The 72,089-nt window shown below is 49.3% G+C and overlaps 1 long non-coding RNA gene across 5 annotated transcripts; it reads right to left on the reverse strand.

Annotated features, from left to right (window-relative positions):
• Window positions 1-12,034: 12,034 nt before the first annotated feature.
• On the reverse strand, window positions 12,035-41,284 carry LOC135057685 (uncharacterized). 5 transcript variants are annotated; one of them, XR_010244298.1, is made up of 9 exons: window positions 41,198-41,284; window positions 35,201-35,407; window positions 32,332-32,544; window positions 30,268-30,486; window positions 27,397-27,614; window positions 25,333-25,551; window positions 22,248-22,465; window positions 20,187-20,405; window positions 12,035-13,794 (listed from the first exon to the last, which is right to left on the reverse strand). It is a non-coding gene; the product is annotated as an uncharacterized LOC135057685 (long non-coding RNA). The 5 variants fall into 5 exon arrangements; XR_010244301.1 differs by having other exon boundaries at window positions 30,268-30,481; window positions 32,332-32,549; XR_010244302.1 differs by having other exon boundaries at window positions 25,333-25,546; window positions 32,332-32,549.
• Between the last annotated feature and the right edge of the window lie 30,805 nt (window positions 41,285-72,089).

The following is a 72,089-nucleotide window of genomic DNA, read 5'->3' on the forward strand; positions in this document are numbered from 1 at the left end:
GCGGGAGAGTGCGGATGACCCTGCAGCATCGATTGACCGTACTTGAGGTCTTCATCGGCCAAGGTGTCAAACTTGTAGAACTTAGCAAATGTGTTTGACCCTGACCAAGTAGCTGCTCAGCAAAGTTGCAATGCCGAGACCCCCTGGGCAGCCGCCCAGGATGAGCCCACCTTCCTAGTAGAATGGGCCTTCACCGACGTAGGTAACAGCAATCCAGTCACAGAATGTGCATACTGAATCGTACCTCTGATCCAGCGCGCAATAGTCTGCAAGGAAGCAGGACACCCAATCCTGTTGGGAGCATACAGGACAAACAGAGCCTCTGTTTTCCGAATCCTAGCTGTTCTAGTGACATAAATCTTCAAAGCTCTAACCACATCTAGATACTAACTCAGTGAACGTGTCAGTAACGACTGGCACCACAATAGGTTGGTTTATGTGGAAAGATGAAACCACCTTTAGAAGAAAATGTTGGCGAGTTCTCAACTCTGCCCTATCTTCATGGAAGACCAGGTAAGGGCTCTTGTGAGACAAAGCCCCCAATCCAGACACCCACCTTACGGATGCCAATGCCAAAAGCATCACCACTTTCCAAGTGAGAAACTTCAACTCTATCTCTTGTAGTGGCTCAAACCAATCCGACTGAAGGAATTGCAACACCACATTAAGGTCCCATGGTGCCACTGGAGGCTGGATGTGCAGAACCCCTTTTACGAAGGTCTGAACCTCTGGAAAAGCAGCCAATTATTTTTGGAAGAAAATTGACAAGGCCGAAATCTGGACCTTGATTGACCCCAATCGAAAGCCCGCCTCCACACCAGTCTGCAGAAAATGGAGAAAACGTCCCAACTGAAACTCTTCCATAGGAGCCTTCTTGGATTCACACCAAGACACGTATTTTCTCCAAATACGGTGGTGATGTTTCGACGTTACTCCTTTCCTGGCCTGAATAAGTGTGGGAATGACTTCCTTTGGAATACCCTTTCGGGCTAGTATCCGGCACTCAACAGCCATGCCGTCAAACGTAGCCGCGGTAAGTCTTGATCCACGCATGGCCCCTGCTGCAGCAGGTCCTCGCGAAGAGGAAGAGGCCGAGGATCTTTTATGAGCAACTCCTGAAGATCTGGGTACCAAGCCCTCTTTGCCCCAGACTGGCCAATGAAGATTGCTCGAACCCTTATCTCTTATGATCCTGAGAACTTTTGGGATCAGCGGAAGTGGAGGGAAGACATACACTGACCGGAATACCCACTGGGTCACTAGAGCATCCACTGCTATTGCTTGAGGGTCTCTCGACCTGGAACAATATTTCTGAAGCTTCTTGTTGAGACGAGATGCCATCATGTCTACTTGAGGAACTCCCCAAAGACTTGTCACCTCTGCGAAGACTTCTTGGTGGAGGCCCCACTCTCCTGGATGGAGATCGTGTCTGCTGAGGAAGTCTGCTTCCCAGTTGTCTACTCCCAGAATGAAAATTGCAGACAGAGCCTTTACATGTCTTTCTGCCCAGAGGAGGATCTTCGTCACCTCTGCCATTGCCGCTCTGCTTTTTGTTCTGCCCTGCCTGTTTACGTATGCAACTGCTGTTACATTGTCCGACTGGATCTGCACGGGATGATCTTGAAGAAGATGTACCGCTTGTTGAAGGCCGTTGTAAATGGCTCTCAATTTCAGCACGCTTATGTGAAGGCAGGCTTCCTGACTGGACCATTTTCCTTGGAAGCTTTCCCCCTGAGTGACAGCTCCCCAGCCTCGGAGACTTGCATCCGTGGTTACCAGGATCCAGTCCTGAAACCCGAACCAGCGTCCCTCTAGTAGATGTGAACTGTGTAGCCACCACAGGAGCGAAATCCTGGCTTTTCGCGACAGAATTATCTTCCGGTGCATGTGTAGGTGGGATTCCGACCACTTGTCTAAGAGGTCCCACTGGAATACTCTGGCATGGAACCTGCCAAACTGTATGGCTTTGTAGGCCACCACCATTTTCCCCAACAACCAAATACACTGATGGATCGACACTTGATGGTTTCAATATCTGTTTTACCATTTTCTGGATTTCCAGAGCCTTTTCCACCGGAAGAAATACTCTCTGAACTTGTGTGTCCAGAATCATCCCGAGAAAAGAATCTGGTCGTCGGTTCCAACTGTGACTTTGGAAAAAATGTATGATCCAACAGTGTTGTTGGAGTATGGACAAGGAGAGTGTGATGTTCTGTAGCAACTGCTCCCTGGATCTAGCCTTTATCAGGAGATCGTTCAGATAAGGAATTATATGGACTCCTTTGTGATGGAGGACCATCATCTCCGCCATCACCTTGGTGAATACCCTCGGCGCCGTGGATAGACCAAAAGGCAACGTCTGGAACTGGTAATGGCAATCCTGAACTGCAAATCTCAGATAAGCCTGGTGAAGAGGATAAATGGGAACATGCAGGCAAGCATCCTTTCTGTCTGCTGACACCATGTAATCCCCTTCCTCCAGACTGGAAATCACTGCCCTGAGTGATTCCATCTTGAACTTGAACCGTTTCAAGTAGAGATTCAGATTTTTTAGGTTTAGGATCGTTCTGACAGAGACGTCCGGCTTCGGAACTACAAAGAGGCTTGAATAAAACCCCTCCCCTTGTTGTGACAAAGGTACCAGGACTACGACCTGATCCCGACATTTTTTAATTGCCACTGTTACTGCCTCTCGTTCTGGAAGAGAAGCTGGCAAGGTCGATTTGAAAAATCGGCATGGGGGAACATCTTGAAACTCCAGCTTGTACCCCTGGGATACTATCTGCAAAACCCAGCGGTCCAGGCCAGACTGAATCCAACCTTGGCTGAACAGTTTGAGATGTGCCCCCACCCGAGCGGTCTCCCGCAAGGGAGCCCCAGCGTCATGCTGCAGATATGGCAGAAGTAGGGGTTGTCTTCTGCTCCTGGGATCCTGAAGCCACTGTGGACTTCTTTCCCTTTCCCCTACTTGCAAAGAAGGGGGAACCTTTTGCCTTTTTGTATTTATTGGGCCGAAAAGACTGCATGCGAGAGTGATGTGTCTTTTGCCTTCTGCTCCTGCATCGGCAAAAAAAAGTCGACTTACCTGTGGTAGCCGCCGAGACTAACGCATCTAGTCCATCACCAAATAAGACCTCACCTTTATATGGGAGAGCCTCCATATTCCGTTTGGAATCTGCACCCGCGTTCCACTGGCGAATCCACAACGCCCCCCGAGCCGATACTGCCATGGTAGCGGCTGTTGAACTCAAGAGTCCAATATTTTTCATCGCCTCTAGCATGTATGCGGCAGCATCTTTGATATTCCCTAACTTAAGGAGTATCTCATCTTTATCAATCGTGTCAATTTCTGATGACAGGCTGTCTGACCATTTTTCAATAACGCGACTCACCCATATGCAAGCAATTATGGGCCTGAGTAGCATACCACTCGCAACATAAATGGATTTCAATGTAGTCTACATTTTGCGGTCTGCCGGCTCCTTTAGTGAAGCCGTGCCAGGTGCAGGGAGAATTACCTTCTTTGGCAACCTGGACAGTGCACTGTCTAATACAGGGGGTGACTCCCATTTTTTTCTGTCCTCCACAGGGAAGGGAAAAGCTATCCGAATCCTCTTGGGAATACGAAATTTATTTTTGGGATTCACCCATTCCCCTTCAAAGAGAGTATTCAGCTCGTGGGAAGGAGGGTACGTGACCTTAGATTTCTTTTCTTTATAGAAATAGGCCTTCTCCTGAGGTACAGGAGTGGCTTCCGTGACTTCCAGAACGTCCCTTATAGCCACAATCATATATTGTATATTTTTTGCCAATTTATGATCTATTTCCCTGGAGTCACTATCGTCACAGGAATCAGTGTCCGTGTCGGTATCAGTATTAACAATATTAGCAAATGGTCTCTTATGTGACCCAGAGGGGTCGCCTGCAGATGGAAGAACAGAACCCTGAAATATCACATCTTCCACAGATTTTCTCCAGCATTCTGCATGAGATTCAGACTTATCTAATCTCCTATTGATATGATGCATACTATCACGTATTTCTTTCACTCATTCAGTCTCTTGGAGTGTCGGCAGCGTCACCACATTCCAAGACTGTGTCCCTAAAATGGCTTCCTCCGGGGAATAACTCCCTGCCTCAGACATGTCTTACATACGTGCACAACACACACACACACAGACACTAGGACTTATAGGGGACAGACCCACAGTAAAATCTGTCAGAGGGACACAGTTTAGGAGCAGCCAGTTCACAACCCCAGCGCCAGTATCTAATGCCTGTGAACACAAAATGCCCACTGACATGCAGCGCTGTTTTACACAGTAAACACTTGTAAAGCACCAAATTCGTTTGTGCCCCCCCCGTTTTCCCCAACGACTTTTCACTTCTGCAAAGACCTCTTGCTGAAGACCCCACTCTCCTGGATGGAGATCGTGCCTGCTGAGGAAGTCTGCTTCCCAGTTGTCCACACCTGGAATGAAGACCGCTGACAGAGCGCTTACATGCCTTTCCGACCAGCGGAAAACTTTTGTGGCCCCAGCCATTGCCGCTCTGCTCTTCGTTCCGCCCTGGCAGTTTATGTACGCCACTGCTGTTATGTTGTCCGACTGAATCAGGACGGGCAGATCGCGAAGATGTTCCGCTTGTTGAAGGCCGTTGTAAATAGCCCTTAATTCCAGAATGTTTGTGTAGACAAGCTTCCTGGCTTGACCATTTTCCCTGGAAATTTCTCCCGTGTGTGACTGCACCCCAGCCTCGGAGACTCGCATACGTGGTCACCAGGATCCAGTCCTGGATCCCGAACCTGCGTCCCTCTAGGAGGTGAGAGCTGTGCAGCCACCACAGGAGTGAGATTCTGGTCTTGGAAGACAGGATTATCTGTCGGTGAATGTGCAGATGGGACCTGGACCACTTGTCCAACAGGTCCCACTGAAACACACTGGCATGTAATCTGCCAAACTGAATGGCCTCGTAGGCCGCCACCATCTTCCCCAGCAACCGAGCGCATTGATGAATCAACACCCTTGCTGGTTTCAGAATCTGTTCGACCAAACTCTGAATTTCATCTCCTTAATCCGCGACCGGAACGCAATTTAATGGCGGGTTCCCGCATGGGGGACCCTGTTTTCTCCTCCCTTAGTAGCAGCCACACGAACCAGGAGAGCGTCTGCGGTGGTATGCCTAGGAACCGGAGCGCCTCCGCCGCAAGTACCTGGTAACCGAGCCAGAGGGGAGTATGCAACGCCTCTTGGGAGGTGATTGAGCCGCACAGTATGTCACACTAACATATGAAGTGCTGCAGCCCTTGAAGTCTTCAAAAAAGATGTTTCAGGGCCGCCTAGCGCAGCCCCCCCTGTTAAGTGACCTGCTTCATGCAGGCACCAACTGTAAAACTGAGCTCACAGTTAATGAAGGCGGGGTTATAGAGGAAGCCCCGCAATGCATTCTGGGACAGTAAGGTTTAGTCTGTTGGTGCCTCTGGATCAAGATCCATCTCTACACCCCGATGTATTTCCGGTGGAACAGTGTACCCCGCTGCAGAAATGTATTTTTTTTAATTCAAAAGTTATTTGGTGTGTCGCTTCTTCCCTTTATAAAAATAATAAATTCTCTTCTACAAAACACAATGCCACATCTGTGATAGGAGAGTGCAGTTTCTTCCAGGGCCTGTGTACTACAGTATACAGCGGAATGTGAATGGCGGCAGAACAATGGAGACCATCTGGAAGTCATATTAATGAGACAGAAACATGAACTGAGTGGTACAGTGGATTACAGATCAATTTTATAGGAATGAAACCTGTAAATGCTTTCCGAGAGAATAAAGCTGTTTATGCAAATAAAATCCAGAACTTAGTACACAATGTAACAAAATTAATATTGTGAACAGGGCAGCAGTGTGGCATTGTATTTTGTAGAAGAGAATTTATTTATTTATAAAGGGAGGTGAATAATGGTTCTTTATTGTCACAATTAATGTCAGCCAATCAGCAGGCACCTCTAGGAAGGGTCCGTTGGCTATTTGAGGCATGTGCTGTACAGTTAGGGAAAAGCAACATCTGTACACATTACAATTATAATGTGACGTTACATTTATAATGCAACTTATAACGGACTTATAACGCAAGGAGCTGGTGTGAGTTGCATGGCGCCCACTACATGGTACGCAGCAACGATGTATGAGGACACAACTGTATATAGGCAAACAAAGCAAAGGCTAACAACTAAGAAGCAGCTAACAGCATACAGGATAGTTGTATAAACAAGCAGAGTAACGAGACTGCTTGCTTGCAGGCACTACCATTTAAAAAGACAGTCCAACACAGCCTTAACAGTGTATGTATTAGCTCCAATCTGCATGAGAGAGAGCTACAGTAGCAGACAGTGGTGTCAGATTACTTGCACAGACAACAGCTAGACTAGCACAAACTGGTCTGCCACGCCTTACCCACACACTGCAATAAGACAAAGATCCCCACTGCATGAGAGGGGTCTTACAGAGAAAATAAGATTTTACTTACCGATAAATCTATTTCTCGTAGTCCGTAGTGGATGCTGGGACTCCGTCAGGACCATGGGGAATAGCGACTCCGCAGGAGACAGGGCACAAAATTTAAAAGTTTGACCACTAGGTGGTGTGTACTGGCTCCTCCCCCTATGACCCTCCTCCAAGCCTCAGTTAGGATACTGTGCCCGGACGAGCGTACACAATAAGGAAGGATTTTGAATCCCGGGTAAGACTCATACCAGCCACACCAATCACACCGTACAACTTGTGATCTGAACCCAGTTAACAGTATGACAAACGTAGGAGCCTCTGAACAGACGGCTCACAACAATAACAACCCGATTTTTTTGTAACAATAACTATGTACAAGTATTGCAGACAATCCGCACTTGGGATGGGCGCCCAGCATCCACTACGGACTACGAGAAATAGATTTATCGGTAAGTAAAATCTTATTTTCTCTGACGTCCTAGTGGATGCTGGGACTCCGTCAGGACCATGGGGATTATACCAAAGCTCCCAAACGGGCGGGAGAGTGCGGATGACTCTGCAGCACCGAATGAGAGAACTCCAGGTTCTCCTTAGCCAGGGTATCAAATTTGTAGAATTTTACAAACGTGTTCTCCCCTGACCACGTAGCTGCTCGGCAGAGTTCTAATGCCGAGACCCCTCGGGCAGCCGCCCAAGATGAGCCCACCTTCCTTGTGGAATGGGCCTTGACAGATTTAGGCTGTGGCAGGCCTGCCACAGAATGTGCAAGTTGAATTGTGCTACAAATCCAACGAGCAATCGTCTGCTTAGAAGCAGGAGCACCCAGCTTGTTGGGTGCATACAGTATAAACAGCGAGTCAGATTTTCTGACTCCAGCCGTCCTTGAAATATATATTTTCAATGCTCTGACAACGTCCAGCAACTTGGAATCCTCCAAATCGCTAGTAGCGGCAGGCACCACAATAGGCTGGTTCAGGTGAAACGCTGAAACCACCTTAGGCAGAAACTGAGGACGCGTCCGCAGTTCTGCCCTGTCCGAATGGAAAATCAGATATGGGCTTTTATACGATAAAGCCGCCAATTCTGACACTCTCCTGGCTGAAGCCAGGGCCAGTAGCATGGTTACTTTCCATGTAAGATATTTCAAATCCACCGATTTGAGTGGCTCAAACCAATGGGATTTGAGAAAATCCAAAACTACATTAAGATCCCACGGTGCCACTGGGGGCACAACCGGGGGCTGTATATGTAGTACTCCTTTTACAAAAGTCTGGACTTCAGGAACTGAAGCCAATTCTTTCTGGAAGAAAATCGACAGGGCCGAAATTTGAACCTTAATGGACCCTAATTTGAGGCCCATAGACAATCCTGTTTGCAGGAAATGTAGGAATCGACCCAGTTGAAATTCCTCCGTCGGGGCCTTCCTGGCCTCACACCACGCAACATATTTTCTCCAAATGCGGTAATAATGTTGTGCAGTCACCTCCTTCCTGGCTTTTACCAGGGTAGGGATGACCTCTTCCGGAATGCCCTTTTCCCTTAGGATTCGGCTTTCAACCGCCATGCCGTCAAACGCAGCCGCGGTAAGTCTTGGAATAGACACGGTCCCTGCTGAAGCAGGTCCCGTCTTAGAGGTAGAGGCCACGGATCTTCCGTGAGCATCTCCTGAAGTTCCGGGTACCGAGTTCTTCTTGGCCAATCCGGAGCCACGAGTATCGTTCTTACTCCCCTTTGCCGTATAATTCTCAGTACTTTTGGTATGAGAGGCAGAGGAGGAAACACATACACTGACTGGTACACCCATGGTGTTACCAGAGCGTCTACAGCTATTGCCTGAGGGTCTCTTGACCTGGCGCAATACCTGTCCAGTTTTTTGTTGACGCGGGACGCCATCATGTCCACCATTGGTCTTTCCCAATGGACCACAATCATGTGGAAGACTTCTGGATGAAGTCCCCACTCTCCCGGGTGCAGATCGTGTCTGCTGAGGAAGTCTGCTTCCCAGTTGTCCACTCCCGGGATGAACACAGCTGACAGTGCTAACACATGATTTTCTGCCCAGCGAAGAATCCTTGCAGCTTCTGCCATTGCCCTCCTGCTTCTTGTGCCGCCCTGTCTGTTTACGTGGGCTACTGCCGTGATGTTGTCCGACTGAATCAACACCGGCTGACCCTGAAGCAGAGGTTTTGCCAGGCTTAGAGCATTGTAGATTGCTCTTAGCTCCAGTATATTTATGTGAAGAGACGTCTCCAGGCTTGACCACACGCCCTGGAAGTTTCTTCCCTGTGTGACCGCTCCCCAGCCTCTCAGGCTGGCATCCGTGGTCACGAGGACCCAGTCCTGTATGCCGAATCTGCGGCCCTCTAACAGATGAGCACTCTGCAACCACCATAGCAGAGACACTCTTGTCCTTGTGGACAATTTTATCCGCTGATGCATCTGCAGATGCGATCCGGACCATTTGTCCAGCAGATCCCACTGAAAAGTTCGTGCATGGAATCTGCCGAATGGAATCGCTTCGTAAGAAGCTACCATTTTTCCCTGGACTCTTGTGCATTGATGCACAGATACTTTTCCTAGTTTTAGGAGGTTCCTGACTAGATCGGATAACTCCCTGGCTTTCTCCTCCGGAAGAAATACCTTTTTCTGAACAGTGTCCAGAATCATCCCTAGGAACAACAGACGTGTCGTCGGGATCAGTTGGGATTTTGGAAATTTCAGAATCCACCCGTGTTGTTGGAGCACTACTTGGGTTAGTGCTACTCCGACCTCCAGCTGTTCTCTGGATCTTGCCCTTATCAGGAGATCGTCCAAGTAAGGGATAATTAAGACGCCTTCTCTTCGAAGAAGGATCAACATTTCGGCCATTACCTTGGTAAAGACCCGGGGTGCCGTGGACAATCCAAACGGCAGCGTCTGAAACTGATAATGACAGTTTTGTACCACGAACCTGAGGTACCCTTGGTGTGAAGGGCAAATTGGAACATGAAGGTAAGCATCCTTGATGTCCAAGGACACCATAAAATCCCCTTCTTCCAGATTCGCTATCACTGCTCTGAGTGACTCCATCTTGAACTTGAATTTTTGTATGTACAGGTTCAGAGATTTTAGATTTAGAATCGGTCTTACCGAACTGTCCGGCTTTGGTACCACAAATAGCGTGGAGTAATACCCCTGTCCCTGTTGTAGGAGGGGTACCTTGACTATCACCTGCTGAGAATACAGCTTGTGAATGGCCTCCAATACCGTCGCCCTGTCGGAGGGAGACGTTGGCAAAGCAGACTTTAGGAAACGGCGAGGAGGAGACTTCTCGAATTCCAACCTGTAACCCTGAGATACTACCTGCAGGACCCAGGGGTCCACCTGCGAGTGAGCCCACTGTGCGCTGAAATGTTTGAGGCGACCCCCCACCGCCCCTGAGTCTGCTTGTAAGGTCCCAGCGTCAAGCTGAAGCCTTTGTAGAAGCCGGGGAGGGCTTCTGCTCCTGGGAAGGAGCTGCTTGTTGCAGTCTCTTACCCTTTCCTTTGCCTCGGGGCAAATAGGAATGTCCTTTTGCTCGTTTGTTCTTATAGGAACGAAAGGACTGCGGCTGAAAAGCCTGCGGCTTTTTCTGCTGGGAGGTGACCTGGGGTAAAAAGGTGGATTTTCCGGCCGTTGCCGTGGCCACCAGATCCGATAGACCGACCCCAAATAATTCCTCCCCCTTATACGGCAATACTTCCATATGTCGTTTGGAATCCGCATCACCTGACCACTGGCGCGTCCATAAACTTCTTCTGGCAGATATGGACATCGCACTTACTCTTGATGCCAGAGTGCAAATATCTCTCTGTGCATCTCGCATATAAAGAAATGCATCCTTTAACTGCTCTATAGTCCGTAAAATACTGTCCCTATCCAGGGTGTCAATATTTTCAGACAGTGACTCCGACCAAGCCACGCCAGCACTGCACATCCAGGCTGAGGCGATTGCTGGTCTCAGTATAACACCAGTATGTGTGTATATACTTTTTAATGTATTCTCCAGCCTCCTATCAGCTGGATCCTTGAGGGCGGCCGTATCAGGAGACGGTAACGCCACTTGCTTTGATAAGCGTGTGAGCGCCTTATCCACCCTAGGAGGTGTTTCCCAGCGCGCCCTAACCTCTGGCGGGAAAGGGTATAATGCCAATAACTTCTTTGAAATTAGCAGTTTTCTATCTGGAGTAACCCACGCTTCATCACACACTTCAATTCAGTTCCTCTGATTCAGGAAAAACTATCGGTAGTTTTTTCACACCCCACATAATACCCCTTTTTTTGGTACTTGCAGTATCCGAGATATGCAAAGCCTCCTTCATTGCCGTGATCATATAACGTGTGGCCCTACTGGAAAATACGTTTGTTTCTTCACCGTCGACACTGGATTCAGTGTCTGGGTCTGTGTCGACCGACTGAGGTAAAGGGCGTTTTACAGCCCCTGACGGTGTCTGAGACGCCTGGACAGGTACTAACTGGTTTGCCGGCTGTCTCATGTCGTCAACCGACTTTTGTAGCGTGCTGACACTATCCCGTAATTCCATAAACAAAGCCATCCATTCTGGTGTCGACTCCCTAGGGGGTGACATCACCATTACAGGCAATTGCTCCGCCTCCACGCCAACATCGTCCTCATACATGTCGACACACACGTACCGACACACAGCAGACACACAGGGAATGCTCTGATAGAAGACAGGACCCCACTAGCCCTTTGGGGAGACAGAGGGAGAGTTTGCCAGCACACACCCAAGCGCTATAAATATATATAGGGACAACCTTAATAAGTGTGTTCCCTTTATAGCAGCTCAAATATTATAAATATCGCCAATAAGTGCCCCCCCTCTCTGTTTTTACCCTGTTTCTGTAGTGCAGTGCAGGGGAGAGTCCTGGGAGCCTTCCTCGCAGCGGAGCAGGGCAGGAAAATGGCGCTGTGTGCCGAGGAGAATAGGCCCCGCCCCCTTTTCGGCGGGCTTCTTCTCCCGGTTTTTTTGGAACCTGGCAGGGGTTAAATACATCCATATAGCCCCAGGGGCTATATGTGATATATTTTAGCCAGAATAGGTATATTACATTGCTGCCCAGGGCGCCCCCCCCAGCGCCCTGCACCCTCAGTGACCGCTGGTGTGAAGTGTGCGGAGAGCAATGGCGCACAGCTGCAGTGCTGTGCGCTACCTCATGAAGACTGAGACGTCTTCTGCCGCCGGTTTCTGGACCTCTTCTCTATTCGGCATCTGCAAGGGGGTCGGCGGCGCGGCTCCGGTGACCCATCCAGGCTGTACCTGTGATCGTCCCTCTGGAGCTAGTGTCCAGTAGCCTAAGAAGCAAATCCATCCTGCACGCAGGTGAGTTCACTTCTTCTCCCCTAAGTCCCTCGTTGCAGTGAGCCTGTTGCCAGCAGGACTCACTGAAAATAAAAAACCTAACAAACTTTTTCTAAGCAGCTCTTTAGGAGAGCCACCTAGATTGCACCCTGCTCGGACGGGCACAAAAACCTAACTGAGGCTTGGAGGAGGGTCATGGGGGGAGGAGCCAGTACACACCACCTAGTGGTCAAACTTTTAAATTTTGTGCCCTGTCTCCTGCGGAGCCGCTATTCCCCATGGTCCTGACGGAGTCCCAGCATCCACTAGGACGTCAGAGAAATACACATAATATATTAATATACACTTAATAATTAGCTCCTTATCAATTTAGAACAGGGCCTAAGCCAGCAACCGCCAGAATAGCATCTGCAGCTGGCCACTAATGTGGCTGTAGATGGCAATACAGAATTGTGAGGGGTCTAGCCCCTGGGGGAAAACAGGAAGCTGATAATCCTGGGATCTGCAATACTAAAGTCCCAGCACAGCCCCTGAGAGAGGGCAATCCATTCAATGAGTGACGACCCTGAGCCCTGCCTCTCAGCAGTCCCTGAATTTCAAATAATGTCGGTAATTTGGTGCAGGCTATTATCTGGAGCTGATGAAGAGGGCTGGACAATTAGATCTAAGCAGAGCTGTCAGGGTGGCTCTGCCATGCCTGGTAGTGACAGAAGCAGAGAGTAGCCGGCAGCAAATGCTGCCCTACAACTTCACTAGTGCTGGTACAAGGATAGGGCATGTGGAATAGCCAGTGCAATTACCTAACCGTGCTTGGAGGCACCCACAGCTGAAGGGGCCCACAATGGTGGGATACTCACAGCTGCCTACGCCATCCGCTGTGAGGGAGGCCGCAAGACCAGATAGCTTTTCAGTAAGCAGTGTTGTGTCCCCAGAGTCAGTTGATCCTATAGCCAGAGACCCAGATACAAGATTTCTAATAAGCAGTAAAGGTCCCTCTGAAGGCTTTACCTGTTGCAGACAAAACTGCAGCAGCATACAACCTGCCTGTTGAAGTATTCTGTGAAGATAAAAAAAAAAAATAAAAAAAAAAATAAAGTAAAATGTAGCACTAATTTAAACTGGGTTTGGAGGGGGAGACCCCAGCTACACTTCCTGAAAAAAATTTAAAGTGCCAGGCTCCAATTACCTACTTGTCTACACCCCATTGTCTATATGCTCCAGTGTCCCTTAGTGGATGAAGGCGAAAATAAATCCCTGAAGTGCCTCTGCCCCTACAGGTGCACCTCCCCATGTACAGGCATTATGCCTTGGGGGAGTCGCCCTTGATACTGTTTGGGTGCTGGTAGCAGGCCGCTGATGTGGAGGGAGCATCCTTAACGGCTCCTTGGCTTTTCAGCTCCCTTTTGCAGCCTGTGTAAACTAGAGCATACAGATTAAATTCACTGATCATCCAGATGCGGGTCCCCTGAGCCACCGTGGTGGTGTGTTTAGATTCCGCAACTGGTGGCTGATGGCGTACATTTGTCACGTTTGGCAGTCCAGCAATGCAATCTGGTGTTCCCTGAAGGTGCGGAGTGAGGATGCAAGCTCTTCCATATTTGGGGTGGTGCTCTGTGGGGTGACCGCTGACGGTTGCTACTGCTGTGTCGGTGGGCTGGTGGCTCCATGGATGTGAGGATGGCTGTGATCTCCTCTTGAGGAATAATGTGTCTATTTACTAAGCCTTGGAAGGAGATAAAGTATGAAGATAAAGAACCATCCAATCAGCTCCTGTCATTTTTCAACCAAAGCCTGTGACATCGCAGTTAGGAGCTGATTGGAAGGTACTTTATCTCCGTCCACTTAATCTCCATCCAAGGTTTAGTAAAAAGACCCCTAGACCACTGTGTCTGTGCGGGACCTCAGGCGGTGGTGGTGTAAGGTGTGGCAGTGGAAAGCAAACACGGGAAGGACCTGAAAAGCATAAGAAAAAAAACCCAGCTAAGTAAACATACTTGTGCTAGTAATTTAGTCCACCTAACAATGCATACTGCAGTTCTCTTTCGGGTAGTGCACAAAACTATAGAGTCTGTGTTCATTTTTTATTTGTATTTAAAAACCACTACAATCCAATGTACTGTATAATAACAGGGGATTCGTATGATGTAATGCTGCACGGGATGCCGAATGTCAGTATCACGGCATCATCCCGAGCGGTGGAATGCCAGCAGGGGGGCGAGTGCAACTAAGCACCTTGCGGCCTCACTGAGCTCACCATGCTGCGGGCTCAGCTCTATTCGCCCTCTATGGGTATCGTGGCCACCCATAGAGGGGGAATGACCTACTTCGCCGGCACACCAGCATCTGTATGGTGCCCTCGTCGAGAGCCCGGCATCTGTATTGTGACCGCCAGGATCGGTATGCTAACCGCATACCAGTAAGACAATATTGTGCAATAGCAATAAATAGTTTGTGTTTCCGATTGTTTCTATTGGGATATTTAATTCTGGAATAGGACTGAAAAGGTCAGAAACGCACCAGACAGTACAAATGAAACACTATAAAGCCACTCATACGTTTATAATACATATCTTTTATCGGTGGCTGGGATCCCGGCTGGCAAAATCCAGACAGTGGGATACCGGCTACCAGTAAGCTGGTAGAGGGGCAAGTCTAAGTCCAACGGCTGCAGCGATTCTGAAAGCTAGTTAAACACAATTCAAATTATTATGATGTGAAAGGAAGCTAGTTATGTAAAGTGAATACAGGATATAATAAGAATTTACTTACCGATAATTCTATTTCTCATAGTCCGTAGTGGATGCTGGGGACTCCGTAAGGACCATGGGGAATAGTGGCTCCGCAGGAGACTGGGCACATCTAAAGAAAGCTTTAGGACTAACTGGTGTGCACTGGCTCCTCCCCCTATGACCCTCCTCCAAGCCTCAGTTAGGATACTGTGCCCGGACGAGCGTACACAATAAGGAAGGATTTTGAATCCCGGGTAAGACTCATACCAGCCACACCAATCACACCGTATAACCTGTGATCTGAACCCAGTTAACAGCATGATAACAGAGGAGCCTCTGAAAGATGGCTCAACAATAATAACCCGATTTTTGTAACAATAACTATGTACAAGTATTGCAGACAATCCGCACTTGGGATGGGCGCCCAGCATCCACTACGGACTATGAGAAATAGAATTATCGGTAAGTAAATTCTTATTTTCTCTAACGTCCTAAGTGGATGCTGGGGACTCCGTAAGGACCATGGGGATTATACCAAAGCTCCCAAACGGGCGGGAGAGTGCGGATGACTCTGCAGCACCAAATGAGAGAACTCCAGGTCCTCCTCAGCCAGGATATCAATTTTGTAGAATTTTACAAAGTAGCTGCTCGGCAAAGTTGTAAAGCCGAGACCCCTCGGGCAGCCGCCCAAGATGAGTCCACCTTCCTTGTGGAGTGGGCATTTACAGATTTTTGGCTGTGGCAGGCCTGCCACAGAATGTGCAAGCTGAATTGTACTACAAATCCAACGAGCAATAGTCTGCTTAGAAGCAGGAGCACCCAGCTTGTTGGGTGCACACAGGATAAACAGCGAGTCAGATTTCCTGACTCCAGCCGTCCTGGAAACATATTTTCAGGGCACTGACAACGTCTAGCAACTTGGAGGCCTCCAAGTCCCTAGTAGCCGCAGGCACCACCAATAGGTTGGTTCAGGTGAGACGCTGAAACCACCTTGGGGAGAAACTGAGGACGAGTCCTCAATTCCGCCCATGTCCGAATGGAAAATCAGATAAGGGCTTTTTCAGGATAAAGCCGCCAATTCTGACACGCGCCTGGCCCAGGCCAGGGCCAACAGCATGACCACTTTCCATGTGAGATATTTTAACTCCACAGATTTAAGTGGTTCAAACCAATGTGACTTTTGGAACCCAAAACTACATTGAGATCCCAAAGTGCCACTGGAGGCACAAAAGGAGGCTGTATATGCAGTACCCCTTTTACAAACGTCTGAACTTCAGGGACTGAAGCTAGTTCTTTTTGGAAGAAAATTGACAGGGCCGCAAATTTGAACCTTAATGGACCCCAATTTCAGGCCCATAGACACTCCTGTTTGCAGGAAATGTAGGAATCGACCCAGTTGAATTTCCTCCGTCGGGCCTTACTGGCCTCGCACCACGCAACATATTTTCGCCAATTGCGGTGATAATGTTTTTGCGGTTACATCCTTCCTGGCTTTGATCAGGATAGGGATGACTTCTTCCGGAATGCCTTTTTTCCTTCAGGATCCGGCGTTCAACCGCCATGCCGTCAAACGCAGCCGCGGTAAGTCTTGGAACAGACAGGGTCCTTGCTGGAGCAGGTCCCTTCTTAGAGGTAGAGGCCACGGATCCTCCGTGAGCATCTCTTGAAGTTCCGGTTACCAAGTCCTTCTTGGCCAATCCGGAGCCACGAATATAGTGCTTTCTCCTCTCCATCTTATCAATCTCAGTACCTTGGGTATGAGAGGCAGAGGAGGGAACACATACACTGACTGGTACACCCACGGTGTTACCAGAGCGTCTACAACTATTGCCTGAGGGTCTCTTGACCTGGCGCAATACCTGTCGAGTTTTTTAATCATGTGGACGACTTCTGGGTGAAGTCCCCACTCTCCCGGGTGGAGGTCGTGCTGAGGAAGTCTGCTTCCCAGTTGTCCACTCCCGGAATGAATACTGTTGACAGTGCTATCACATGATTTTCCGCCCAGCGAAGAATCCCTGCAGCTTCTGCCATTGCCCTCCTGCTTCTTGTGCCACCCTGTCTGTTTACGTGGGTGACTGCCATGATGTTGTCCGACTGGATCAACACCGGCTGACCTTGAAGCAGAGGTCTTGCTAAGCTTAGAGCATTGTAAATGGCCCTTAGCTTCAGGATATTTATGTGAAGTGATGTATCCAGGCTTGACCCTAAGCCCTGGATATTCCTTCCCTGTGTGACTGCTCCCCAGCCTCGCAGGCTGGCATCCGTGGTCACCAGGACCCAGTCCTGAATGCCGAATCTGCGGCCCTCTAGAAGATGAGCACTCTGCAACCACCACATGATGGATACCCTTGTCCTTGGTGACAGGGTTATCCGCTGATGCATCTGAAAATGCGACCCGGACCATTTGTCCAGTAGGTTCCACTGGAAAGTTCTTGCGTGGAATCTAACGAATGGGATTGCTTCGTAGGAAGCCACCATTTTTACCCAGAACCCTTGTGCATTGATGCACTGAGACTTGGTTCGGTTTTTTTTTTTAGGAGGTTTCTGACTAGCTCGGATAACTCCCTGATTTTCTCTTCCGGGAGAAACACCTTTTTTCTGGACTGTGTCCAGGAACATCCCTAGGAAACAGAAGACAAGTCGTCGGAACCAGCTGCGATTTTGGAATATTGAGAATCCAATCGTGCTGCCGCAACACTACCTGAGATAGTGCTACACCGACCTCCAACTGTTCCCTGGATCTTACCCTTATCAGGGAATCGTCCAAGTAAGGGATAACTAAAATTCCCTTCCTTCGAAGGGATATCATTTCGGCCATTACCTTGGTAAAGACCCGGGGTGCCGTGGACCATCCCTACGGCAGCGTCTGAACTGATAGTGACAGTTCTGTACCATAACCTGAGGTACCCTTGGTGAGAAGGGTAAACTTTGACATGAAGGTAAGCATCCTTGATGTCCCAAGACATCATGTAGTCCCCTTCTTCCAGGTTCGCAATCACTGCTCTGAGTGACTCAATCTTGAATTTGAACCTCTGTACGTAAGTGTTCAAAGATTTTAGATTTTAGATTTAGAATCGGTTTAACCGGGCCGTCTGGCTTCGGTACCACAATAGTGTGGAATAATACCCCGTTCCCTGTTGCAGGAGGGGTACCTTGATTATCACCTGCTGGGTGAATGGCTTCCCAAACTGCCTCCCTGTCAGAGGGAGACGTCGGTAAAGCCGACTTTTGGAAACGGCGAGGGGGAGACGTCTCGAATTTCAATATGTACCCTTGAGATATTACCTGAAGGATCCAGGGGTCTACTTGCGAGTGAGCCCACTGCGCACTGAAATTCATTGAGAACGGGCCCCCCCCCCGTGCCTGAGTTTGTAAGGCCCTAGCGTCATACTGAGGGCTTTTGCAGAGGCGGGAAAGGATTTCTGTTCCTGGGAACTGGGTAATCTCTTCAGCCTTTTTCCTCTCCCTCTGTCACAAGCAGAAAAGAGGAACCTTTTGTCCGCTTGCCAACAAAGGACTGCGCCTGATAATACAGCGTCTTATTTTGAGAGGCGACCTGGGGTACAAACGTGGATTTCCCAGTTGTTGCCGTGGCCACCAGGTCTAAAAGACCGACCCCAAATGTCCCCTTTTAAAGGCAATACTTCCAAATGCCGTTTGGAATCCGCATCACCTGACCATTTTACTGGTAGAATTGGACAACGCACTTATGCTTGATGCCAGTCGGCAAATATTCCGCTGTGCATCATGCATATATAGAAATGCATCTTTTAAATGCTCTATAGGCAATAATATACTATCCTTATCTAGGATATCAATATTTCCAGTCAGGGAATCCGACCATGCCAACCCAGCACTGCACCTCCAGGCTGAGGCGATTGCTGGTCGCAGTATAACACCAGTATGTGTGTGAATACATTTTTGGATACCCTCCTGCTTTCTATCAGCAGGATCCTTAAGGGCGGCCATCTCATGAGAAGGTAGAGCCCTTTTTCTTACAAGCGTGTGAGCGCCTTATCCCCCCTAGGGGGTGTTTCCCAACGCACCCTAACCTCTGGCGGGAAAGGGTATACAGCCAATACTTTTTAAGAAATTATCAATTGTTATCGGGGGGAAACCCACGTATCATCACACACCTCATTTTATTTTTCAGATTCTGGAAAACTACAGGTAGTTTTTCCCTCACCGAACATAATACGAGTACCACCAAAAAGGGGTATTATCAGAAATGTATAAAACTTTTTCCATTGTCTCAATCATGTAACGTGTGGCCCTACTGGAAATCACGGTTGTCTCTTCACCGTCGACACAGGAGTCAGTATCCGTGTCGGCGTCTGTATCTGCCATCTGAGGTAACGGGCGCTTTAGAGCCCCTGACGGCCTATGAGACGTCCGGACAGGCACAAGCTGAGTAGCCGGCTGTCTCATGTCAACCACTGTTTTTTTTTTTTTATACAGAGCTGACACTGTCACGTAATTTTCAACAGTACATCTACTCAGGTGTCGACCCCCTAGGGGGTGACATCACTATTACAGGCAATCTGCTCCGTCTCCACATCATTTTTCTCCTCATACATGTCGACACAAACGTACCGACACACAGCACACACACAGGGAATGCTCTGATAGAGGACAGGACCCCACTAGCCCTTTGGGGAGACAGAGGGAGAGTATGCCAGCACACACCAGAGCGCTATATATATATATATATATATATATATATATATATACAGGGATAACCTTATATAAGTGTTTTTCCCCTTATAGCTGCTGTATGTTTTAATACTGCGCCTAATTAGTGCCCCCCTCTCTTTTTTTAACCCTTTCTGTAGTGCAGGGAAGAGCCAGGGAGCTTCCCTCCAACTGAGCTGTGAGGGAAAATGGCGCCAGTGTGCTGAGGAGATAAGGCCGCCGAAAAGGGGGCGGAGCCTATCACCCGTTTTTCTGTATATTCTGGCAGGGGTTAAATGCATCCATATAGCCCAGGAGCTATATGTGATGCATTTTTTGCCATGTAAGGTATTTTTATCGTGTTTTATTGCGTCTCAGGGCGCCCACCCCAGCGCCTTGCACCCTCAGTGACCGGAGTATGAAGTGTGCTGAGAGCAATGGCGCACAGCTGCAGTGCTGTGCGCTACCTTATTGAAGACAGGAACGTCTTCTGCCGCCGATTTTTCCGGACCTCTTCGCTCTTCTGGCTCTGTAAGGGGGCCGGCGGCGCGGCTCCGGGACCCATCCAGGCTGAACCTGTGATCGTCCCTCTGGAGCTAATGTCCAGTAGCCAAGAAGCCCAATCCACTCTGCACGCAGGTGAGTTCGCTTCTTCTCCCCTTAGTCCCTCGATGCAGTGAGCCTGTTGCCAGCAGGTCTCACTGAAAATAACAAACCTAAACTAAAACTTTCACTAAGAAGCTCAGGAGAGCCCCTAGTGTGCACCCTTCTCGTCGGGCACAGAAATCTAACTGAGGCTTGGAGGGGGGTCATAGGGGGAGGAGCCAGTGCACACCAGTTAGTCCTAAAGCTTTCTTTAGATGTGCCCAGTCTCCTGCGGAGCCGCTATTCCCCATGGTCCTTACGGAGTCCCCAGCATCCACTTAGGACGTTAGAGAAATTTACCTGTGCACTGAAGTCAGTAAACATCTTGTCTGGAAGCTTCAAAGACTTAATAGTCTGCAGCACTGCACCCTGATGCTTGCTTTTAATGTCACCCACAGAGCCTCCTAGAACATCCAGTGTTTGAAGACATTGGCTTCTTCTTGCAAATTTGCCAATGGATGAAGCAAACCATTTTCTTTCAGGTACTAAATAACCTCAATATTCAACAGAGTAGCTGCCCTAGTGAGAAGTGGAAACAATACTAGTAAGTAAAGTCTGTAAACATTATAAAACGGGCAATATTAAATGCACAACACCTTACAGGAAGACAACATATCACAAGATGCCAAAATGCAAGGCATCTTACAGGACTGGATTTACTTAAAAAAAAATTGGACTGTTAGGGTGCCTTGAGGACCAATGTTAGGGACCTCTGTATTAGGATACTGAAAAGTAAAAGCAAGGGGATATGGGACTGACAACATCAGAAAAGTACCACACCGCACAATGCCATGCCGCACGGTGCCATACGACAAAGCATCACACAGCATGATACCCTCCTAACGGTTTTGGGGATGCTGAAATAGACTTCACCCAGATATACACACTTTTAGGATATTAAGGAAAAGCAAGATGGATACAGGTCTGAAACCACCAGGAAGAACCCATACAAGCAAAACATCACACAACATGATGCTACACTTCCGGATTTAAAGATGATGAAAATAGTTAAACTTTTAGAATCTTAAGGAAAAGCAAGCTGGATATAAAAAGGAAAACCTTCAGGAAGGCACCATGCAACACAGCATGATGCCATATTTATGGTTTTACACACAAAAACAGTTTGTATTGCTGGGTGTTACCTATTAGGATATTAAGTAAAACCAAGCTGGATATTGGACTGACATCATCAGAAAAGTACCACATCGCACAATGCCAAGCCGCACGGTGCCATACGACGAAGCAACACACAGCATGATACCCTCCTAACGGTTTTGAGGATGCTGATAATAGATTTCACCCAGATATACAAACTATTTGGATAGTAACTAAAAGCTGGACAAATGTCTGAAAACGCCAGGAAGAAACCATACAGCACAATGCCATGCCATACGGCAAACCATCACACAGCATGATGCTGCACAACTGGTTTTATAGATGTAAATAGTTATACAAACTTTTAGGATATTAAGGAAAAGCAAGCTGGATATGAAACGTAACCTTCAGGAAGGCACTATACAGCGCAATGCCGCACCATACAACACAGCAACACATAGCATGATGCCATATTTATGGTTTAGTCACAAAAAAAGTTTGTATTGCTGGGTGCGATATTAAGTAAAACCAAGCTGGATATTGGACTGACAACATCAGAAAAGTACCACACCGCACAATGCCATGCCGCACGGTGCCATACGACATAGCATTACACAGCATGATACCCTCCTAACTGTTTTGGGGATGCTGAAATAGACTTCACCCAGATATACACACTTTTAGGATATTAAGGAAAAGCAAGATGGATACAGGTCTGAAACCACCAGGAAGAATCCATACAGCAAAACATCACACAGCATGATGCTAAACTTCCGGATTTAAAGATGATGAAAATAGTTAAACTTTTAGAATCTTAAGGAAAAGCAAGCTGGATATAAAAGGAAAACCTTCAGGAAGGCACCATGCAACACAGCATGATGCCATATTTATGGTTTTACACACAAAAACAGTTTGTATTGCTGGGTGTTACCTATTAGGATATTAAGTAAAACCAAGCTGGATATTGGACTGACAACATCAGAAAAGTACCACACTGCACAATGCCATGCCGCACGGTGCCATACGACATAGCATTACACAGCATGATACCCTCCTAACGGTCTTGGGGATGCTGATAATAGATTTCGCCCAGATGTACAAACTATTCGGCTAGTAACTAAAAGCTGGAAATAGGTTTGAAAATGCCAGGAAAAAAACCACAGCACAATGCCATGCCATACGGCAAAACAACGATGAAAATAGTTATACCAACTTAAGGACGGGTAAGGAAGCTAGTTATGCAACACAAATACAGTATATATTTACCTGTGCATTGAAGACAGTAATAATCTTGTCCGGCAGCTTCGGAGACTCAATAGTCTGCAGCACTGTATCCTGATGCTTGCTTATAATGCCTACCAAAGTGTCATCAAAAAATCCAGTGTTTGAAGACATTGGCTACCTCTTGCAAATTTGCCAATGGATGAATCAAACCATTTTCCGTCAGGTACCCAAAAACGTCAACATTCAATACAGTAGCTGCCCTAGTGAGAAGGGGAAACAATACTGGTAAGTAAACTCTATAAACAAAATAAAACTGCCAATTTTAAATGCACAACACCTTACAGAACTGGAAATACTTAAAACCTGGGCCATTGGGGTGCCTTGAAGACAAAGTTTTGTAACCTCTGTATTAGGATATTAAGTTAAAACAAACTGGATATGGGAGTGAAAGTGTTAGGAAGGCAACATAGCACAATGGCACACCACCACACGCACAAGACCACATCCTTTTAGAGACTCATTACATTCTGTAATACAAACTAATAGGATTTTAATGAAAGCAAGCTGGAAATGGGACTGACAACAGGAAGGCACCATACAGCACAATGCCATGCCACATGGCATAATACGGCACAGCATGAAGCTATACGAATTGTGCCGACAAGCTTACCCTAACTGCACAAATGACCATTAAGTGTAACAGTTGCAGCGATGCTTAAAGATGGTTAAACCCAGAAATTCAAACTACTAGGATATTAAGTAAAAGCAAGCTGGAATTGGGACTGAAAAATGTCAGGAAGGCACCATATAGCACAGCATGATGCTATACAAACGGTACCGGCAAGCATACCCTAAAAGCGCAAACGACAGTTAAGTCTAGCGGTTGCAGCGATGCCAAAATCTGGTTAAACCCAGAAATTCAATTTATTAGGATATTAAGAAAAGCAAGCTGGAAACGGGATGGACGTCAGGAAGGCACCATATAGCACAATACCATGCCACACGGCACCATATGACACAGCATGATGCTATACTAATTGTGCCGGCAAGCTTACCCTACCAGCGCAAATGACCGTTAAGTCTAACGGTTGCAGCGATGCTGAAAACTAGTTAAACCCAGAAATTCAATTAGGATATTAAGAAAAGCAAGCTGGAAACGGGATGGACGTCACCATATAGCACAATGCCATGCCGCATGGCACTTTACGGCACAGCATGATGCTATACGAACGGTGTCAGCAAGCATAACCTACCAGCGCAAATGACTGTTAAGTCCAACGGTTGCAGGGATGCTGAAAACTGGTTAAACCCAGAAATTCTAACTATTAGGATATTAAGAAAAAGCAAGCTGGAAATGGGACTGACAACGTCAGGAAGGCACCATATAGCACAATGCCATGCCGCACGGCACCATACGGCACAGTATGATGCTATACTAATTGTGCCGGCAAGCTTACCCTACCAGCGCAAATGACCGTTAAGTCTAACGGTTGCAGCGATGCTGAAAACTAGTTAAACCCAGAAATTCAATTAGGATATTAAGAAAAGCAAGCTGGAAACGGGATGGACGTCACCATATAGCACAATGCCATGCCGCATGGCACTTTACGGCACAGCATGATGCTATACGAACGGTGTCGGCAAGCATAACCTACCAGCGCAAATGACTGTTAAGTCCAACGGTTGCAGGGATGCTGAAAACTGGTTAAACCCAGAAATTCTAACTATTAGGATATTAAGAAAAAGCAAGCTGGAAATGGGACTGACAACGTCAGGAAGGCACCATATAGCACAATGCCATGCCGCACGGCACCATACGGCACAGTATGATGCTATACTAATTGTGCCGGCAAGCTTACCCTACCAGCGCAAATGACCGTTAAGTCTAACGGTTGCAGGGATGCTGAAAACTGGTTAAATCCAGAAATTCTAACTATTAGGATATTAAGAAAAAGCAAGCTGGAAATGGGACTGAAAATGTGAGGAAAGCACAACGCAGCACAATGCCACACCATACAGCACACCACCACATACTTTAGAGATGCATTACATTCTGAAATACAAACAATTAGGATATTAAGAAAAAGCAAGCTGGAAATGGGACTGACATCAGGAAGGCACCATATAGCACAATACCATACAGCACAGCATGATGCTATACAAACGGTACCGGCAAGCATACCCTAAAAGCGCAAACGACAGTTAAGTCTAGCGGTTGCAGCGATGCCAAAATCTGGTTAAACCCAGAAATTCAATTTATTAGGATATTAAGAAAAGCAAGCTGGAAACGGGATGGATGTCAGGAAGGCACCATATAGCACAATACCATGCCACACGGCACCATATGACACAGCATGATGCTATACTAATTGTGCCGGCAAGCTTACCCCACCAGCGCAAATGACCGTTAAGTCTAACGGTTGCAGCGATGCTGAAAGATGGTTAAGACCAGAAATTCTAACTATTAGGATTTTAATGAAAGCAAGCTGGAAATGGGACGGCCGTCAGGAAGGCACCATATAGCACAACACCATGCCGCACGGCACCATACGGCACAGCGTGATGCTATACAAACGGTGTCGGCAAGCATAACCTACCAGCGCAAATGACCGTTAAGTCCAACGGTTGCAGGGATGCTGAAAGCTGGTTAAACCCAGAAATTCAATTAGGATATTAAGAAAAGCAAGCTGGAAACGGGATGGACGTCAGGAAGGCACCATATAGCACAATGCCATGCCGCATGGCACTTTACGGCACAGCATGATGCTATACGAACGGTGTCGGCAAGCTTACCCTACCAGCGCAAATGACCGTTAAGTCCAACGGTTGCAGGGATGCTGAAAACTGGTTAAACCCAGAAATTCTAACTATTAGGATATTAAGAAAAAGCAAGCTGGAAATGGGACTGACAACATCAGGAAGGCACCATATAGCACAATGCCATGCCGCACGGCACCATACGGCACAGCATGATGCTATACTAATTGTGCCGGAAGCTTACACTACCAGCGCAAATGACCGTTAAGTCTAACGGTTGCAGCGATGCTTAAAGATGGTTAAACCCAGGTCAAACTATTAGAATGTGTAAAGAAGCTAGTTATGTAAAGTGAATACAGGATATATTTACCTGTGCACTGAAGTCAGTAAACATCTTGTCTGGAAGCTTCAAAGACTTAATAGTCTGCAGCACTGCACCCTGATGCTTGCTTTTAATGTCACCCACAGAGCCGCCTAGAACATCCAGTGTTTGAAGACATTGACTTCTTCTTGCAAATTTGCCAATGGATGAAGCAAACCATTTTCTTTCAGGTACTAAATAACCTCAATATTCAACAGAGTAGCTGCCCTAGTGAGAAGTGGAAACAATACTAGTAAGTAAAGTCTGTAAACATTATAAAACGGGCAATATTAAATGCACAACACCTTACAGGAAGTCAACATATCACAAGATGCCAAAATGCAAGGCATCTTACAGGACTGGATTTACTTTAAAAAAAATTGGACTGTTAGGGTGCCTTGAGGACCAATGTTAGGGACCTCTGTATTAGGATACTGAAAAGTAAAAGCAAGGGGATATGGGACTGACAACATCAGAAAAGTACCACACCGCACAATGCCATGCCGCACGGTGCCATACGACAAAGCATCACACAGCATGATACCCTCCTAACGGTTTTGGGGATGCTGAAATAGACTTCACCCAGATATACACGCTTTTAGGATATTAAGGAAAAGCAAGATGGATACAGGTCTGAAACCACCAGGAAGAACCCATACAAGCAAAACATCACACAACATGATGCTACACTTCCGGATTTAAAGATGATGAAAATAGTTAAACTTTTAGAATCTTAAGGAAAAGCAAGCTGGATATAAAAAGGAAAACCTTCAGGAAGGCACCATGCAACACAGCATGATGCCATATTTATGGTTTTACACACAAAAACAGTTTGTATTGCTGGGTGTTACCTATTAGGATATTAAGTAAAACCAAGCTGGATATTGGACTGACATCATCAGAAAAGTACCACATCGCACAATGCCAAGCCGCACGGTGCCATACGACGAAGCAACACACAGCATGATACCCTCCTAACGGTTTTGAGGATGCTGATAATAGATTTCACCCAGATATACAAACTATTTGGATAGTAACTAAAAGCTGGACAAATGTCTGAAAACGCCAGGAAGAAACCATACAGCACAATGCCATGCCATACGGCAAACCATCACACAGCATGATGCTGCACAACTGGTTTTATAGATGATGTAAATAGTTATACAAACTTTTAGGATATTAAGGAAAAGCAAGCTGGATATGAAACGTAACCTTCAGGAAGGCACTATACAGCGCAATGCCGCACCATACAACACAGCAACACATAGCATGATGCCATATTTATGGTTTAGTCACAAAAAAAGTTTGTATTGCTGGGTGCGATATTAAGTAAAACCAAGCTGGATATTGGACTGACAACATCAGAAAAGTACCACACCGCACAATGCCATGCCGCACGGTGCCATACGACATAGCATTACACAGCATGATACCCTCCTAACGGTTTTGGGGATGCTGAAATAGACTTCACCCAGAAATACACACTTTTAGGATATTAAGGAAAAGCAAGATGGATACAGGTCTGAAACCACCAGGAAGAATCCATACAGCAAAACATCACACAGCATGATGCTAAACTTCCGGATTTAAAGATGATGAAAATAGTTAAACTTTTAGAATCTTAAGGAAAAGCAAGCTGGATATAAAAGGAAAACCTTCAGGAAGGCACCATGCAACACAGCATGATGCCATATTTATGGTTTTACACACAAAAACAGTTTGTATTGCTGGGTGTTACCTATTAGGATATTAAGTAAAACCAAGCTGGATATTGGACTGACAACATCAGAAAAGTACCACACTGCACAATGCCATGCCGCACGGTGCCATACGACATAGCATTACACAGCATGATACCCTCCTAACGGTCTTGGGGATGCTGATAATAGATTTCACCCAGATGTACAAACTATTCGGCTAGTAACTAAAAGCTGGAAATAGGTTTGAAAATGCCAGGAAAAAAACCACAGCACAATGCCATGCCATACGGCAAAACAACGATGAAAATAGTTATACCAACTTAAGGACGGGTAAGGAAGCTAGTTATGCAACACAAATACAGTATATATTTACCTGTGCATTGAAGACAGTAATAATCTTGTCCGGCAGCTTCGGAGACTCAATAGTCTGCAGCACTGTATCCTGATGCTTGCTTATAATGCCTACCAAAGTGTCATCAAAAAATCCAGTGTTTGAAGACATTGGCTACCTCTTGCAAATTTGCCAATGGATGAATCAAACCATTTTCTGTCAGGTACCCAAAAACGTCAACATTCAATACAGTAGCTGCCCTAGTGAGAAGGGGAAACAATACTGGTAAGTAAACTCTATAAACAAAATAAAACTGCCAATTTTAAATGCACAACACCTTACAGAACTGGAAATACTTAAAACCTGGGCCATTGGGGTGCCTTGAAGACAAAGTTTGGGAACCTCTGTATTAGGATATTAAGTTAAAACAAACTGGATATGGGAGTGAAAGTGTTAGGAAGGCAACATAGCACAATGGCACACCACCACACGCACAAGACCACATCGTTTTAGAGACTCATTACATTCTGTAATACAAACTAATAGGATTTTAATGAAAGCAAGCTGGAAATGGGACTGACAACAGGAAGGCACCATACAGCACAATGCCATGCCACATGGCATAATACGGCACAGCATGAAGCTATACGAATTGTGCCGACAAGCTTACCCTAACTGCGCAAATGACCATTAAGTGTAACAGTTGCAGCGATGCTTAAAGATGGTTAAACCCAGAAATTCAAACTACTAGGATATTAAGTAAAAGCAAGCTGGAATTGGGACTGAAAAATGTCAGGAAGGCACCATATAGCACAGCATGATGCTATACAAACGGTACCGGCAAGCATACCCTAAAAGCGCAAACGACAGTTAAGTCTAGCGGTTGCAGCGATGCCAAAATCTGGTTAAACCCAGAAATTCATTTTATTAGGATATTAAGAAAAGCAAGCTGGAAACGGGATGGACGTCAGGAAGGCACCATATAGCACAATACCATGCCACACGGCACCATATGACACAGCATGATGCTATACTAATTGTGCCGGCAAGCTTACCCTACCAGCGCAAATGACCGTTAAGTCTAACGGTTGCAGCGATGCTGAAAACTAGTTAAACCCAGAAATTCAATTAGGATATTAAGAAAAGCAAGCTGGAAACGGGATGGACGTCACCATATAGCACAATGCCATGCCGCATGGCACTTTACGGCACAGCATGATGCTATACGAACGGTGTCGGCAAGCATAACCTACCAGCGCAAATGACTGTTAAGTCCAACGGTTGCAGGGATGCTGAAAACTGGTTAAACCCAGAAATTCTAACTATTAGGATATTAAGAAAAAGCAAGCTGGAAATGGGACTGACAACGTCAGGAAGGCACCATATAGCACAATGCCATGCCGCACGGCACCATACGGCACAGTATGATGCTATACTAATTGTGCCGGCAAGCTTACCCTACCAGCGCAAATGACCGTTAAGTCTAACGGTTGCAGGGATGCTGAAAACTGGTTAAATCCAGAAATTCTAACTATTAGGATATTAAGAAAAAGCAAGCTGGAAATGGGACTGAAAATGTGAGGAAAGCACAACGCAGCACAATGCCACACCATACAGCACACCACCACATACTTTAGAGATGCATTACATTCTGAAATACAAACAATTAGGATATTAAGAAAAAGCAAGCTGGAAATGGGACTGACATCAGGAAGGCACCATATAGCACAATACCATACAGCACAGCATGATGCTATACAAACGGTACCGGCAAGCATACCCTAAAAGCGCAAACGACAGTTAAGTCTAGCGGTTGCAGCGATGCCAAAATCTGGTTAAACCCAGAAATTCAATTAGGATATTAAGAAGGGCAAGCTGGAAACGGGATGGATGTCAGGAAGGCACCATATAGCACAATACCATGTCACACGGCACCATATGACACAGCATGATGCTATACTAATTGTGCCGGCAAGCTTACCCCACCAGCGCAAATGACCGTTAAGTCTAACGGTTGCAGCGATGCTGAAAGATGGTTAAGACCAGAAATTCTAACTATTAGGATTTTAATGAAAGCAAGCTGGAAATGGGACGGCCGTCAGGAAGGCACCATATAGCACAACACCATGCCGCACGGCACCATACGGCACAGCGTGATGCTATACAAACTGTGTCGGCAAGCATAACCTACCAGCGCAAATGACCGTTAAGTCCAACGGTTGCAGGGATGCTGAAAGCTGGTTAAACCCAGAAATTCAATTAGGATATTAAGAAAAGCAAGCTGGAAACGGGATGGACGTCACCATATAGCACAATACCATGCCGCATGGCACTTTACGGCACAGCATGATGCTATACGAACAGTGTCGGCAAGCATAACCTACCAGCGCAAATGACCGTTAAGTCAACGGTTGCAGGGATGCTGAAAGCTGGTTAAACCCAGAAATTCAATTAGGATATTAAGAAAAGCAAGCTGGAAACGGGATGGACCTCAGGAAGGCACCATATAGCACAATGCCATGCCGCATGGCACTTTACGGCACAGCAGGATGCTATACGAACGGTGTCGGCAAGCTTACCCTACCAGCGCAAATGACCGTTAAGTCCAACGGTTGCAGGGATGCTGAAAACTGGTTAAACCCAGAAATTCTAACTATTAGGATATTAAGAAAAAGCAACCTGGAAATGGGACTGACAACATCAGGAAGGCACCATATAGCACAATGCCATGCCGCACGGCACCATACGGCACAGCATGATGCTATACTAATTGTGCCGGAAGCTTACACTACCAGCGCAAATGACCGTTAAGTCTAACGGTTGCAGCGATGCTTAAAGATGGTTAAACCCAGGTCAAACTATTAGAATGTGTAAAGAAGCTAGTTATGTAAAGTGAATACAGGATATATTTACCTGTGCACTGAAGTCAGTAAACATCTTATCTGGAAGCTTCAAAGACTTAATAGTCTGCAGCACTGCACCCTGATGCTTGCTTTTAATGTCACCCACAGAGCCGCCTAGAACATCCAGTGTTTGAAGACATTGACTTCTTCTTGCAAATTTGCCAATGGATGAAGCAAACCATTTTCTTTCAGGTACTAAATAACCTCAATATTCAACAGAGTAGCTGCCCTAGTGAGAAGTGGAAACAATACTAGTAAGTAAAGTCTGTAAACATTATAAAACAGGCAATATTAAATGCACAACACCTTACAGGAAGTCAACATATCACAAGATGCCAAAATGCAAGGCATCTTACAGGACTGGATTTACTTTAAAAAAAATTGGACTGTTAGGGTGCCTTGAGGACCAATGTTAGGGACCTCTGTATTAGGATACTGAAAAGTAAAAGCAAGGGGATATGGGACTGACAACATCAGAAAAGTACCACACCGCACAATGCCATGCCGCACGGTGCCATACGACAAAGCATCACACAGCATGATACCCTCCTAACGGTTTTGGGGATGCTGAAATAGACTTCACCCAGATATACACGCTTTTAGGATATTAAGGAAAAGCAAGATGGATACAGGTCTGAAACCACCAGGAAGAACCCATACAAGCAAAACATCACACAACATGATGCTACACTTCCGGATTTAAAGATGATGAAAATAGTTAAACTTTTAGAATCTTAAGGAAAAGCAAGCTGGATATAAAAAGGAAAACCTTCAGGAAGGCACCATGCAACACAGCATGATGCCATATTTATGGTTTTACACACAAAAACAGTTTGTATTGCTGGGTGTTACCTATTAGGATATTAAGTAAAACCAAGCTGGATATTGGACTGACATCATCAGAAAAGTACCACATCGCACAATGCCAAGCCGCACGGTGCCATACGACGAAGCAACACACAGCATGATACCCTCCTAACGGTTTTGAGGATGCTGATAATAGATTTCACCCAGATATACAAACTATTTGGATAGTAACTAAAAGCTGAACAAATGTCTGAAAACGCCAGGAAGAAACCATACAGCACAATGCCATGCCATACGGCAAACCATCACACAGCATGATGCTGCACAACTGGTTTTATAGATGATGTAAATAGTTATACAAACTTTTAGGATATTAAGGAAAAGCAAGCTGGATATGAAACGTAACCTTCAGGAAGGCACTATACAGCGCAGTGCCGCACCATACAACACAGCAACACATAGCATGATGCCATATTTATGGTTTAGTCACAAAAAAAGTTTGTATTGCTGGGTGCGATATTAAGTAAAACCAAGCTGGATATTGGACTGACAACATCAGAAAAGTACCACACCGCACAATGCCATGCCGCACGGTGCCATACGACATAGCATTACACAGCATGATACCCTCCTAACGGTTTTGGGGATGCTGAAATAGACTTCACCCAGATATACACACTTTTAGGATATTAAGGAAAAGCAAGATGGATACAGGTCTGAAACCACCAGGAAGAATCCATACAGCAAAACATCACACAGCATGATGCTAAACTTCCGGATTTAAAGATGATGAAAATAGTTAAACTTTTAGAATCTTAAGGAAAAGCAAGCTGGATATAAAAGGAAAACCTTCAGGAAGGCACCATGCAACACAGCATGATGCCATATTTATGGTTTTACACACAAAAACAGTTTGTATTGCTGGGTGTTACCTATTAGGATATTAAGTAAAACCAAGCTGGATATTGGACTGACAACATCAGAAAAGCACCACACTGCACAATGCCATGCCGCACGGTGCCATACGACATAGCATTACACAGCATGATACCCTCCTAACGGTCTTGGGGATGCTGATAATAGATTTCACCCAGATGTACAAACTATTCGGCTAGTAACTAAAAGCTGGAAATAGGTTTGAAAATGCCAGGAAAAAAACCACAGCACAATGCCATGCCATACGGCAAAACAACGATGAAAATAGTTATACCAACTTAAGGACGGGTAAGGAAGCTAGTTATGCAACACAAATACAGTATATATTTACCTGTGCATTGAAGACAGTAATAATCTTGTCCGGCAGCTTCGGAGACTCAATAGTCTGCAGCACTGTATCCTGATGCTTGCTTATAATGCCTACCAAAGTGTCATCAAAAAATCCAGTGTTTGAAGACATTGGCTACCTCTTGCAAATTTGCCAATGGATGAATCAAACCATTTTCTGTCAGGTACCCAAAAACGTCAACATTCAATACAGTAGCTGCCCTAGTGAGAAGGGGAAACAATACTGGTAAGTAAACTCTATAAACAAAATAAAACTGCCAATTTTAAATGCACAACACCTTACAGAACTGGAAATACTTAAAACCTGGGCCATTGGGGTGCCTTGAAGACAAAGTTTGGGAACCTCTGTATTAGGATATTAAGTTAAAACAAACTGGATATGGGAGTGAAAGTGTTAGGAAGGCAACATAGCACAATGGCACACCACCACACGCACAAGACCACATCCTTTTAGAGACTCATTACATTCTGTAATACAAACTAATAGGATTTTAATGAAAGCAAGCTGGAAATGGGACTGACAACAGGAAGGCACCATACAGCACAATGCCATGCCACATGGCATAATACGGCACAGCATGAAGCTATACGAATTGTGCCGACAAGCTTACCCTAACTGCGCAAATGACCATTAAGTGTAACAGTTGCAGCGATGCTTAAAGATGGTTAAACCCAGAAATTCAAACTACTAGGATATTAAGTAAAAGCAAGCTGGAATTGGGACTGAAAAATGTCAGGAAGGCACCATATAGCACAGCATGATGCTATACAAACGGTACCGGCAAGCATACCCTAAAAGCGCAAACGACAGTTAAGTCTAGCGGTTGCAGCGATGCCAAAATCTGGTTAAACCCAGAAATTCTATTTATTAGGATATTAAGAAAAGCAAGCTGGAAACGGGATGGACGGCACCATATAGCACAATACCATGCCACACGGCACCATATGACACAGCATGATGCTATACTAATTGTGCCGGCAAGCTTACCCTACCAGCGCAAATGACCGTTAAGTCTAACGGTTGCAGCGATGCTGAAAACTAGTTAAACCCAGAAATTCAATTAGGATATTAAGAAAAGCAAGCTGGAAACGGGATGGACGTCACCATATAGCACAATGCCATGCCGCATGGCACTTTACGGCACAGCATGATGCTATACGAACGGTGTCGGCAAGCATAACCTACCAGCGCAAATGACTGTTAAGTCCAACGGTTGCAGGGATGCTGAAAACTGGTTAAACCCAGAAATTCTAACTATTAGGATATTAAGAAAAAGCAAGCTGGAAATGGGACTGACAACGTCAGGAAGGCACCATATAGCACAATGCCATGCCGCACGGCACCATACGGCACAGTATGATGCTATACTAATTGTGCCGGCAAGCTTACCCTACCAGCGCAAATGACCGTTAAGTCTAACGGTTGCAGGGATGCTGAAAACTGGTTAAATCCAGAAATTCTAACTATTAGGATATTAAGAAAAAGCAAGCTGGAAATGGGACTGAAAATGTGAGGAAAGCACAACGCAGCACAATGCCACACCATACAGCACACCACCACATACTTTAGAGATGCATTACATTCTGAAATACAAACAATTAGGATATTAAGAAAAAGCAAGCTGGAAATGGGACTGACATCAGGAAGGCACCATATAGCACAATACCATACAGCACAGCATGATGCTATACAAACGGTACCGGCAAGCATACCCTAAAAGCGCAAACGACAGTTAAGTCTAGCGGTTGCAGCGATGCCAAAATCTGGTTAAACCCAGAAATTCAATTTATTAGGATATTAAGAAGGGCAAGCTGGAAACGGGATGGATGTCAGGAAGGCACCATATAGCACAATACCATGCCACACGGCACCATATGACACAGCATGATGCTATACTAATTGTGCCGGCAAGCTTACCCTACCAGCGCAAATGACCGTTAAGTCTAACGGTTGCAGCGATGCTGAAAACTAGTTAAACCCAGAAATTCAATTAGGATATTAAGAAAAGCAAGCTGGAAACGGGATGGACGTCACCATATAGCACAATGCCATGCCGCATGGCACTTTACGGCACAGCATGATGCTATACGAACGGTGTCGGCAAGCATAACCTACCAGCGCAAATGACCGTTAAGTCTAACGGTTGCAGCGATGCTGAAAGATGGTTAAGACCAGAAATTCTAACTATTAGGATTTTAATGAAAGCAAGCTGGAAATGGGACGGCCGTCAGGAAGGCACCATATAGCACAATACCATGCCGCACGGCACTTTACGGCACAGCATGATGCTATACGAACGGTGTCGGCAAGCATAACCTACCAGCGCAAATGACCGTTAAGTCCAACGGTTGCAGGGATGCTGAAAGCTGGTTAAACCCAGAAATTCAATTAGGATATTAAGAAAAGCAAGCTGGAAACGGGATGGACGTCAGGAAGGCACCATATAGCACAATGCCATGCCGCATGGCACTTTACGGCACAGCATGATGCTATACGAACGGTGTCGGCAAGCTTACCCTACCAGCGCAAATGACCGTTAAGTCCAACGGTTGCAGGGATGCTGAAAACTGGTTAAACCCAGAAATTCTAACTATTAGGATATTAAGAAAAAGCAAGCTGGAAATGGGACTGACAACATCAGGAAGGCACCATATAGCACAATGCCATGCCGCACGGCACCATACAGCATAGCATGATGCTATACTAATTGTGCCGGCAAGCTTACACTCCAAGCGCAAATGACCGTTAAGTCTAACGGTTGCAGCGATGCTTAAAGATGGTTAAACCCAGGTCAAACTATTAGAATGTGTAAAGAAGCTAGTTATGTAAAGTGAATACAGGATATATTTACCTGTGCACTGAAGTCAGTAAACATCTTGTCTGGAAGCTTCAAAGACTTAATAGTCTGCAGCACTGCACCCTGATGCTTGCTTTTAATGTCACCCACAGAGCCGCCTAGAACATCCAGTGTTTGAAGACATTGGTTCGTACATTGTCAATGTTGCAAGAAGAAGCCAAACGATTTGCTTCCAGGAGTTGTACATTAAGACGTAGAATACTGAAATTAAAATCAGATATTGTTAATAGTTTACAAATAGAATTCTATTACAGAATTTTATGTCATTTTCTCCAGTGGTTACGCCATTTATCTCCCACAGTCCAAAAAATAAATAATCTAGTGAGAGCATAGTAGAGATTTTAGACAGGAAGCTTTACTGACATTGAGAAAAATGTGAATTTGTGCTACGTTATTATTAGGGAAAACAATGAAAGCAAATCATTCTAATTTCTTTTTCCAGCTACTTATGCAATTATTCCTTTTACACAAATGGGTAATTCCATGATTATGTCAACCAGAACATCTTTTCCTGAAAGTGGCCAAAATGAATCTTGTAGTGAAAATGTATATTCTCTGAAGTTAATATTTTGTAAAACCAAAGATGATAAAAACCTGTTTTTCATAAATCATAAGTTGGCAGCATTGTTTATTCAAGATGGCAGTCTGTGGAAAGCTGTGGTGATTTTGAGTCTTGACAATTTTTTTTTGGCCTACAGTTGGTGACGAGGCAAATATTGATACACACCAGATTATAAGAATTTTACCAGAGCCACAATTTAATAATAGGCTTAAACTGTATTTTCAAGATGTTAGCTTTGATAATGATGTAGTTTAATTGACAGATTTAAATAGTTTTTGCATGTATTTTGGAACATGTCGTGTCGGTCACAATTCCTGTGTCGTGTTTGTCACAGGAATAATGTTTAATAAAATATTTACAAATACTTGAAATTTCTTATCTTCTTTACCCAACCAAGCCAACAACTCTATCATTCTCAGTGTTAAGTCATGGAACTGTAGGTTTCATATTTTGGAAGATTTGGAAGGAAGTTATACTCATCCTGAATTTGTGTTCCCCGTTCAGTGTCGTGTCCGTCACATAATATTTGTACCTGTATAATTCTGATAATTACAGATTTAAACTTCTGTTACTTTAACAGTTAACTGAATGATTATAGTTTATGGGGTATATGCAATTGCGGTCGAATTCCCGAAAATGTCGAAAAACGGGACATTTTCGCCAAAATAAAAAATTTGACAATGCAATACAGTACTTTTCGCAAAAAAAACGGCCATTCCAAATTCGACTTTTTGAAATTCGACATTTGTCAAATTCGACATTTCTGCAATGGTTCAAATGCGGCATTTCGACAAAAGTATATTCAATTGAAGATTGTAAATTCAACAGTGCTTTTTGACAGTAAATTCGTCATTTTCAATCTGCCACACTTTGCTGGCGGAATCTAATAAAAATTTGTAAAAACATGTTTTTTTTTTTGTGTGTTTTTTTTATTGGTAATAGCATATCTATTTATATTAGAAGGGATTAGGTACTTGGTTTGTCTATTTTGGAGGCACAAGTATTATTTATATATTTAAAAAAAATTATTATTTTTTTTTTTTTTTAATGGAATGGTAAAAATCTGGGGGGAAAAATGCATGGGGTCCCCCCTCCTAAGCATAACCAGCCTCGGGCTCTTTGAGCCGGTCCTGGTTGCCAAAATATGGGGGGAAAAATGACAGGGGATCCCCCGTATTTTAACAACCAGCACCGGGCTCTGCGCCTGGTCCTGGTGCAAAAAATACGGGGGATAAAAAGAGTAGGGGTCCCCCTAATTTTTGGTACCAGCACCGGGCTCCACTAGCCGGGGGTCACTTTTATACAGCGCCCTGCGGCCGTGGCATTAAATATCCAACTAGTCACCGGGGTACCCTGGAGGAGTGGGGACCCCTTCAATCAAGGGGTGCCACCCAAGGGCCAGGGGTGAAGCCCGAGTCTGTGTCCCCCATCCAAGGGCTGCTGATGGGGGGCTGATAGCCTTGAGTACAATGTAAGAATATTGTTGTTGTTTTTTGCAGAAGAACTACAAGTCCCAGCAAGCCTCCCCCGCAAGCCGGTACTTGGAGTACCACAAGTACCAGCATGCGGGGGGGAAACCTGGTACCTGTAGTTCTACTGCAAAAAAAATCCCAAATAAAAACAGGACACAGACACCGTGAAAGTATAACTTTATTACATACATGCTGACACATACTTACCTATGTTGACACGCCAAATCTGGCCTCATCTCCAATGTCGACGTCCAGGGTACCTGAAAATAAAATTATACTCACCTGATCCAGTGTCCTGGTCTTTTATTATAATCCACGTACTTGGCAAAAAAACAAACCGCATACCCGAACCAGACGGACTGAAAGGGGTCCCATGTTTACACATGGGACCCCTTTCCCCGAATGCAGAGACCCCCCGTGACTCCTGTCACAGAAAGGTCCCTTCAGCCAATCAGGAAGCGCCACTTCGTGGCACTCTCCTGATTGGCTTTATGCGCGTCTGAGCTGGCAGACAGCGCATCGCACAGCTCCCTCCATTAGTTTCAATAGTGGGAACTTTGCGGTCAGCGGTGGGGTTACCCGCGGTCATCCGCTGACCCCTACTCTTTTTGTCCCCCGTATTTTTTGCACCAGGACCAATCGCAGAGCCCGGTGCTGGTTGTTAAAATACGGGGGATCCCCTGTCATATTTTTCCCCGTATTTTGGCAACCAAGACCGGCTCAAAGAGCCCGAGGCTGGTTATGCTTAGGAGGGGGGACCCCACGCAATTTTTTTTCGGGGTTTTTTCACGTTTTTTTAACATTTTGACAAATCTAATAATGCACCCAATATCAGCCTGGTATATCCGACAGTTCATAGCAAAAAGAAGTCATGGATGATGATGCATGTGATAAGCCACAAGTGGCTCAGTCCATAGATACAACATAAAAAAAGATTCCATATATAGGTCCAACCACAGTGGAAATATACATGTGGACAGGATTGCAGACTACATCGGGCCACTGAAGTATGGTTCAATGGAGTCTGACAAAAACTATACAATTTTAACTGGTAGTAAACACTAACAATATTCTGCACAAATCAACCTTTTAAATAACAGACTGTTAGATATTCAATACCGGAGACAGTTATCACCAAGCTGTAAAGTGCTCCAATGCCACCACACTCTTCAATATATACCGTATATACTCGATTATAAGCCGACTTTTTCAGCACGTTTTTTTGTGCTGAAAAAGCCACCTCGGCTTATAATCGAGTCAGCGTTAGGAGGGACACGGAGAGCGCAGCGCACAGCTCTCCTGTGTCCCTCCTGCATCTCCGGCGGTGTGTGTATTAAAGGAAGTGCACGAACCGGCACTTCCTTTAACACACGCCGCTGCCGGAGACGCAGGAGGGACACAGGAGAGCCGCGCACTGCGCTCTCCGTGTCCCTCCTTCAGAAGACAGCGCGGGAGCGACGGAGGGTAAGTATCTGGCACTGTGGGCCACATGGGGCACATCGGGCACTGTGGGGGCACATCGGGCACTGTGGGGGCACTGAGGGCTGTGTACGGCTAGAGCTGCATTTCCCACCCTAGGCTTATACTCGAGTCAATAAGTTTTCCCAGGTTTTTTGGGTAAAATTAGGTGCCTCGGCTTATATTCGGGTCGACTTATACTCGAATATATACGGTAGTTGTATGCTTCCTACACGGATTTATAACAAAATAAAAATGGGGATAGATGTATGAGCAATTAATATAAATGTATCAATATACACACACATACATAAACAGAAAAACAACTAACTACTACTGGGTTAAGTGCCCAGAGTTATACCCCTTTTCCACTATCTAGCACGGGTCGCAGCCGGCAGCCTGACACAGCTGCGACCCGTGCTAGAGCCCCCTTCTACACTGCGCTCACCAAGCCGGCATATTGCCGGGTTGGTGACGCTGCTGGTGGCGCGGCAGGGGCGACCGCCCTTCCATAGACTGTGAACGGGAGCCGTGTCACATCGACACGGCTTCCGTTTACACTACACAGCTTACTGGGTTGAACACGTGTTCAACCTGGCAAGCTACCCGGGTAGGATTTCCGGATCACTAGATCCGGGAAATTGCAGGGAGGGGCCAATTCCACTAGAAAAAAACCCAGGTAAATGCGCGCCCCCGCACATTTACCCGTGTTTTTAGAGATAGTGGAAAAGGGGTATGATTCAACTGAGTGGATCGCGCCCAGGAAGGCAAAAAGTTTGCCGCTTTAAAAATATAGGCAGACTCACCGGAATATCCGCAGTGTGTGCAGCTGTCTAGAAATTACATAAGACCCCACGTGTTGATTGCTATGCTTAAATGAAATTAGAAATATTTCACAAAAGCATATAGCTATATCGTAAAAAAAAATCAGCACTCTGTGGTCTTGTGTAAATAATCATTCATACAGCATAATATTAGCTTGCAACAGTTCAGGCAATACATACATGTATTGCTTAAAAACGGGCCAAAGAAGGGCCGAAATGTTGGAAATATTACATACCCGCCAACTGTACCTTTTTAGCAGGTACAGTACCTTTTTTTATGGCCTGTACCGATTTTTGGCTCTCCAAACCTCCATTGAAAGTTTAGGAAAAGGGGCGTGGCTATCGGTGGACATGCCTCCTTTTCTAATTTGTACCTATTTTTATGTTTAAATGTTGGAGGGTATGATATTATGCTGTATGAATGATTATGTACACAACCATAGTGCCGATTTTCTTTACTATATCACTTAAACGGGAAACTGTGAGGATACCGCTGCACGGGATCCTGGCGATCACAATGCCGATGCTGGGATCCTGCACAGTTACAATGCTGGGACCACAGGCTCTTCTCCCTCTATGGGTGTCCACGACACCCATGGAGGAATAATACAACCTGTGACGAACGCAGCAAGCACGCAAGGGGCTTACTAACGCTGCCCTGCTGCCGGCATCCCGGTGGCTGGGATACTGCTATACAGACAGCCGGCATCCCACCCATCAGCATTACATACTAATTCCATACAAGCATCATGCAACCATAGCAAGTTTATTGAATGGGAGTGACGGCCAATTAGATTTTTATATAAAATACCGTCATCTTAAGGGAAAGAATATATTTATTTTTTAAACAAATTAAAATAAAGTCTACATTAGTACAGTGCAAGATCACACCCTAAGCCATGTTCCGTCTACATGTTAGATACACGTGACTTCTAGATTATTATATAGCTGGGCCAGACAACAGTCTCATTACCAATATATAAATACCTATAGAACAAAGCAATTACTGTACTATTAATATTGATATTATATATCCCTGTAGCCAGACTTAAAAAGTTTTCGTTTTATGAAACAGATTTATGTGTGTGCTGTTACGGTAGCATCTAGTTACTGTAGGGGGAGGGATAATACTGTTGGGAGGGGTGGTAGTCATGTGACCGCCGGTCGGCTGACCGTCACATGACCTCCTCCGTGAGCCCGACGGCTCACTATCCCGATGGTCGGCATGCCGACCAACAGGGACTATTTCCACTCGTGGGTATCCACGACACCCATAGAGTGGGAATAGAACCCGTGGCGACCGTCGCCACCGAGCCCGCAAGGGGCTTGCTGCACTCGCCCCTCCCCGCCGGGATCCCGGCGTCGGTAAAGTGACCGGCGGTCACCCGTACTACACCCGTTTGAACATCCCCGGGCGGTAGTGGCACAAACAGGAGCAGAGTCGGTGACATGTGCGGAGGGCGGTACCGGGAGGTGACGCCACACACAGCAGCAGCCTCTCACCCCGGTCCGCACACTACAACGCTGACTGTCGGATCACACACACAAATCATCGGGACAGCGTTACTGGGACAGTGTGGCTGGGTGAACAGCTCCCAAACTACATCATGTTACCCGCCGCCGCCTCTCATCACCCGCCCCAGGCTCCGCGGCCACTGCATCACAATAAGCTCACCTGGCCGCCTCGGTGTGGAGGAGGCCGGCAGCGGGTCCCCTAACACCGCTTCCTGGGTCGAACGTCACTTCCGGTCACCAGCTGTTGCAGTGCAGCACGTGTAGAAGTCTTCTCCGTAGGAAATTGCGCGCCAATTCACGGCGTTCTAAATACTGTACGGAAGGGGCGTTCCTTCTGACGTCACACGCTGTCCTCCGGGCAAATTGACTCAGGTGACAGGTCTCCCAGGCGGCGTGATACGCATAGGCGAAGAGAAGGAGAGGTAACCCCTCCTCCTGTGGAGCTACAAATTTGACGTCATTAGCTCTTGCGACTGCCTTTTCGTGATGTATACTGCAACTGCACAGGCTAGACGTTAACGTGGTGCATAGTGTATGTGTGTGCTGTTGGGGTAATTCAGATTTGAGCGCGCAGCAAATTTGTTAGCTAATGGTCACAACCGTGTGCATTGCAGGGGTGGGGGGGCAGATGTAACATTTGCTGAGAGAGTTAGATTTGGGTGGTTTATTTTGTTTCTATGCAGGGTAAATACTGGCTGCTTTATTTTTACACTGCAATTTAGATTTCAGATTGATCACACCACACCCAAATCTAACTAGCTCTGCACATGTTGCCCTCTGCAGTGCACATGATTTTGCACATTAGCGAACAAATTTGCTGCTGCAATCAGATCTGACATAGGCCCAGTGTGAGGCTTCTGTGCGTGTGTTATATAATACCGGTTTCAGACAGAAACTAAAATTACCGGGCAGTTCTACCTGCTAATTTCTTTCTTTTTCTGTGTGACAGGATCAACCCGGGTTGAAATTCCTGGGACTTCAACCCAGGAATTTACCACGGTTGGAGACCAGAGGCGTAACTAGCATAGGGCGAGCAGGGTGCGTGCCCTGGGCGCCGTGGCAGGCCCAGCAGAGGGGGGCGCCACCGGCCCCTGCACACCCCACTCGCCCCATGCGCACCGCCAGAGCACTGAGCATGACCCGCAATGTGTCATGCCTCCCTGTCTACTCAGCCAGCTGCGCTGCCTACCGCCTCAGCCCGCTGGCTCCCGGCTCCCACTACTAGGTAAGGGGAGGGGGGGGAGCAGAGGTGAAAGTATGGCGGACGCTGGTTGGCTGAGAATTGTTGTCTCTCAGCCAACCAGCGGCCTGTCTCCATGGTAACGGCCACTGACGAGGCGGGGAGCTGTCCCCGGCTCTTCCTGTCTTCCGCGCTCGTCGTGTAACCTCCTTCCCCTATTACATCTAAAGTGTTTCCCGGCTCTCCCCCCTGGTGATAGTGCTGCTGAGGCTGATAGCGCTGCTGAGGCTGCTGGGTCCCTTGTGATCCTTCTGGCTCCGGAGACCTGTCTGCAGGGATGTTGATGCTGCTCCACACGGTGCACAGCCAGTGTTCATGGTGAGTGCATGAGCTTGGCCCCACTCTGCTCCCTGTGCCCCTTTCTCTCCCCTCTGTGGCCCCACTCTCCCCCCTGTGGTCTCACTCTCTCCCCCCCCCAATGGCCCCACTCTCCCCACTGTGGCTCCTACTCTAGCCTCGGCAGCCTCATTCTACCCTCTGTAACCCCACTCTGCTCCCTGTGCCCCCAACTCTCCCCCAGTGGCCTCACTCCCACCCCCCTTTGGCCCCACTTGCACCACTGTGGCCCCATTCTCCCCACTGTGGCCCCCACTCTCCCCTCTGTGGCCTCATCCCCCGTCTGTGTCCCCAACTCTGCTCCCTGTGCCCCCCACTGATGGTGTGCTGAGTGACGACACCGGGTAGGTGATGGTGTGCTGAGTGAAGACACGGGGTAGGTGATGGTGTGCTGAGTGACGACAAGGGGTAGGTGATGGTGTGCTGAGTGAAGACACAGGGGGTAGGTGATGGTGTGCTGAGTGACAACACGGGGTAGGCGATGGTGTGCTGAGTGAGACATGGGGTAGGTGATGGTGTGCTGAGTGACGATACGGGGTAGGTGATGGTGTGCTGAGTGACAACACGGGTAGGCAATGGTGTGCTGAGTGACGACACAGGGGGTAGGTGTTGGTGTGCTGAGTGACAACACAGGGGGTGGGTGATGGTGTGCTGAGTGACAACACAGGGGGTAGGTGATGGTATGTTGAGTGACGACACCAGGTAGGTGATGGTGTGCTGAGTGACGACACCGGGTAGGTGATGGTGTGCTGAGTGACGACACAGGGGGTAGGTGATGGTGTGCTGAGTGACGACAAGGGGTAGGTGATGGTGTGCTGAGTGAAGACACAGGGGGTAGGTGATGGTGTGCTGAGTGACAACACGGGGTAGGCGATGGTGTGCTGAGTGAGACATGGGGTAGGTGATGGTGTGCTGAGTGACGATACGGGGTAGGTGATGGTGTGCTGAGTGACAACACGGGTAGGCAATGGTGTGCTGAGTGACGACACAGGGGGTAGGTGTTGGTGTGCTGAGTGACAACACAGGGGGTGGGTGATGGTGTGCTGAGTGACAACACAGGGGGTAGGTGATGGTATGTTGAGTGACGACACCAGGTAGGTGATGGTGTGCTGAGTGACGACACGGGGTAGGTGATGGTGTGCTGAGTGACGACACAGGGGGTAGGTTATGGTATGCTGAGTGACGACACCGGGTAGGTGATGGTGTGCTGAGTGACGACACGGGGTAGGTGATGGTGTGCTGAGTGACGGCAGGGGGTAGGTGATGGTGTGCTGAGTGACGACAGGGGGTAGGTGATGGTGTGCTGAGTGACGACACGGGTAGGTGATGGTGTACTGAGTGACGACACGGGTAGGTGATGGTGTGCTGACAGACGACACAGGGGGTAGGTGATGGTGTGCTAAGAGATGACACAAGTGGTAGGTGATGGTTGCTGAGAGACGACACGGGGGTAGGTGATGGTGTGCTGGGAGACGACACAAGTGGTATGTGATGGTTGCTGAGAGATGACATGGGGGTAGATGATGGTGTGCTGAGAGATGACACGGGGGTAGGTGATGGTGTGCTGAGTGACGACACAGGGGGTAGGTGATGGTGTGCTGAGTGACGACACAGGGGGTAGGTGATGGTGTGCTGAGAGACGACACAGGGGGTAGGTGATGGTGTGCTGAGAGACGACACAAGTGGTAGGTGATGGTTGCTGAGAGACGACACGGGGGTAGGGTGATGGTTGCTGGGAGACGACACGGGATTGGTGATGGTGTGGCTGGAAGACGCAGGGGGCAGGATGTGAGCCTTGTTGAACCGCTGTTGTATGATGGTGACCTTGTTAATATTCCTACACAAACAGGCATCTTCTGGACGATGGGATCTCCTACATGACTAGTGAATACCGGGTAGGTGATGGTGTGCTGAGTGACGACACAGGGGGTAGGTGATGGAGTGCTGAGTGACGACACGGGGTAGGTGATGGTGTGCTGAGTGACGACACAGGGGGTAGGTGATGGTATGCTGAGTGACGACACCGGGTAGGTGATGGTGTGCTGAGTGACGACACGGGGTAGGTGATGGTGTGCTGAGTGACGGCAGGGGGTAGGTGATGGTGTGCTGAGTGACGACAGGGGGTAGGTGATGGTGTGCTGAGTGACGACACGGGTAGGTGATGGTGTACTGAGTGACGACACGGGTAGGTGATGGTGTGCTGACAGACGACACAGGGGGTAGGTGATGGTGTGCTAAGAGATGACACAAGTGGTAGGTGATGGTTGCTGAGAGACGACACGGGGGTAGGTGATGGTGTGCTGGGAGACGACACAAGTGGTATGTGATGGTTGCTGAGAGATGACATGGGGGTAGATGATGGTGTGCTGAGAGATGACACAAGTGGTATGTGATGGTTGCTGAGAGATGACACGGGGGTAGGTGATGGTGTGCTGAGTGACGACACAGGGGGTAGGTGATGGTGTGCTGAGAGACGACACAGGGGGTAGGTGATGGTGTGCTGAGAGACGACACAAGTGGTAGGTGATGGTTGCTGAGAGACGACACGGGGGTAGGGTGATGGTTGCTGGGAGACGACACAGGGGATTGGTGATGGTGTGGCTGGAAGACGCAGGGGGCAGGATGTGAGCCTTGTTGAACCGCTGTTGTATGATGGTGACCTTGTTAATATTCCTACACAAACAGGCATCTTCTGGACGATGGGATCTCCTACATGACTAGTGAATACCGACTGAAGACGCCGTCTGCCTCAGAGGATACATTTCTCCAGAGGTTCCACATTGTGAGAAACCATCATACAGGTAAGGTGCGTGTGCAATTGAAAAGAATGTTTCCATTGTGACGTGTCATGGCAGCAAGCCCTAATTTCAGTGGCCATGCCCCATCTGGTGTGTGACCATGCCCACTTTTTTGCGCGTGCGCTTTAGGCGCGCGCACATAGCTTATATTATGAATCTTTGGGGGGGGGGGGGGGGCAGAGGCATAACCCTTGTTACGCCTCTGCCCCTTACCCGCTAGTAATATTGGAAGGCTATGGGGTGTAATGTAGTAGTAACCGACAGTGCCCGTCCCGCTACTACTGTTGCTGCCCTGGAGACCTGCACCCTGGTGACTCGGCCAGCCAGGCCATTCCTTCCTCCCACACTCCCCGGTGCTCCGGTAACCTTCCCGTGTAGAATGAGTCCCGGCCAGCTCCTCAATTTCCCCGGTAGCAGTTGCTGTTACACCTATGAGTTATGTGAGTAGCTCCGCCTCCTCCTCTCTGCTGCCTGATCCGACCTCCGAGTCCCCTGTCCTGCCTCAGCCCCACCAGCGCTAATGCCCCAGGCTGCTGTCCCACTCTGTTCTCCCTGTTCTGCTCTACTCTCACTTTACCCTGCTCTCCTACCCCTTCTGCTTTCCCACTTCAGCTTCCTCTTCTTTCCCCCACCCCCATTCTGACCTTACCCTCCCTGTCCTGTGCCCCGTCGTCCTGCATTCCCTGTTCTGCAACACCCCCCCCCGCCTCCCTCCGCCGCTGTCCACTCCTTGTTCTGCCCCCCTAGCACACAGGGCACAGTCTTTGGCAGCTCCAGAGCTTAGTGTATTCACTGAGCAGCCTACCTGTCCAGCCTCTCCCTGTCTCCACCCCAGAGGCGTAACTAAGAGGGTCGAGCCGTGGGAGGTCCAGCAGAAGGGGGCGCCGCCGGCCAGGGCATCGTACCTGCTCGGCCCCCCATAGTTACCTCGCCCGCTGCCCACCGCCGCCGTCATTGTTCTGCTGCCAACAACAGAGGGAGGAACTTGGAAGGGGCGGAAACCATGAAGAGTATGATCTCCCGCCCTCCCCTCATCCTCTGCTCTGCATGCACCCGCCCACACGAATAACGGCTGCAAGTAGCGTGTGTCAGCCGCTGCTCCCTGGCAGCCCACTAGACACCCGCCTGACCATCTCCGCTACTGACCTCGGAGCGGTTCGGTCTCTGTCCCCCAGGCTGGATGCCGCCGCTCTCCCCGCTGATTCTCGTCTTCTCCCTCCCCACCCAGGCGGCCGCCGGAGCTCTTCTTACAGGTAAGCGGTGGGGGCCTGGTCCATGGAGGGTGTTGGTACGGTGGTGCTTCCCAATGGGGGTTCCAGGCTGCACTCTCTCCTGCATCTCTGTCCCTACTCCATGCTGCCTCTGTCCCTACTCCATGCTGCCTCTGTCCCTACTCCATGCTGCCTCTGTCCCTACTCCATGCTGCCTCTGTCCCTACACCATGTCCCTACTCCTGCTGCTTCGGTCCCTACACCGTGCTGCTTCGGTCCCTACACCGTGCTGCTTCGGTCCCTACACCGTGCTGCTTCGGTCCCTACACCGTGCTGCTTCGGTCCCTACACCGTGCTGCTTCGGTCCCTACACCGTGCTGCTTCGGTCCCTACACCGTGCTGCCTCCTTCCCTACTCCGTGCTGCCTCCTTCTCTACTCCGTGCTGCCTCCTTCCCTACTCCGTGCTGCCTCCTTCCCTACTCCGTGCTGCCTCCTTCCCTACTCCGTGCTGCCTCCTTCCCTACTCCCTGCTGCCTCCGTCCCTACTCCCTGCTGCCTCTGTCCCTACTCCCTGCTGCCTCTGTCCCTACTCCCTGCTGCCTCTGTCCCTACTCCCTGCTGCCTCTGTCCCTACTCCCTGCTGCCTCTGTCCCTACTCCCTGCTGCCTCTGTCCCTGCTGCCTCTGTCCCTGCTGCCTCTGTCCCTACACCATGCTGCCTCTGTCCCTACACCATGCTGCCTCTGTCCCTACACCATGCTGCCTCTGTCCCTACACCCTGCTGCCTCTGTCCCTACTCCCTGCTGCCTCTGTCCCTGCTGCCTCTGTCCCTACTCCCTGCTGCCTCTGTCCCTGCTGCCTCTGTCCCTACACCATGCTGCCTCTGTCCCTACACCATGCTGCCTCTGTCCCTACACCATGCTGCCTCTGTCCCTACTCCATGTCCCTACTCCATGCTGCCTCTGTCCCTACTCCCTGCTGCCTCTGTCCCTGCTGCCTCTGTCCCTACACCATGCTGCCTCTGTCCCTACACCATGCTGCCTCTGTCCCTACACCATGCTGCCTCTGTCCCTACACCATGCTGCCTCTGTCCCTACTCCATGTCCCTACTCCATGCTGCCTCTGTCCCTACTCCCTGCTGCTTCTGTCCCTACTCCCTGCTGCTTCTGTCCCTACTCCCTGCTGCCTCTGTCCCTACACCATGCTGCCTCTGTCCCTACACCATGCTGCCTCTGTCCCTACACCATGCTGCCTCTGTCCCTACACCATGCTGCCTCTGTCCCTACTCCCTGCTGCCTCTGTCCCTGCCTCTGTCCCTACACCCTGCTGCCTCTGTCCCTACACCATGCTGCCTCTGTCCCTACACCCTGCTGCCTCTGTCCCTACACCCTGCTGCCTCTGTCCCTACACCCTGCTGCCTCTGTCCCTACTCCCTGCTGCCTCTGTCCCTACTCCCTGCTGCCTCTGTCCCTACTCCCTGCTGCCTCTGTCCCTCACCATGTCCCTACTCCATGCTGCCTCTGTCCCTACTCCCTGCTGCCTCTGTCCCTACACCATGCTGCCTCTGTCCCTACACCATGCTGCCTCTGTCCCTACACCATGCTGCCTCTGTCCCTACACCATGCTGCCTCTGTCCCTACTCCATGTCCCTACTCCCTGCTGCCTCTGTCCCTGCTGCCTCTGTCCCTACACCATGCTGCCTCTGTCCCTACACCATGCTGCCTCTGTCCCTACACCATGCTGCCTCTGTCCCTACACCATGCTGCCTCTGTCCCTACTCCATGTCCCTACTCCATGCTGCCTCTGTCCCTACTCCCTGCTGCTTCTGTCCCTACTCCCTGCTGCCTCTGTCCCTACACCATGCTGCCTCTGTCCCTACACCATGCTGCCTCTGTCCCTACTCCCTGCTGCCTCTGTCCCTACTCCCTGCTGCCTCTGTCCCTACTCCCTACTGCCTCTGTCCCTACTCCCTGCTGCCTCTGTCCCTACACAGTGCTGCCTCTGTCCCTACTCCCTGCTGCCTCTGTCCCTACTCCCTGCTGCCTCTGTCCCTACACCATGCTGCCTCTGTCCCTACACCCTGCTGCCTCTGTCCCTACACCCTGCTGCCTCTGTCCCTACTCCCTGCTGCCTCTGTCCCTACTCCCTGCTGCCTCTGTCCCTACTCCCTGCTGCCTCTGTCCCTACTCCCTGCTGCCTCTGTCCCTACTCCCTGCTGCCTCTGTCCCTACTCCCTGCTGCCTCTGTCCCTCACCATGTCCCTACTCCATGCTGCCTCTGTCCCTACTCCCTGCTGCCTCTGTCCCTACTCCCTGCTGCCTCTGTCCCTACTCCCTGCTGCCTCTGTCCCTACACCATGCTGCCTCTGTCCCTACACCATGCTGCCTCTGTCCCTACACCATGCTGCCTCTGTCCCTACACCATGCTGCCTCTGTCCCTACACCATGCTGCCTCTGTCCCTACTCCCTGCTGCCTCTGTCCCTACTCCCTGCTGCCTCTGTCCCTACTCCCTGCTGCCTCTGTCCCTACTCCCTGCTGCCTCTGTCCCTACTCCCTGCTGCCTCTGTCCCTACTCCCTGCTGCCTCTGTCCCTACACCATGCTGCCTCTGTCCCTACACCATGCTGCCTCTGTCCCTACACCATGCTGCCTCTGTCCCTCACCATGTCCCTACTCCATGCTGCCTCTGTCCCTACTCCCTGCTGCCTCTGTCCCTACTCCCTGCTGCCTCTGTCCCTACACCATGCTGCCTCTGTCCCTACACCATGCTGCCTCTGTCCCTACACCATGCTGCCTCTGTCCCTACACCATGCTGCCTCTGTCCCTACACCATGCTGCCTCTGTCCCTACTCCCTGCTGCCTCTGTCCCTACTCCCTGCTGCCTCTGTCCCTACTCCCTGCTGCCTCTGTCCCTACTCCCTGCTGCCTCTGTCCCTACACCATGCTGCCTCTGTCCCTACACCATGCTGCCTCTGTCCCTACACCATGCTGCCTCTGTCCCTACTCCATGTCCCTACTCCATGCTGCCTCTGTCCCTACTCCCTGCTGCCTCTGTCCCTACTCCCTGCTGCCTCTGTCCCTACTCCCTGCTGCCTCTGTCCCTACTCCCTGCTGCCTCTGTCCCTACACCATGCTGCCTCTGTCCCTACACCATGCTGCCTCTGTCCCTACTCCCTGCTGCCTCTGTCCCTACTCCCTGCTGCCTCTGTCCCTACTCCCTGCTGCCTCTGTCCCTACTCCCTGCTGCCTCTGTCCCTACTCCCTGCTGCCTCTGTCCCTACACAGTGCTGCCTCTGTCCCTACACAGTGCTGCCTCTGTCCCTACTCCCTGCTGCCTCTGTCCCTACACCCTGCTGCCTCTGTCCCTACACCCTGCTGCCTCTGTCCCTACACCCTGCTGCCTCTGTGCCTACTCCCTGCTGCCTCTGTCCCTACTCCCTGCTGCCTCTGTCCCTACTCCCTGCTGCCTCTGTCCCTGCTGCCTCTGTCCCTACTCCCTGCTGCCTCTGTCCCTACTCCCTGCTGCCTCTGTCCCTACTCCCTGCTGCCTCTGTCCCTACTCCCTGCTGCCTCTGTCCCTCACCATGTCCCTACTCCATGCTGCCTCTGTCCCTACTCCATGCTGCCTCTGTCCCTACACCATGTCCCTACTCCTGCTGCTTCGGTCCCTACACCGTGCTGCTTCGGTCCCTACACCGTGCTGCTTCGGTCCCTACACCGTGCTGCTTCGGTCCCTACACCGTGCTGCTTCGGTCCCTACACCGTGCTGCTTCGGTCCCTACACCGTGCTGCTTCGGTCCCTACACCGTGCTGCTTCGGTCCCTACACCGTGCTGCTTCGGTCCCTACACCGTGCTGCCTCTGTCCCTACACCGTGCTGCCTCTGTCCCTACACCGTGCTGCCTCTGTCCCTACACCGTGCTGCCTCTGTCCCTACACCGTGCTGCCTCTGTCCCTACACCGTGCTGCCTCCTTCCCTACTCCGTGCTGCCTCCTTCCCTACTCCGTGCTGCCTCCTTCCCTACTCCGTGCTGCCTCTGTCCCTACTCCCTGCTGCCTCTGTCCCTACTCCCTGCTGCCTCTGTCCCTACTCCCTGCTGCCTCTGTCCCTACTACCTGCTGCCTCTGTCCCTGCTGCCTCTGTCCCTACTCCCTGCTGCCTCTGTCCCTGCTGCCTCTGTCCCTGCTGCCTCTGTCCCTGCTGCCTCTGTCCCTACACCATGCTGCCTCTGTCCCTACACCATGCTGCCTCTGTCCCTACACCATGCTGCCTCTGTCCCTACACCATGCTGCCTCTGTCCCTACTCCCTGCTGCCTCTGTCCCTGCTGCCTCTGTCCCTGCTGCCTCTGTCCCTGCTGCCTCTGTCCCTACTCCCTCTGTCCCTGCTGCCTCTGTCCCTACTCCCTGCTGCCTCTGTCCCTGCTGCCTCTGTCCCTACTCCCTGCTGCCTCTGTCCCTGCTGCCTCTGTCCCTACTCCCTGCTGCCTCTGTCCCTACTCCCTGCTGCCTCTGTCCCTACTCCCTGCTGCCTCTGTCCCTACTCCCTGCTGCCTCTGTCCCTACTCCCTGCTGCCTCTGTCCCTACTCCCTGCTGCCTCTGTCCCTACACCCTGCTGCCTCTGTCCCTACACCCTGCTGCCTCTGTCCCTACACCCTGCTGCCTCTGTCCCTACACCATGCTGCCTCTGTCCCTACACCATGCTGCCTCTGTCCCTACACCATGCTACCTCTGTCCCTACTCCCTGCTGCATCTGTCCCTACACTATGTCCCTACTCCATGCTGCCTCTGTCCCTACACCATGCTGCCTCTGTCCCTACACCATGCTGCCTCTGTCCCTACACCATGCTGCCTCTGTCCCTACACCATGCTGCCTCTGTCCCTACACCATGCTGCCTCTGTCCCTACACCATGCTGCCTCTGTCCCTACACCATGCTGCCTCTGTCCCTACACCATGCTGCCTCTGTCCCTACATCATGCTACCTCTGTCCCTACACCATGCTACCTCTGGACCTATTCCATGTCCCTACTGCATGCTGCTTCTGTCCCTACACCATGCTGCCACTGTCCCTACACCATGCTACCTCTGGACCTATTCCATGTCCCTACTCCATCCTGCCTCTGTCCCTACTCCATGCTGCCTCTGTCCCTACTCCATGCTGCCTCTGTCCCTACTCCATGCTGCCTCTATCCCTACTCCATGCTGCCTCTGTCCCTACTCCATGCTACCTCTGGACCTATTCCATGTCCCTACTCCATGCTGCCTCTGTCCCTACTCCATGCTGCCTCTGTCCCTACTCCATGCTGCCTCTGTCCCTACTCCATGCTGCCTCTGTCCCTACTCCATGCTGCCTCTGTCCCTACACCATGCTGCCTCTGTCCCTACACCATGCTGCCTCTGTCCCTACACCATGCTGCCTCTGTCCCTACACCATGCTGCCTCTGTCCCTACACCATGCTGCCTCTGTCCCTACACCATGCTGCCTCTGTCCCTACACCATGCTGCCTCTGTCCCTACACCATGCTGCCTCTGTCCCTACACCATGCTGCCTCTGTCCCTACACCATGCTGCCTCTGTCCCTACACCATGCTGCCTCTGTCCCTACACCATGCTGCCTCTGTCCCTACACCATGCTGCCTCTGTCCCTACACCATGCTGCCTCTGTCCCTACACCATGCTGCCTCTGTCCCTACACCATGCTGCCTCTGTCCCTACACCATGCTGCCTCTGTCCCTACACCATGCTGCCTCTGTCCCTACACCATGCTGCTTCTGTCCCTACACCATGCTGCCTCTGTCCCTACACCATGCTGCCTCTGTCCCTACACCATGCTGCCTCTGTCCCTACACCATGTCCCTACACCACGCTGCTTCGGTCCCTACACCACGCTGCTTCGGTCCCTACACCACGCTGCTTCGGTCCCTACACCACGCTGCTTCGGTCCCTACACCACGCTGCTTCGGTCCCTACACCATGCTGCTTCGGTCCCTACACCATGCTGCTTCGGTCCCTACACCATGCTGCTTCGGTCCCTACACCATGCTGCTTCGGTCCCTACACCATGCTGCTTCGGTCCCTACACCATGCTGCTTCGGTCCCTACACCATGCTGCTTCGGTCCCTACATCATGCTACCTCTGTCCCTACACCATGCTACCTCTGGACCTATTCCATGTCCCTACTCCATGCTGCTTCTGTCCCTACTCCATGCTGCCTCTGTCCCTACTCCATGCTGCCTCTGTCCCTACTCCATGCTGCCTCTGTCCCTACTCCATGCTGCCTCTGTCCCTACTCCATGCTGCCTCTGTCCCTACTCCATGCTGCCTCTGTCCCTACTCCATGCTGCCTCTGTCCCTACTCCATGCTGCCTCTGTCCCTACTCCATGCTGCCTCTGTCCCTACTCCATACTGCCTCTGTCCCTACTCCATGCTGCCTCTGTCCCTACTCCATGCTGCCTCTGTCCCTACTCCATGCTACCTCTGTCCCTACTCCATGCTACCTCTGTCCCTACTCTATGCTACCTCTGTCCCTACTCTATGCTACCTCTGTCCCTACTCTATGCTACCTCTGTCCCTACTCTATGCTACCTCTGTCCCTACTCTATGCTACCTCTGTCCCTACTCTATGCTACCTCTGTCCCTACTCTATGCTACCTCTGTCCCTACTCTATGCTACCTCTGTCCCTACTCCATGCTACCTCTGTCCCTACTCCATGCTACCTCTGTCCCTACTCCATGCTACCTCTGTCCCTACACCATGCTACCTCTGGACCTATTCCATGTCCCTACTCCATGCTGCTTCTGTCCCTACTCCATGCCTTCTCTGTCCCTACTCCATGCTGCCTCTGTCCCTACTCCATGCTGCCTCTGTCCCTACTCCATGCTGCCTCTGTCCCTACTCCATGCTGCCTCTGTCCCTACTCCATGCTGCCTCTGTCCCTACTCCATGCTGCCTCTGTCCCTACTCCATGCTGCCTCTGTCCCTACTCCATGCTGCCTCTGTCCCTACTCCATGCTGCCTCTGTCCCTACTCCATGCTGCCTCTGTCCCTACTCCATGCTGCCTCTGTCCCTACTCCATGCTGCCTCTGTCCCTACTCCATGCTGCCTCTGTCCCTACTCCATGCTGCCTCTGTCCCTACTCTATGCTGCCTCTGTCCCTACTCTATGCTGCCTCTGTCCCTACTCTATGCTGCCTCTGTCCCTACTCTATGCTGCCTCTGTCCCTACTCTATGCTGCCTCTGTCCCTACTCTATGCTACCTCTGTCCCTACTCTATGCTACCTCTGTCCCTACTCTATGCTACCTCTGTCCCTACTCTATGCTACCTCTGTCTCTACTCTATGCTACCTCTGTCCCTACTCTATGCTACCTCTGTCCCTACTCTATGCTACCTCTGTCCCTACTCTATGCTACCTCTGTCCCTACTCTATGCTACCTCTGTCCCTACTCTATGCTACCTCTGTCCCTACTCCATGCTACCTCTGTCCCTACTCCATGCTACTGTTGCCTTATAGGTAATTGTCTGCACTTAGTATAATATTAGGGCAATGGATATTGTCTGAATCAAAATATAATTCATTATAAATAGGCGATGTTACCATAGTGGACAGTATACTGGATATATATAGTAAGGAATAGATATGAAATAAGTTTGAATGTATGAGGTAATGTTTAGCTGATTTAAGAGATTAGGTTTGTGTATGTGTTTATATAGATATACTGTATATTTGTGTTTTACAGCAAGATGGTAAAAAATAGTGTAGGGAACAGGTTTATTCTGCTCTAGTCATAAATAAGGCCAGAGAGGTTACAGTAAGATCAAGAGTCATTGTAGAGAAAAGGTATTAGGCCATAAATGATAATAGGTATGTGACAGAGCTCTGTTGGTCATTGGAATTCACAGGTGTGCTTACAGTAGATCAGAATCTACTGGTTTGTCTATTGTCCAGTGAAGGTTAAAAGCTAGGGAGTATAAATTAACTACTATGAAAAGAGATCACATCCATTGATAAAACATTGTGTAACCGACCCCAGGAAAACTTGTCAATACAACAGAACTTTGGATGAAAAGACATTCCAGATTTTACAATACTATACTTGCTTAAGGCAGTGTGGACACCACACTTTTATGACACCATGCCTCCGTGAACAGGACACGACAGCCCAGTTCAATGTTTGTTTTATTACACCTTGGAATCTGACAAACCTATAATTACCTATTCCATTGGAAACTATGAGAATATGATAGTTTGAATTGGTAAAATATGAGATAAAAGGACCAGACTTGTAGTTAGGAGTTAGAAGGAAGAGGGAGAGGGAGAAGAAGAAGGAGAAGGAAGGAAGTCAGTCAGGAGGAGAAGTCATGGAGAACATGCAGAAGGAATGATTCTTGGGATGGCAATCTTTAACTTGCAAGTATACATTTTATGTTAGCAATTGAAACTGTTTGTGAAACTTATGTCATGTTGTTTTATGTTATGTAACGAAGGAAACATAGCATAGCTTAATATAATTATAATTAGTATATATATCACTACTGTGTATATCTTATTCTGTACGATTTGATCTGCCTGTAAATAAAGAATCATATAAAAAGAGCGGTAATATTCAAGCTTGAACTCTCTTTAAGGAATCTTAACTTCATAATTTCATAAGTCATATATATATAAGGACTGCATATATTTATCAGCCAATTAATTTGTAAGCCTGACATAATATATTTGCAGATATATATGATAACGCATATTAATTTAAATATATCCATATATTAATAACCATATATGTTATATTAAATATTAATATTCATAAATATGATTCCATAAATCAATATTGGCGACCACGAAGGGACTTGTTATTACTGAATCTGATTATCTGATCTATAATATTTATGAGGAGTAGCAGATGCTATAAGCTGGCTACCAAATCTGCAGAATCACGGTGGGGATGTATCTATGAAAATTTATTACCATTGTGTAATGTCAATTTTGTATTCTGTATAACCTAGGATAAATGTGTTAGTGCAATATACGTTATTTTAACTAACATAATATCTATTAGGAAGCAGCACCAAAGGCTATAAGCCTGCTGGCAAAATACAAGATCACAGTGGAATAGGTTACAAATGAGAATAAAGAATTTAAAGGCCTAGAATAGAAAATGTGCACAGTGGAAAAGAGTATTTCCAAATAAATGTATAAATGTACCAGGTATTAGAGTTTAACCTTAAGACACCGGTCAATCTTAAGGAGAGGATACCTTCAGTACTAAAAACAAAGAATATATAAATTTAGCATTGAAATGTTAAAAATGCAAAAGTTTTCTGTAGCATTTAGAAAAATGCGCAGAACTGCGGCTCTAGAAGCCAAACAGAAATGTAAAGAAGAATCAGGTTCACGTCTTCGTAAGGCGTGCCTGACCATTAATGCAAAAATGCATTCGTTATTTAAGTCCCTTAAACAGAAAAATAAACAGAAAAAGTTTGGGGCAGAAGCGAAAAGCCTGACAGTTTGTAATCAAATTGTCAAGATCTCTGATGAAGAGATAACATCCAGCAAGCAAGCTGAGATAGAAACACCAAACAGGAATAGTGTTGAGGTATGTGAAACTCTGTACACAGAGTCTACAGGAGTCAGAAATGACTTAATCAGTCAAGATCCTAAAATTAAGGAAAGTTACATGTTGCAGGACTGCATCAATGTGCAGCGCATGGAGTCTGCTATGGTCACACAGACCACCAGCAGAACAGCCTCTGTGGTAAAGGAAGAAAGTAGCAATGTGCCGGATGTGTCTATCATCAGACAGCACATTAATGTAAAGGAGGTAGCAGCAATAGGAGATGTCCCCTATACTGTGTCTAGTAAGGGGGAAGATCATTGTAACTCAGATTATGAGTATTCTGCTGAATACACTCTCAGAGTTCCCAATGTAAATGAAGAATTTGTTATGCCCTTAGGCAAAGGTGAATTGTCAGCAGATTTAAACACTGATAGCAGCAGTACAGTGCACACAGGGGTGGGGAAGTTCCCCATGGTGAAAACTCCCATGGCAACCAGAGTTGCAAACCTTGAAATGTATTCACCTGGAAACATGTTTAAAGGGAAAATCCATGAAATTAATTCAGGAATGCATGTTTACAAACAAAGTTCCCAAACTTATGTAACCCCCACAGAGCACTCAGAGACTTCTAGTGATGGTGCAAATGTTTGCATGCTCTCAGAGAGACCACATGCAGAGTGTCATTCTGCAAACCACACACCAATTAACAATGACAAAAAGGATCACCAGGATGAAAATGTTTTTATGCCCTGGTGCCATAACCATTTTATTACAGGTGTGGAAAGACAGAAAGCCCTGGGACCTGCAATACATATTTGGCAAAGTTTAACAAGTTTCTCTCCCCACAAAAGTAGGTTTTTTCAGAAGCTCCAAGATTCTTCCAAACTAAGGAGCCACACCAAGCAGCAAACGCTATGGTTAAAGACAGTCTGGGACCAGGCTGCATCACAAGGGAGTATGGTCACAAGTGAATACGGTAGTATCATTCCTTTACTTGTTAGATCCAATGAAGCCATTGTTTGCTTTGATGTTCAAACAGCCACAGTTTCCAAATTAAACCTGCATCATATCTGCAGCGACAATTGTGCTGTCATTGACACACAATGTGACAGGAAAGATTGGCACAGGCCAGAAACAATTGTTTGTTTGTTATTCAATCGTTAAAAGACACATTTGTAAATTCTGTACCTGATAACATGCAGCAGATAGGACAGAATGCATAGCAAGCTATGTTAAATCACTGTATAAATATCTGTGATAGTCATTGTATGTATTTTTGTTTGATTCATAGTAATCCTGGCAACCTGTATACAGAATGGTGCAAGACTCCAAAAAGACTCCAATTTACAAGGGAAAAGGTCTTCATTAACCCTTTCATCGCTGCTATCCAGCAAAATCTACATAGCATCCCTAAAGACTGATATATGGACAAATCCTCAAGGAGTTTTCCAGTTTCACAAGAAAGGGGAAGGTTTTCATTAACCCTTTCATCACAAGTAATCATTACTTGTCTTTCAAACTACATGTACACTCCCACAACAGTGTACAGCACATCTAATCACTGTGATTATACAGAACTGTCTCATCCCTTCATATACCTTAATCACATATATGTAAACATTTGTCTGATATATATTTTATATCATTGTATTATATACCTTGTAAATATTTTATGTTTTTTTTATATATTACACAATAGATACTACCTATGCTTCCTTCGTAAAAGCTTCAAAAGTAATTAAATATCTAATACAGGATGGTATACCACGTTATAACAAATTGGGCCGAGATTATTAAGTGGGATGAATAATTCTCTTAATAAAGACTGTCACAAGTCTAAGATAATTATTTGTAGCATAACAGGGTCACTGTATATGCACATGGCTGCATATAAAATAATATTGGATGGAATTAGATATATTTAAAGCCATTCCTAAATGATATTTAATATCTGTTTGAAGCAAAATTATATTCATTTATTGTATTGATAGGATGTTACTATATACACATCAAAAGCATTTTAAATAATTATTAGTCAAAATATAGGTAGGATAGAAAACGCCTTTATATGGGTTAAACTGGTATAAGTTTATGTAAGATTGAGATGTATAAATAGGTACAAGGTAGAATAAGGAGATTTAAGACTGCATGGTAATTTATTCAGTGAGGAAATACAGAACAGAGTAGGTGTACTACTCACAGCCATTTGTGGTACTATTGCCCGAAGACAATTAAGACCTACTATTAACAAGCAAGGAAAGAAAGAAAGAAAGAAAAAAAAAAAAGACTGTTTCATATATGCCTGTTCTATTCAAAATCACAACCTGTTTGTGCAAAAGCAATATGGACACTGGTCACAACTGCGGCATTGGATAAACGCAAAGGAAACAGAACTGCTAAAGACTGTATAAAGACTATTACTATTACTGAGGGTCGTCACAAGTACTGAATGTTCAAGACACAGCACTCGACGTACACAGCCCTCTGCCTCAAACAGCGAAATGGCAAGCAAAGGAGCAGCTGCTACGAAGAATTCTACTTCTAGTAATGGTGCAAATGTTGCAAACGCAAGGCCATAATGCAAACGCAAGGCATCTCCAATTGCAAGCAAACCACGCAGATGACAGTCTTATCCCAGTAAATTGCTACATACAAGAACAGCAAAAATGTCCAAACGTACTGATCCAGATACAGAAAAAAGGTCTACAATTGGGCTATGGTATTCCAAATGTCTGTAGAAATTAGTTTTCCTCATGAATACTGAATAAAAACCTCAGTTTTGTCTGCTTTAGTTAAAAAGTAGAATAAGGTTAGGTAAGCTAAGAATTTTTAGAGATTTTTAAAATCATAATGGTTATTATTATTACACTTATGGTATATATTATGGTTACAACGAAAGTTATGTTTGAAGGAATATTTTGAAATGTATTTGGAAGCAATTACGCTAGTTTAATGTGTGGCCAATCAAAAGAATTTCTCATGGCCACAAGGGGGCGACTGTTGCCTTATAGGTAATTGTCTGCACTTAGTATAATATTAGGGCAATGGATATTGTCTGAATCAAAATATAATTCATTATAAATAGGCGATGTTACCATAGTGGACAGTATACTGGATATATATAGTAAGGAATAGATATGAAATAAGTTTGAATGTATGAGGTAATGTTTAGCTGATTTAAGAGATTAGGTTTGTGTATGTGTTTATATAGATATACTGTATATTTGTGTTTTACAGCAAGATGGTAAAAAATAGTGTAGGGAACAGGTTTATTCTGCTCTAGTCATAAATAAGGCCAGAGAGGTTACAGTAAGATCAAGAGTCATTGTAGAGAAAAGGTATTAGGCCATAAATGATAATAGGTATGTGACAGAGCTCTGTTGGTCATTGGAATTCACAGGTGTGCTTACAGTAGATCAGAATCTACTGGTTTGTCTATTGTCCAGTGAAGGTTAAAAGCTAGGGAGTATAAATTAACTACTATGAAAAGAGATCACATCCATTGATAAAACATTGTGTAACCGACCCCAGGAAAACTTGTCAATACAACAGAACTTTGGATGAAAAGACATTCCAGATTTTACAATACTATACTTGCTTAAGGCAGTGTGGACACCACACTTTTATGACACCATGCCTCCGTGAACAGGACACGACAGCCCAGTTCAATGTTTGTTTTATTACACCTTGGAATCTGACAAACCTATAATTACCTATTCCATTGGAAACTATGAGAATATGATAGTTTGAATTGGTAAAATATGAGATAAAAGGACCAGACTTGTAGTTAGGAGTTAGAAGGAAGAGGGAGAGGGAGAAGAAGAAGGAGAAGGAAGGAAGTCAGTCAGGAGGAGAAGTCATGGAGAACATGCAGAAGGAATGATTCTTGGGATGGCAATCTTTAACTTGCAAGTATACATTTTATGTTAGCAATTGAAACTGTTTGTGAAACTTATGTCATGTTGTTTTATGTTATGTAACGAAGGAAACATAGCATAGCTTAATATAATTATAATTAGTATATATATCACTACTGTGTATATCTTATTCTGTACGATTTGATCTGCCTGTAAATAAAGAATCATATAAAAAGAGCGGTAATATTCAAGCTTGAACTCTCTTTAAGGAATCTTAACTTCATAATTTCATAAGTCATATATATATAAGGACTGCATATATTTATCAGCCAATTAATTTGTAAGCCTGACATAATATATTTGCAGATATATATGATAACGCATATTAATTTAAATATATCCATATATTAATAACCATATATGTTATATTAAATATTAATATTCATAAATATGATTCCATAAATCAATACTACCTCTGTCCCAACACCATGTCCCTACTCCATGCTGCCTCTGTCCCTACTCCATGCTGCCTCTGTCCCTACTCCCTGCTGCCTCTGTCCCTACACCATGTCCCTACACCATGCTGCTTCGGTCCCTACACCATGCTGCTTCGGTCCCTACACCATGCTGCTTCGGTCCCTACACCATGCTGCTTCGGTCCCTACACCATGCTGCTTCGGTCTCTACACCATGCTGCTTCGGTCCCTACACCATGCTGCTTCGTTCCCTACACCATGCTGCTTCGTTCCCTACACCATGCTGCTTCGGTCCCTACACCATGCTACCTCTGTCCCTACACCATGCTACCTCTGGACCTATTCCATGTCCCTACTCCATGCTGCTTCTGTCCCTACACCATGCTGCCTCTGTCCCTACACCATGCTGCCTCTGTCCCTACACCATGCTGCCTCTGTCCCTACACCATGCTGCCTCTGTCCCTACACCATGCTGCCTCTGTCCCTACACCATGCTACCTCTGTCCCTACACCATGCTACCTCTGTCCCTACACCATGCTACCTCTGTCCCTACACCATGCTACCTCTGTCCCTACACCATGCTACCTCTGGACCTATTCCATGTCCCTACTCCATGCTGCCTCTGTCCGTACTCCATGCTGCCTCTGTCCGTACTCCCTGCTGCCTCTGTCCGTACTCCCTGCTGCCTCTGTCCGTACTCCCTGCTGCCTCTGTCCGTACTCCCTGCTGCCTCTGTCCGTACTCCCTGCTGCCTCTGTCCCTACTCCCTGCTGCCTCTGTCCCTACTCCATGCTGCCTGTGTCCCTACTCCCTGCTACCCTGTCCCTACACCATGCTGCTTCGGTCCCTACACCATGCTGCTTCGGTCCCTACACCATGCTGCTTCGGTCCCTACACCATGCTGCTTCGGTCCCTACACCATGCTGCCTCTGTCCCTACACCATGCTGCCTCTGTCCCTACACCATGCTGCCTCTGTCCCTACACCATGCTGCCTCTGTCCCTACACCATGCTGCCTCTGTCCCTACACCATGCTGCCTCTGTCCCTACTCCATGCTGCCTCTGTCCCTACTCCATGCTGCCTCTGTCCCTACTCCATGCTGCCTCTGTCCCTACTCCATGCTGCCTCTGTCCCTACTCCATGCTGCCTCTGTCCCTACTCCATGCTGCCTCTGTCCCTACTCCATGCTGCCTCTGTCCCTACTCCATGCTGCCTCTGTCCCTACTCCATGCTGCCTCTTACCCTACACCATGCTACCTCTGGACCTATTCCATGTCCCTACTCCATGCTGCCTCTGTCCCTACTCCATGCTGCCTCTGTCCCTACTCCATTCTGCCTCTGTCCCTACTCCATGCTGCCTCTGTCCCTACACCATGCTGCCTCTGTCCCTACACCATGCTGCCTCTGTCCCTACACCATGCTGCCTCTGTCCCTACACCATGCTGCCTCTGTCCCTACTCCATGCTGCCTCTGTCCCTACTCCATGCTGCCTCTGTCCCTACTCCATGCTGCCTCTGTCCCTACTCCATGCTGCCTCTGTCCCTACTCCATGCTGCCTCTGTCGCTACTCCATGTCCCTGCTGCCTCTGTCCCTACTCCCTGCTCTGCTGCCTCTGTCCCTACTCCCTGCTGCCTCTGTCCCTACTCCCTGCTGCCTCTGTCCCTACACAGTGCTGCCTCTGTCCCTACTCCATGCTGCCTCTGTCCCTACTCCATGCTGCCTCTGTCCCTACTCCATGCTGCCTCTGTCCCTGCTCCATGCTGCCTCTGTCCCTGCTCCATGCTGCCTCTGTCCCTGCTCCATGCTGCCTCTGTCCCTGCTCCATGCTGCCTCTGTCCCTACTCCATGCTGCCTCTGTCCCTACTCCATGTCCCTACTCCCTGCTGCCTCTGTCCCTACTCCCTGCTGCCTCTGTCCCTACTCCCTGCTGCTTCGGTCCCTACACCATGCTGCTTCGGTCCCTACACCATGCTGCCTCTGTCCCTACACCATGCTGCCTCTGTCCCTACATCATGCTACCTCTGTCCCTACACCATGCTACCTCTGGACCTATTCCATGTCCCTACTGCATGCTGCTTCTGTCCCTACTGCATGCTGCCTCTGTCCCTACACCATGCTACCTCTGTCCCTACACCATGCTACCTCTGTCCCTATTCCATGTCCCTACTCCATGCTGCCTCTGTCCCTACTCCATGCTGCCTCTGTCCCTACTCCATGCTGCCTCTGTCCCTACTCCATGCTGCCTCTGTCCCTACTCCATGTCCCTACTCCCTGCTGCCTCTGTCCCTACTCCCTGCTGCCTCTGTCCCTACTCCCTGCTGCCTCTGTCCCTACATCATGCTGCCTCTGTCCCTACACCATGCTGCCTCTGTCCCTACTCCCTGCTGCCTCTGTCCCTACACCATGTCCCTACTCCATGCTGCCTCTGTCCCTACTCCCTGCTGCCTCTGTCCCTACACCATGTCCCTACACCATGCTGCTTCGGTCCCTACACCATGCTGCTTCGGTCCCTACACCATGCTGCTTCGGTCCCTACACCATGCTGCTTCGGTCCCTACACCATGCTGCTTCGGTCCCTACACCATGCTGCTTCGGTCCCTACACCATGCTGCTTCTGTCCCTACACCATGCTGCCTCTGTCCCTACTCCATGCTGCCTCTGTCCCTACTCCATGTCCCTACTCCATGCTGCCTCTGTCCCTACTCCATGCTGCCTCTGTCCCTACTCCATGCTGCCTCTGTCCCTACTCCATGCTGCTTCTGTCCCTACATCATGCTACCTCTGTCCCTACACCATGCTACCTCTGGACCTATTCCATGTCCCTACTCCATGCTGCTTCTGTCCCTACTACATGCCGCTTCTGTCCCTACTGCATGCTGCCTCTGACCCTACACCATGCTACCTCTGTCCCTACACCATGCTACCTCTGGACCTATTCCATGTCCCTACTCCCTGCTGCCTCTGTCCCTACTCCCTGCTGCCTCTGTCCCTGCTGCCTCTGTCCCTACTCCCTGCTGCAACTCCCTGCTGCCTCTGTCCCTACTCCCTGCTGCCTCTGTCCCTACTCCCTGCTGCCTCTGTCCCTACACCATGCTGCCTCTGTCCCTACACCATGCTGCCTCTGTCCCTACACCATGCTGCCTCTGTCCCTACACCATGCTGCCTCTGTCCCTACTCCATGCTGCCTCTGTCCCTACTCCCTGCTGCTTCTGTCCCTACTCCCTGCTGCTTCTGTCCCTACTCCCTGCTGCTTCTGTCCCTACTCCCTGCTGCCTCTGTCCCTACTCCCTGCTGCCTCTGTCCCTACTCCCTGCTGCCTCTGTCCCTACTCCCTGCTGCCTCTGTCCCTACTCCCTGCTGCCTCTGTCCCTACTCCCTGCTGCCTCTGTCCCTACTCCCTGCTGCCTCTGTCCCTACTCCCTGCTGCCTCTGTCCCTACTCCCTGCTGCCTCTGTCCCTACTCCCTGCTGCCTCTGTCCCTACACCATGCTGCCTCTGTCCCTACACCATGCTGCCTCTGTCCCTACTCCCTGCTGCCTCTGTCCCTACACCATGTCCCTACTCCATGCTGCCTCTGTCCCTGCTGCCCTGTCCCTACACCATGTCCCTACTCCGTGCTGCTTCGGTCCCTACTCCGTGCTGCTTCGGTCCCTACACCATGCTGCTTCGGTCCCTACACCATGCTGCCTCTGTCCCTACTCCATGCTGCCTCTGTCCCTACTCCATGCTGCCTCTGTCCCTACTCCATGCTGCCTCTGTCCCTACTCCATGCTGCCTCTGTCCCTACTCCATGCTGCCTCTGTCCCTACTCCATGCTGCCTCTGTCCCTACTCCATGCTGCCTCTGTCCCTACACCATGCTGCCTCTGTCCCTACACCATGCTGCCTCTGTCCCTACACCATGCTGCCTCTGTCCCTACACCATGCTGCCTCTGTCCCTACACCATGCTGCCTCTGTCCCTACACCATGCTGCCTCTGTCCCTATTCCATGTCCCTACTCCATGCTGCTTCTGTCCCTACTGCATGCTGCAGCTGTCCCTACTGCATGCTGCTTCTGTCCCTACACCATGCTACCTCTGGACCTATTCCATGTCCCTACTCCCTGCTGCCTCTGTCCCTACTCCCTGCTGCCTCTGTCCCTACACCATGCTGCCTCTGTCCCTACACCATGCTGCCTCTGTCCCTACACCATGCTGCCTCTGTCCCTACACCATGCTGCCTCTGTCCCTACTCCCTGCTGCCTCTGTCCCTACACCATGTCCCTATTCCATGCTGCCTCTGTCCCTACTCCCTGCTGCCCTGTCCCTACACCATGTCCCTACTCCGTGCTGCTTCGGTCCCTACACCATGCTGCTTCGGTCCCTACACCATGCTGCTTCGGTCCCTACACCATGCTGCTTCGGTCCCTACACCATGCTGCCTCTGTCCCTACTCCATGCTGCCTCTGTCCCTACTCCATGCTGCCTCTGTCCCTACTCCATGCTGCCTCTGTCCCTACTCCATGCTGCCTCTGTCCCTACTCCATGCTGCCTCTGTCCCTACTCCATGCTGCCTCTGTCCCTACTCCATGCTGCCTCTGTCCCTACACCATGCTGCCTCTGTCCCTACACCATGCTGCCTCTGTCCCTACACCATGCTGCCTCTGGACCTATTCCATGTTCCTACTCCATGCTGCTTCTGTCCCTACTGCATGCTGCTTCTGTCCCTACACCATGCTACCTCTGTCCCTACACCATGCTACCTCTGGACCTATTCCATGTCCCTACTCCATGCTGCCTCTGTCCCTACTCCATGCTGCCTCTGTCCCTACTCCATGCTGCCTCTGTCCCTACTCCATGCTGCCTCTGTCCCTACTCCCTGCTCTGCTGCCTCTGTCCCTGCTCTGCTGCCTCTGTCCCTGCTCTGCTGCCTCTGTCCCTACTCCATGCTGCCTCTGTCCCTACTCCATGCTGTCTCTGTCCCTACTCCATGTCCCTGCTGCCTCTGTCCCTACTCCATGTCCCTGCTGCCTCTGTCCCTACTCCCTGCTGCCTCTGTCCCTACACCATGTCCCTACACCATGCTGCTTCGGTCCCTACACCATGCTGCTTCGGTCCCTACACCATGCTACCTCTGTCCCTACACCATGCTACCTCTGGAACTATTCCATGTCCCTACTCCATGCTGCCTCTGTCCCTACTCCATGCTGCCTCTGTCCCTACTCCCTGCTGCCTCTGTCCCTACTCCCTGCTGCCTCTGTCCCTGCTGCCTCTGTCCCTACACCATGCTGCCTCTGTCCCTACACCATGCTGCCTCTGTCCCTACACCATGCTGCCTCTGTCCCTACACCATGCTGCCTCTGTCCCTACACCATGCTGCCTCTGTCCCTACACCCTGCTGCCTCTGTCCCTACTCCCTGCTGCCTCTGTCCCTGCTGCCTCTGTCCCTACACCATGTCCCTACACCATGCTGCTTCGGTCCCTACACCATGCTGCTTCGGTCCCTACACCATGCTGCTTCGGTCCCTACACCATGCTGCTTCGGTCCCTACACCATGCTGCTTCGGTCCCTACACCATGCTGCTTCGGTCCCTACACCATGCTGCTTCGGTCCCTACACCATGCTGCCTCTGTCCCTACACCATGCTGCCTCTGTCCCTACACCATGCTGCCTCTGGACCTATTCCATGTCCCTACTGCATGCTGCTTCTGTCCCTACACCATGCTACCTCTGGACCTATTCCATGTCCGTACTCCATGCTGCCTCTGTCCGTACTCCATGCTGCCTCTGTCCGTACTCCATGCTGCCTCTGTCCGTACTCCATGCTGCCTCTGTCCGTACTCCATGCTGCCTCTGTCCGTACTCCATGCTGCCTCTGTCCGTACTCCATGCTGCCTCTGTCCGTACTCCATGCTGCCTCTGTCCGTACTCCATGCTGCCTCTGTCCGTACTCCATGCTGCCTCTGTCCCTACTCCATGCTGCCTCTGTCCCTACTCCATGCTGCCTCTGTCCCTACTCCATGCTGCCTCTGTCCCTACTCCATGCTGCCTCTGTCCCTACTCCATGCTGCCTCTGTCCCTACTCCATGCTGCCTCTGTCCCTACTCCATGCTGCCTCTGTCCCTACTCCATGCTGCCTCTGTCCCTACGCCATGTCCCTACTCCCTGCTGCCTCTGTCCCTACGCCATGTCCCTACTCCCTGCTGCCTCTGTCCCTACTCCCTGCTGCCTCTGTCCCTACTCCCTGCTGCCTCTGTCCCTACTCCCTGCTGCCTCTGTCCCTACTCCCTGCTGCCTCTGTCCCTACTCCCTGCTGCCTCTGTCCCTACTCCCTGCTGCCTCTGTCCCTACTCCCTGCTGCCTCTGTCCCTACTCCCTGCTGCCTCTGTCACTACTCCCTGCTGCCTCTGTCACTACTCCCTGCTGCCTCTGTCCCTACACCATGTCTCTACACCATGCTGCTTCGGTCCCTACACCATGCTGCTTCGGTCCCTACACCATGCTGCTTCGGTCCCTACACCATGCTGCTTCGGTCCCTACTCCATGCTGCCTCTGTCCCTACTCCATGCTGCCTCTGTCCCTACTCCATGCTGCCTCTGTCCCTACTCCATGCTGCCTCTGTCCCTACTCCATGCTGCCTCTGTCCCTACTCCATGCTGCCTCTGTCCCTACTCCCTGCTGCCTCTGTCCCTACACCATGTCCCTACTCCATGCTGCCTCTGTCCCTACTCCCTGCTGCCTCTACTCCCTGCTGCCTCTGTCCCTACTCCCTGCTGCCTCTGTCCCTGCTGCCTCTGTCCCTGCTGCCTCTGTCCCTGCTGCCTCTGTCCCTACTCCATGCTGCCTCTGTCCCTACTCCATGCTGCCTCTGTCCCTACTCCCTGCTGCCTCTGTCCCTACACCATGTCCCTACTCCCTGCTGCTTCGGTCCTTACACCATGCTGCCTCTGTCCCTACTCCATGCTCCCTCTGTCCCTACTCCATGCTCCCTCTGTCCCTGCTCCATGTCCCTACTCCATGCTGCCTCTGTCCCTACTCCATGCTGCCGCTGTCCCTACTCCATGCTGCTTCTGTCCCTACTCCATGCTGCCTCTGTCCCTACTCCATGCTGCCTCTGTCCCTACTCCATGCTGCCTCTGTCCCTACTCCATGCTGCCTCTGTCCGTACTCCATGCTGCCTCTGTCCGTACACCATGCTGCCTCTGTCCCTACACCATGCTGCCTCTGTCCCTACACCATGCTGCCTCTGTCCCTACACCATGCTGCCTCTGTCCCTACACCATGCTGCCTCTGTCCCTACACCATGCTGCCTCTGTCCCTACTCCATGCTGCCTCTGTCCCTACTCCATGCTGCCTCTGTCCCTACTCCATGCTGCCTCTGTCCCTACTCCATGCTGCCTCTGTCCCTACTCCATGCTGCCTCTGTCCCTGCTGCCTCTGTCCCTACACCATGCTGCCTCTGTCCCTACTCCATGCTCCCTCTGTCCCTGCTCCATGTCCCTACTCCATGCTGCCTCTGTCCCTACTCCATGCTGCCTCTGTCCCTACTCCATGCTGCCTCTGTCCCTACACCATGCTGCCTCTGTCCCTACACCATGCTGCCTCTGTCCCTACACCATGCTGCCTCTGTCCCTACACCATGCTGCCTCTGTCCCTACACCATGCTGCCTCTGTCCCTACACCATGCTGCCTCTGTCCCTACTCCATGCTGCCTCTGTCCCTACTCCATGCTGCCTCTGTCCCTACTCCATGCTGCCTCTGTCCCTACTCCATGCTGCCTCTGTCCCTACTCCATGCTGCCTCTGTCCCTACTCCCTGCTGCCTCTGTCCCTACTCCCTGCTGGCTCTGTCCCTACTCCCTGCTGCCTCTGTCCCTACACCATGTCCCTACTCCATGCTGCCTCTGTCCCTACTCCATGCTGCCTCTGTCCCTGCTGCCTCTGTCCCTACACCATGTCCCTACACCATGCTGCTTCTGTCCCTACATCATGCTACCTCTGGACCTATTCCATGTCCCTACTGCATGCTGCTTCTGTCCCTACACCATGCTGCCTCTGTCCCTACACCATGCTACCTCTGGACCTATTCCATGTCCCTACTCCCTGCTGCCTCTGTCCCTACTCCCTGCTGCCTCTGTCCCTACTCCCTGCTGCCTCTGTCCCTACACCCTGCTGCTTCGGTCCCTACACCATGCTGCTTCGGTCCCTACACCATGCTGCCTCTGTCCCTACACCATGCTGCCTCTGTCCCTACTCCATGCTGCCCCTGTCCCTACTCCATGCTGCCTCTGTCCCTACTCCATGTCCCTACTCCCTGCTGCCTCTGTCCCTACTCCCTGCTGCCTCTGTCCCTACTCCCTGCTGCCTCTGTCCCTACTCCCTGCTGCCTCTGTCCCTACTCCCTGCTGCCTCTGTCCCTACTCCCTGCTGCCTCTGTCCCTACACCATGCTGCTTCTATCCCTACATCATGCTACCTCTGTCCCTACACCATGCTACCTCTGGACCTATTCCATGTCCCTACTGCATGCTGCTTCTGTCCCTACTGCATGCTGCTTCTGTCCCTACTGCATGCTGCCTCTGTCCCTACACCATGCTACCTCTGTCCCTACACCATGCTGCCTCTGTCCCTACACCATGCTTCCTCTGTCCCTACTCCCTGCTGCCTCTGTCCCTACTCCCTGCTACCTCTGGACCTATTCCATGTCCCTACTCCATGCTGCCTCTGTCCCTACTCCCTGCTGCCTCTGTCCCTACACCATGTCCCTACTCCCTGCTGCTTCGGTCCCTACACCATGCTGCTTCGGTCCCTACACCATGCTGCTTCGGTCCCTACACCATGCTGCCTCGGTCCCTACACCATGCTGCCTCTGTCCCTACTCCATGCTGCCTCTGTCCCTACTCCCTGCTGCCTCTGTCCCTACTCCCTGCTGCCTCTGTCCCTACTCCCTGCTGCCTCTGTCCCTACTCCCTGCTGCCTCTGTCCCTACTCCCTGCTGCCTCTGTCCCTACTCCCTGCTGCCTCTGTCCCTACTCCCTGCTGCCTCTGTCCCTACTCCCTGCTGCTTCGGTCCCTACTCCCTGCTGCTTCGGTCCCTACTCCCTGCTGCCTCGGTCCCTACTCCCTGCTGCCTCTGTCCCTACTCCCTGCTGCCTCTGTCCCTACTCCCTGCTGCCTCTGTCCCTACTCCCTGCTGCCTCTGTCCCTACTCCCTGCTGCCTCTGTCCCTACTCCCTGCTGCCTCTGTCCCTACTCCCTGCTGCCTCTGTCCCTACTCCCTGCTGCCTCTGTCCCTACTCCATGCTGCCTCTGTCCCTACACCATGTCCCTACTCCATGCTGCCTCTGTCCCTACTCCCTGCTGCCTCTGTCCCTACACCATGTCCCTACTCCCTGCTGCTTCGGTCCCTACACCATGCTGCTTCGGTCCCTACTCCATGCTGCCTCTGTCCCTACTCCATGCTGCCTCTGTCCCTACTCCATGCTGCCTCTGTCCCTACTCCATGTCCCTACTCCATGCTGCCTCTGTCCCTACTCCATGCTGCCTCTGTCCCTACTACATGCTGCCTCTGTCCCTGCTGCCTCTGTCCCTACTCCCTGCTGCCTCTGTCCCTACTCCCTGCTGCCTCTGTCCCTACTCCCTGCTGCTTCGGTCCCTACTCCCTGCTGCTTCGGTCCCTACGCCATGCTGCTTCGGTCCCTACGCCATGCTACCTCTGTCCCTACACCATGCTACCTCTGGACCTATTCCATGTCCCTACTCCATGCTGCTACTGTCCCTACTGCATGCTGCTTCTGTCCCTACACCATGCTACCTCTGTCCCTACACCATGCTGCCTCTGTCCCTACACCATGCTGCCTCTGTCCCTACTCCATGCTGCCTCTGTCCCTACTCCATGCTGCCTCTGTCCCTACTCCATGCTGCCTCTGTCCCTACACCATGCTGCCTCTGTCCCTACACCATGCTGCCTCTGTCCCTACACCATGCTGCCTCTGTCCCTACACCATGCTGCCTCTGTCCCTACACCATGCTGCCTCTGTCCCTACACCATGCTGCCTCTGTCCCTACTCCATGCTGCCTCTGTCCCTACTCCATGCTGCCTCTGTCCCTACTCCATGCTGCCTCTGTCCCTACTCCATGCTGCCTCTGTCCCTACTCCATGCTGCCTCTGTCCCTACTCCATGCTGCCTCTGTCCCTACTCCATGCTGCCTCTGTCCCTACTCCATGCTGCCTCTGTCCCTACTCCATGCTGCCTCTGTCCCTACTCCATGCTGCCTCTGTCCCTACTCCATGCTGCCTCTGTCCCTACTCCATGCTGCCTCTGTCCCTACTCCATGCTGCCTCTGTCCCTACACCATGCTGCCTCTGTCCCTACACCATGCTGCCTCTGTCCCTACACCATGCTGCCTCTGTCCCTACACCATGCTGCCTCTGTCCCTACACCATGCTGCCTCTGTCCCTACACCATGCTACCTCTGTCCCTACACCATGCTACCTCTGGACCTATTCCATGTCCCTACTGCATGCTGCTTCTGTCCCTACACCATGCTGCCTCTGGACCTATTCCATGTCCCTACTCCATGCTGCTTCTGTCCCTACACCATGCTACCTCTGGACCTATTCCATGTCCCTACACCATGCTGCCTCTGTCCCTACACCATGCTGCCTCTGTCCCTACACCATGCTGCCTCTGTCCCTACACCATGCTGCCTCTGTCCCTGCTGCCTCTGTCCCTACTCCCTGCTGCCTCTGTCCCTACTCCCTGCTGCCTCTGTCCCTACTCCCTGCTGCCTCTGTCCCTACTCCCTGCTGCCTCTGTCCCTACTCCCTGCTGCCTCTGTCCCTACTCCCTGCTGCCTCTGTCCCTACTCCCTGCTGCCTCTGTCCCTACTCCCTGCTGCCTCTGTCCCTACTCCCTGCTGCCTCTGTCCCTACTCCCTGCTGCCTCTGTCCCTACTCCCTGCTGCCTCTGTCCCTACTCCCTGCTGCCTCTGTCCCTACGCCATGCTGCTTCGGTCCCTACGCCATGCTGCTTCGGTCCCTACGCCATGCTGCTTCTATCCCTACATCATGCTACCTTTGTCCCTACACCATGCTACTTCTGGACCTATTCCATGTCCCTACTGCATGCTGCCTCTGTCCCTACACCATGCTGCCTCTGTCCCTACACCATGCTGCCTCTGTCCCTACACCATGCTGCCTCTGTCCCTACTCCCTGCTACCTCTTGACCTATTCCATGTCCCTACTCCATGCTGCCTCTGTCCCTACTCCCTGCTGCCTCTGTCCCTACACCATGTCCCTACTCCCTGCTGCTTCGGTCCCTACTCCCTGCTGCTTCGGTCCCTACTCCCTGCTGCTTCGGTCCCTACACCATGCTGCTTCGGTCCCTACACCATGCTGCTTCTGTCCCTACTCCATGCTGCCTCTGTCCCTACTCCATGCTGCCTCTGTCCCTACTCCATGTCCCTACTCCATGCTGCCTCTGTCCCTACTCCATGCTGCCTCTGTCCCTACTCCATGCTGCCTCTGTCCCTACTCCATGCTGCCTCTGTCCCTACTCCATGCTGCCTCTGTCCCTACTCCCTGCTGCCTCTGTCC

This window comes from Pseudophryne corroboree, chromosome 3, assembly GCF_028390025.1.
Source record: "Pseudophryne corroboree isolate aPseCor3 chromosome 3, aPseCor3.hap2, whole genome shotgun sequence".
Lineage (NCBI taxonomy): Eukaryota > Metazoa > Chordata > Amphibia > Anura > Myobatrachidae > Pseudophryne > Pseudophryne corroboree.